The sequence below is a fragment of the Chiloscyllium punctatum genome, chromosome 36 (genome assembly GCF_047496795.1).
Source record: "Chiloscyllium punctatum isolate Juve2018m chromosome 36, sChiPun1.3, whole genome shotgun sequence".
Lineage (NCBI taxonomy): Eukaryota > Metazoa > Chordata > Chondrichthyes > Orectolobiformes > Hemiscylliidae > Chiloscyllium > Chiloscyllium punctatum.
In genome coordinates, this window is record NC_092774.1 from 28,496,473 (window position 1) to 28,567,752 (window position 71,280).

At 45.8% G+C, this 71,280-nt stretch overlaps 2 protein-coding genes, 1 long non-coding RNA gene and 3 other non-coding genes across 16 annotated transcripts; 2 read left to right on the top strand and 4 right to left on the bottom strand.

The window, feature by feature from the left end:
* The first annotated feature begins 5,145 nt into the window (after window positions 1–5,145).
* Window positions 5,146–19,079, top strand: LOC140460299 (uncharacterized). 6 transcript variants are annotated; one of them, XM_072554759.1, is made up of 3 exons: window positions 5,146–5,455; window positions 6,983–7,042; window positions 16,320–19,079. In XM_072554759.1, exon 3 carries the CDS (start codon window positions 16,705–16,707, stop codon window positions 17,710–17,712), a length of 1,008 nt encoding a protein of 335 aa, XP_072410860.1. In that variant the 5' UTR covers window positions 5,146–5,455; window positions 6,983–7,042; window positions 16,320–16,704; the 3' UTR covers window positions 17,713–19,079. The 6 variants fall into 6 exon arrangements, with proteins under 6 accessions (XP_072410860.1, XP_072410859.1, XP_072410862.1 ...); XM_072554758.1 differs by lacking the exon at window positions 6,983–7,042; XM_072554761.1 differs by lacking the exons at window positions 5,146–5,455; window positions 6,983–7,042 and adding an exon at window positions 12,982–13,101.
* Window positions 19,080–19,332: 253 nt separating this feature from the next.
* On the bottom strand, window positions 19,333–27,543 carry LOC140460308 (uncharacterized). Its single transcript, XR_011953974.1, has 2 exons — window positions 26,922–27,543; window positions 19,333–23,101 (listed from the first exon to the last, which is right to left on the bottom strand). It is a non-coding gene; the product is annotated as an uncharacterized lncRNA (long non-coding RNA).
* Window positions 27,544–28,292: 749 nt separating this feature from the next.
* LOC140460296 (uncharacterized) lies at window positions 28,293–54,275 on the bottom strand. 6 transcript variants are annotated; one of them, XM_072554748.1, is made up of 5 exons: window positions 53,447–53,739; window positions 49,482–49,667; window positions 40,643–41,020; window positions 34,363–34,425; window positions 28,293–31,080 (listed from the first exon to the last, which is right to left on the bottom strand). In XM_072554748.1, the coding sequence occupies exon 5, from the start codon at window positions 30,683–30,685 to the stop codon at window positions 29,510–29,512; it is 1,176 nt and encodes a 391-aa protein (XP_072410849.1). In that variant the 5' UTR covers window positions 30,686–31,080; window positions 34,363–34,425; window positions 40,643–41,020; window positions 49,482–49,667; window positions 53,447–53,739; the 3' UTR covers window positions 28,293–29,509. The 6 variants fall into 6 exon arrangements, with proteins under 6 accessions (XP_072410849.1, XP_072410850.1, XP_072410851.1 ...); XM_072554749.1 differs by lacking the exons at window positions 34,363–34,425; window positions 53,447–53,739 and adding an exon at window positions 54,149–54,275; XM_072554750.1 differs by lacking the exon at window positions 34,363–34,425 and having other exon boundaries at window positions 53,470–53,739.
* A 6,808-nt stretch (window positions 54,276–61,083) lies between these two features.
* trnaw-cca (transfer RNA tryptophan (anticodon CCA)) lies at window positions 61,084–61,155 on the top strand. The gene has a single exon. It is a non-coding gene; the product is annotated as a tRNA-Trp (tRNA).
* A 5,947-nt stretch (window positions 61,156–67,102) lies between these two features.
* Window positions 67,103–67,174, bottom strand: trnae-uuc (transfer RNA glutamic acid (anticodon UUC)). Its single transcript has one exon. It is a non-coding gene; the product is annotated as a tRNA-Glu (tRNA).
* Window positions 67,175–69,651: 2,477 nt separating this feature from the next.
* On the bottom strand, window positions 69,652–69,725 carry trnan-guu (transfer RNA asparagine (anticodon GUU)). The gene has a single exon. It is a non-coding gene; the product is annotated as a tRNA-Asn (tRNA).
* Between the last annotated feature and the right edge of the window lie 1,555 nt (window positions 69,726–71,280).

Sequence of the window (71,280 nt, forward strand, 5' to 3'; positions counted from 1 at the left end):
CCAGTCGAGAAGAAATGTTTGCTTTTGTCTGCTTGGACCCTGGTGTGGCAGGAAGAATACTGATACACCCGAATGAGGGAGATTCAGTGCGGTGACTGTGAAAAGTACAGTACTTCACACCACTTACTCAGCTTGGAGGATCAAAGAGACCGTTCACTTGCTCTCTGTGTGGGAAGGGCTTCACCCGCTCCTCCCACCTGCAGAGACATCAGTGAGTTCACCGACCATCACAGGGGGATTGAAGGAGCTTCGGCCGAGTGCCATTATCGACTGCATTAATAACCCAGTTCTGGGGACTCCCGGGTTTGAATCTCACCATAGCAGATGGCGGATTTGGAGTTCAGTCAGAAATCTGGAGTCCAGAATCTCATTATGATACCATTTATGGGGAACAAACTCACCAATCTGATTCACTCATGCTTTAGGGGAGGAAACTGCCGTTGTGGGAAAGGATTCACTCAGTTGTCCCAGCTGCATCCTTTCCCTGGTCTGGCCTACATGTGACTCCAGACCCACAGCAGTGTGGTTGATTCTTGACAGCCCATCTGCAAATGCACGGGGAGAATCTTACTTGCATACAGACTATGGGTTACAATTGCTGAGTGAAGCAATACTTCCTCCAGGCTAAGGCTGCACCAAGGATCGAATTACAAAGGGACAACTCAGCTGACCAATAGTGAAGAAAGTGGGATGCAGGGGAGTGTGTGTGTGTGTGTGTGTGTGTGTGTTTAAAAAAAAGCTACTTTTTGTGCACCTTTTTGCTGGGACGATCTGAAGCAGCAACAAAGTTCGTTCCCAAAAAAGTTACCTGAACTTACTGTCGGACTCAGACATTGAAGTCTATGAGATCCAACAGGTTTTTCTTTTAAAGCTGCTAATTTCTTTCAATCTCTGGCGTGAGGTTTCCAATGTCTTATATCAGAAGGAGCAGTCAATGTGTAGCTCGTAGTATTAGAATCATACATTTTTCAGGACTGATGGTTCATTGTTTCCTCAGTATTGTAAAGTTTACTGGCAGCAGTGGGAGGGATGGGCTGTTTTCACTGGGAACAAAGTTAAAAATCCAGTTATAGTCCAACAGGTTTATTTGGAAGCACTAGCTTTCGGAGTGTTGCTCCTTCATCAAGTAGCTGTATAGCAGGATCATAAGACACAGAATTTGAAGCAAAATGATATATTGAACAAACCTCGACTGCTTTCAAGTGTTTCATCTTTGGAATGGGTTGCAGGTTTCAGTTCATTAGTATGTAAATCCCAAAACTTCTTTTAAGTCACAGTCTTGAGATAACTTCAGGTTTTACAAAGAGGTGCCATCTCAGCCCAGACAATGCATGAAAGATGTGAGATTCGAGTCTGTCTTGAGTCATACTGGTTCTGTTCCCAAAGTAGGAATTTATAAAATATTACATGGAATGGTTGCCTGCAAATTGTGCACTTTTTGAGCAAAATAGAATGTATCTACAAATATAATTCTGCAAATGCAAATTCACCCCATGGTCTTATCTATGTGTGCATGCATGAGAGTGAGCGACTGTGTGCATACACGTGGGTCTGGCTGAGAGAGTGTGCATTTGCGTGTGTTCATGCTTGGTAAAGTGAGAGTGCGCAGGATGAGTCTGTGAGAGGATGTGTGTGTGGGTGAGACTGTGGGTGGGTACATGTGTGTGCATCTGAGAGAGCGCGTATATCTGAGAGAGTGCCTGCGTGAGTATGTGAGAATGTATGGCTGTGTGTGAGAGTCAGAGAGACAGAATGTGTACAGTGTAGTGGGGTCACCTGTAATGTAACATGAACCCAAGGTCCTGGTGGAGGCCATCCTCATGGGTTCCAAACTTGGCTATCAGTCTCTGCTCGGCCACTAGAAATGATTAAGCAGTTACACAATAGACACGGGAGGGGGCAGGGTGAGACTTGTCTTTCGATTTGCAAAAGGTGGAAAGCTCTGGATGATGTGATCGAGGGCAAACACAACTTGGTGGACCTTCGGCTCAGAGAGGTGGAGCTGGAAGCCAGGTTGCTGACACGCTGGGAGGGCAAGGCGGAAAGTTATTCAGATGCTTTTTATTCCAGGAGATGGTCTTTCCCTCCGGACAGAGCCTTCTGATGGGATCAGTGGACAGGGTCAGGAGGGTGTGAGCCCGGGTCAGGCAGGTAAAGGGGATCTGAGAGAAGGCTGCAGGGGGGAGGAGCTAACTGTGGGGTTGTGGGAATAAGAGCAACGTTAGGGATGGGGAGATAAGGGACAGAATAGTGACGGGGATTGCCTCCGTTCTGTGCTTCTGCTGCCAACTGCAGAGATGGCATCAGAATCTGATGGCAGGATTCAAGAACCGCTGTGCTCTCGGCTGGAGAAGTGGGAAAGGGAAGTGCAATGGGTGTGGTCCAACAATGTCAGCAGGACACAGCCTCTGCTGAGGGCGCATGAGAAGTTCAAAGCTGCAAAGACAAAGCAGAACCTCAAAGCACTGGTGGGATGGTGGCTCAGTGGTTAGCAATGCTGCTTAATAACACCAGGAACCTGGGTTTGATTCCACCCTTGGGTGATTGTCTGTGTGAAGTTTAACATTTTCTCCCCCTTGTGTCTGTGTTGGTTATCTCTGGGTATTCTGGCTTCCTCCCACAGTCCAAAGATCTGCACTTTAGGGTGGATCAGCTGTGCTAAAGTGTGCAGGTGAGCTTGCATCTTGGATGACCATGTTAGTTTCGGTTCCTTCATTTGTAAATCCCAGCACATTTTTAAACTTTCATTCTCAAGATAGCTTTTAACAATAGGTGTCATCTCAGCTCAGATAATGGATTGAAGGTGAGACATTAAAGTCTGTCTGTGTCCCAATGTTAGGTCAGACTGATTCTATTTCTAAAGTGGGAGCTACAGAATCTTACATGGATTTATGCAGTTTTTGAGTAATTCGGAATAAATGGACTTCTGCAAGGAAGTGTACAAACAACTGACCAGGAACACGATAGGCAACTACCAGCTGATCTGACCAAAGAGCACAACCGTGAACTGACAGCATTCATCAAGACTTCTGATCCAATCCTTCCAGAAGCTCAACATCCACGGACTAGTTGAATCCGTGGATGTGTCAGTACTCTACACCAGCATTCCTCATGATGATGGCATCACGGTAACAGCCTCAGTACTCAATACCAACAACTGCCAATCTCTGAGCACTGTCCTCCAACTCAGCCGCTTCATTTTCAACCACAACATTTTCACCTTTGGCAACCAGTTCTTCATCCAGACACATAGAACAGCCATTGGGACCACATTTTCACCCCCGTATGCCAAGACTCAGGGCAGAGGTTCGAACAAGGCTTCTTTTCTGCACAGGACCTCCAACCAACACTATACACCAGATATATTGATGACATTTCATCCTCTGGACCCATGGTGAGGAGTCACTGAAACAACGATACTGTGATATTAACAAGTTTCATCCCACCATCACACTCGCAACACTCTTTAGTATCTGTCCCATTTTTGAACACATGCAGCTCTATCAAGGATGGATATCTCAGCACTTCTCTGTACCGCAAACCCACGGATAACCTGACAGTGCTACACTTCTCTAGTGAAACATATTAAAACAGCCACCCCCTCTGGACAAGGCCTTCACATACACAGGATCTGTTCAGGTGAGGAGGAACATGACAGACACTTGGAAGTACACAAGCATGCTCTCATAAGAACGGGATACACTGTTCAACTCATCAACTGCCAGTTCCAATGTGTCACAGCAAGAAACTGTAATGACTTCCTTTAGGAGACAGACACGAGCTGCAACCAAAATGGTACCATTTGTTGCCCAGTACTTCTCAGGAGCCGAAACACTACGCCATGTTCTTCACAGCCTGCAACACATTATTGATGAGGATGAGCACCTCGCCAAGATCTTCCCCACGCCTCCACATCTCGCCTTCAAACAACCGCCAAACTTTAAACAGATAATTGTTCTCAGAAAACTGCCTGGCCTTCAGGACAACACGATACAGCTCTGTCACGGCAGATGATGAAAGACGTATCAGAATGTTGACATGATTACCACCATTACACGTGGGGACACCACCCACCGTGAGTGCAGCAGGTACTCATGTGACTCAGCCAACATTGTTTATCTCATACGCTGCAGGCAATGATGCCCTGAGTCTTGGTATATTGGCGAGACCAAGCAGAGGCTACAGCAACAGATGAATGGACACTGCACAACAATCACCAGCCAGGAGTGTTCCCTCCTAGTCGGGGAACACTACTGCGGTCCGGGACATTCAGCCTTGGACCTTCGGATGACCATCCTTCAAGGTAGACTTCAGGATAGGCAACAACGGAAAGTGGCTGGGCAGAGGCTGATAGCCAAGTTCAATACCCATGGAGATGGCCTCAACCAGGACCTTGTGTTCATGTCACACTACAGGTGACCCCACTATGCTATACATTCTCTGTCTGTCTGTCTGTCTGTCTCTGTCTCTGTCTCTCTCTCTCTCACACACACACACAAGCATGCATTCACACAAATACGTGCTCCTCCAAACCAACACACTCACACAGACTCTCTCTCATACACATGCGCTCTCTCAAATGCTCTCTCTCACACACACACCCTCTCTCAGACTTATACCTCATTACACTCTCTCACACACACATGATCACTCGGTTTCTCCTGCACACACTCACACACATAAAGGTTTGTGGGTTGAATTTGTACTTGCAGAATCGCATTTTATTTTGCTCAAAAACTCAGACACGTAAGATTCTGTAATACCACGATAGAAATAGAATCCGTCTGACCTAACATTGGGACACAGACAGACTTGAACTTAACACCTTCAATGCATTATCTGATTGAGATGACACCTATTGTTAAAAGCTATTTTGAGAACGTAACTTTTGAAAAGTTCTGGGATTTACATGTGAAGGAATCAAAACTAACATGGTCGTTCTAAAAGATGGTAGAGGTCAGCTAAAGTTGTTTGATATTCCATTCCATGACACTGCAATCCTGTTGCTATAAAGTCTGTGTGTTATGATTCTGCTCCACAACCAACCGATGAAGGAGCAGCGCTTCGAAAACTAGTGATTCCAAATAAACCTGTTGGGCAACAACGTGGCATTGTGTGATTTTTAACTTTGAAAATCTGTCAGTAATGCCAACATTTCTATACTGCGCATGCTTCTCGGTGTCAGCAACGCAGTGCGCATGTGCTACGGTGTCAGCAAAACATTACGCATGCTCACGCAACAAGCGGAAACACTCCGTGACCTTGTTTTGATGGACCAATGAGAAGCTCTGGAGGACCGGATGGAGACTGGTCCTCCTGCCAATCACAGCAAACCCATCGTCAGGATGCGGAAGTAGGACCATGAACTTCTGAAATTGCTGCTGCTGCTTGTCTCTCTCTGAATGAAGATTGAGCTTTACCCCAGACTGCAACTTCCTTCCTCTGTCCAACATCTGTGAGTACAACACACTCTTTTCTCAACGCCTTTTCCATTCTGGGGTTGAGCTGTTGACTTGCAGGAACTGAAGGGAAACGGAGTGAATTCAGGGAGAGGACAGACTCTTGGAAAGTTAGTCCAGGTCTTTTTTCAATGGCAAATCCAGGAGAATTGACATTTCAGGCTCGAGCCTTTCATTAGTAATGATGTGTGGATGAACAAAGGGGCCTCTGCGTCCTTCTAATCCAGTCAGTGCAAATTGTCAGACAGGTGCAGCAAGTCGTGAGTAAAGCAAGTGGTATATTAGCAAAAGTAATTGAGTTCAGAAGTGGGGACGCCTTCCTGCAGTTTGGGCGTAATTGAATATATCCAAGGTTGAGTTCATCTAATTTTTGAACAACAAAGAAGTGATGGTTATGGGAAGGCAAGACCAATACAGATCAGTTATAGAAACAGACACTTCAGTCCAACTAGTCTATGCTGACTATGTTCTCAAACTAAACTGGACCCACCTGCCTGTGTTTAACCTATATTCCTCTGAACCTTTTATATTGGAGTCCTAGAGATGTACAGCACAGAAACAGACCCTTCGGTCCAATTTGTCCATGCCTACCAGTTATCCTAATTTAGTGTATTTGCCAGCCCTGGGCCCATATCCCTCGAACCCCTTCTATTATAGACCAATCCAAATGCCTTTTAAATTCTGTAATTATACCAGTCTCCACCACTTCCTCTGGCTGGTCATTTCATATATGCACTACTCTGTGTGAAAAGGCTCCCCTTAGATCTCTTATGTCTCTCCCAGTTCGCCCAAAACCTTTAGTTCTGCACTCCCCCACCCCAGGAGAAGACTTTGTCTATTTACCCTATCCATGCCTCTCATGATTTTATAAACCTCTAAGGTCATCCCTCAGCCTCCGACGCTCCAGGGAAAACAGCCCCAGCCTTTTCAGCCTTTCCCGAGAGCTAATTTTTTTCAAATCTGGCAACATGCTGGTAAATCTTTTCTGAACCCTTTCAAGTTTCACACCATCCTTCTGATGGGCAGGAGACCAGAGTTGCATGCAATATTCCAAATGTGGCCTCACCAATGTCCTGTAGAGCTGCAACATCACCTACCTCCCAACTCTTTTACTCAGTGCTGTAACCAATAAAGGAAAGCATACCAAATGCTGCCTTCACTATCCAATCTACCTGGGATTCTACCTTCAAGGAACGATGAACCTGCAATCCAAGGTCTCTTTGTTCAGCAACACTCCCCAGGACCTTACCATAAAGTGTATACATCATGCTTTGATTTGCTTTTCCAAAATCCAGCACTTCACACTTATTTAAATTAAACTTCATCATTCATATACTCATCTAAATGTCTTTTAAATGTTCTAACTGTATCTGCATCCACCCCTTTGTCAGGAAATTCATTCCACACGCAAACCACTCTCGGTGGGGTGGGGGGTGGGTGGGGGGGTGGGGGGGGAGGAAATGGCGACCGTCATGTCTTTTCAAAATCTTTCTCCTCTCTCTCTTTCAAAATTTGCTCCGTAGTCTTGAACCCCCAGCCTAGAGAAAGGATTTTTCCAGAATTTCCAGCCTATTAACATGAATGTAAGTATATTCATGGCAGGTCAGGCAGCATCCGAGGAGCTGCCTGACCTGCTGTGCTTTTCCAGCACCACTCTAATCTAGACTCTGGTTTCCAGCATCTGCAGTCCTTGTTTTTACCTTTTACGTCGGTATACTCAGATCTACTTATGATCTGTTCAATGCTGGTGCAAGCTCGACAGCCTCAATGGCCTATTCCTGCTCCCAATTTGCACACTCCTAGTCCAGGACAGCAAGAGACCATAAAACACAGGAGCAGAAATTAGGCCTCTCAGCACATCAGGGCTGCTCCACTATTAAGTTCTGGCCGATAAGTTTCTCAATCCCATTCTCCCACTTTCTCCCTGTAACCCTCGATCCCCTTGATACTCAAGAACCTATCTATTTCCATCTTAAATCTACTCAGTGACCTGGCCTCCACAGCCTTCTGTAGCAATGAATTCCACATATTCACCACTCACCGGCTGAAAATGTTTCACCTTATCTTTGTTCTAAAAGATATTCCTTTTACTCTGATGCTGTGCCCTCAGGTCCTAGACTCTCCGACCAATAGGAACATCTTCCCCATGTACACTCTGTCCAGGCCATTCAGAATTCTGTCTGTTTGAATTAGATCTCACCCCTCCCCGAGTGTGGGCCTGTTCATCAGCATGAACCACACCCTTCAGGATGAGTTACAGCAGGAATTAGGTTCAGCAAAGTCAGAATGGAGGAAGTGTGTGTGGGATGGAGATTATCAGCTTTTGGGGGATGAGAGAGGAAACGAAGTTCAATATAAATTAGAATTGATCGGATGGGCTGATGGGCCCAGGAATGGCAAAATGAGTTAATTTAGATAAATGTGAGGTGTTACATTTTGTAAGGCAAATCAGGGCACGACTTACATAGTTAATGGGAAGTGTTGCTAAACAAAGTGTCCTTGCAGATTCATGATTCCTTGAAAGTGGAATTGCAGAGAGACAGGATTGTGAAAAACGCATTTGGTACACTTTCCTTTATTGGTCAGAGCATTGAGTACAGGGGTTGGGAGGTCATGTTAGGCCACTTTTGGAAAACTGTGTGCAATTCCAGTTGCCCTCCTCTGGAAGAATGTTGTGAAACTTAAAAGGGTTCAGAAAAGATTTACAAAGATATAGGCAGAGTTGGAGGGTTTGAGCGATAGGAAAATGCTGAATACGCCAGGGATAATTTCCCTGGAGCATCGGAGGCTGATGGGTGACCTTACAAAAGTTTATAAGGGGTATAGATAGGTTGGATAGCCAAAATCTTTTCCCCATGGTAGGCGACTCCAAACCTAGAGGGCATAGGTTTCACCGTGAAAGGGGAAAGATTTAAAATGGACCTGAGGGGCAACTTTTTCACACAGAGGGTTGTGCATGTTTGGAATGAGCTGCCAGAGGATGTGGTGGAGGCTGCTACAATTACAACATTTAAAAGGCATCTGGATGGGTAAATGAATAAGAAGGATTTAGAGGGATACAGGCCAAATGCTGGCAAATGGGATTAGATGAGTTTAGGATATCTGGTCGGCATGGATGAGTTGGACCGAAGGCTGTGTTTCTGTACTGTATGACTTTAATCATCTTGCATGAAAGCAGAAGTGTTGTGAAGACTGGACTTTCGGAGCAGCTTTCAAAGATGTTTTGCCTTTACTGGAAGCAGAAGAAGCGACAATGAAGTATTTCATTTGTGAGACAGCAACTGAGTATGTGAGTACATCTAGGATTTTGGTGGAAAGTGGGAATTCATTGCACTGTGGGGGTGAAGTGCTTTAAGGCTTCCCAGCAGGAAGGACAGTGTGCTGATTGGGGTGCCCAGTGAAGGGTGAGGTGGATTTTTGAGTTAAACTGCTCATTTCGGCCAGCCTCCAACATTGTATTTCCAATGCTGTCCATCAGAAGGAGCTGTGTGTACCTGGTATTGTTAGAAGCCTTACGGTTTTCAGTACTGCAGGAATGGCATTGTTTCATCGGCATTGTTTCATCAGCATTGTAAAGGTGACTGGCAGCAGAGGGAGGTGTGGGCTGTGTTCACTAGAAACGATTAAGTATTTAGATAACATACAAATGAGAGGGCAGGGTGGGATTTGTCTTTCGATTTGCAGAAGGTGGGAGATTCCAGGAGCTGTGATCTGAGCTGTGAACTGCGGTAAATCATAGAAGCCCTACAGTGTGGAAGCAGGCTATTCAGCCCATCAAGTCCATTCTGACCCCTCCGAAGAGCATCCTGCTCATACACCCCTCCCACCCTCACCCCTTAGGGAATCAGGGGTTCGGGATAATGCAAGTAAGAAGAGCTGAGATGATGGATAGATCAAATGGCCTACTCCTGCTTCTATTACTACAAAACTATAACCCTGCATTTCCCATTGGCTAACCCACCTAACCTGTACATCCCTGGCCACTATGGGCAATTTAGTATGGCCAATCCAAATCAAGGCAGGTGAGCAATGTAGTGATGTGGAAAATGGACGTCAGAGAACAATAGAAAGGAACAACGAGAATAAACGTACCAGCAATTAAAACTGGATTCAAAAGATTACAAACAATAAAACTAAAAGGTCAGTATCTGAATGTGTGCTTGTTATGAAGGGGTAGAGGTACTGTACCTTTAAGAGAGTTAAAAAAGCGAGCAGAACAAAGTGTTCTAAACAAGATGAGATTGTATTATTTGGTCAACACAAATAGAGCAACTGGGTTGCCATGAGGCACAAACTAATTCAAATTTGGCCAATCAGTTTAAATTTTGCACCAAAATACCAAAGTCCAATCAAGTTTGAATTAAGTATTTTGATAATATTAACACCAATAAAATGATCCGATGTTTTGGAGTATAAAACCAGGCATTTTTGTGAGTTTTAACACTCTGTGTTGGACATAAAGAGTAAAGTTGTTAATTTTTACTTTAAATATTTATATTACTGCATGGGGTGAATAATTTCTGTGTTGATGGTCTAATTTAGCAGAGGGGGTTACCCCGTGTCGTAACAGTGCTGCAACGTAACAAAAGTGAATGAATTGACTGCACACATTGAAGAGAATGATTTTGATCTGGGACTCCTTACAGAGACATGACTTCAGGATGACAAGGATTGGATCCTAAATATTGAGGGGATTTGTGGCATTCAAGTCGAATGGGAAGCTAGGTAAAGGTAGAGGGTTGACACTGCTAATCAAAGCACTGATCACAGGGTCGTCTGGTGTCAGCTCGGATTTCAGGTCCTGGTTTCTTTGTCCTCTATTGATCTCCCTGTTTCCACACAGTTGTTGTCCGTTCTCAGCTCTGCTTCATTTCTGCTGAAGCTTTAACCTCCTTTGACACCTTCCGGAACAATAAATCATTCAGTCAAAGTCCAACCCACAATCTCCCAGCCTGTCAACCATCCAGACACAGAGTATCATACCAGAAAATATAACAAAAAAGATGAAAAGTTAGAATTAAATAGGTGCTTGTGTCTGTTCATTGGCAAGTAAACTAGAAATAGGGGTCTGCCAAAAATCTTATAGTGCCCTAATTGAAGAATTGTCTCTCCCTTACATCTAAGTATTAGTACCCAGCTATGATTTATAACAATATTTACATCAACAGAAATAAAGCATCTGTTATGCAATAGACATAGAGATATACAGTATGGAACTAGACTTTTTCTCTCTCGTGTGTGTGTGTGTGTGTGTTCACACACACCAAGGTCTATGGGGTGAATTTGTATTTGCAGATACATTCCATTTTGCTCAAAAAATGCACAATCTGCAGGCAGACAATACATAGAATATTTTATAAATTCCACTTTGGATATAGAACCAGTCTGACTCAAAAACTGGGATACAGACAGACTCTGGCCTCACACCTTGCATGCATTGTCTGAGCTGAGTTGTCATCTTTTCTTATAAAGCCTTAAGTTATCTCGAGTAGGTGTCTTATAAGAAGTTCTGGGATTTACATATTAATGACACCAGCAATTCATTCTAAAAGATGAAAGACTTTACAATCCAGGTTTCTTCAATGTATCATTTCAGTGGCATGACTCTGTAATGTTTTGCTGTAAACTCAGTGTCTTATGATCTTATACTCCACAACCACCTGATGAAGGAGCAGTGCTCCGAAAGCTAGTGCTTCCAAATAAACCTGTTGGATTGGCGTCATGTGATTTTTATCTTTGCCCAGGTTAGGGTGGATTGGCCCTGCTAAATTACCCATAGTGCTCAGGGTTTTGCAGGTGTGGGAGAATTGTTAGAAGTGATTTGATTCCACCTTCTCGTGACTGTCTATGTGAGCTTTGGTATGTTCTCCCCCTTCTGTCAGCGTGGGTTACCTCTGGATGCTTTGGTTTCCTCTCTCAGTCCAAGGATCTGCGGTTTCGGATGGATCGGCTGTGCTAAAGTGTCCAGGGATGTGCAGGTTAGAGTGGGTTAGCCATGGGGAACTGCAGGGCTGTAGGGTAAGTTGATGAGTCTGGGTGGGATGCTGTGTGGAAGGTCGGTGTGAATTTGATAGTTGAAATGGCCTGCAGGGATTATATAATTCTCCTGCTTTAGCCATATGTGGATTGAGAAATGACTGCTGTGGGAGGAGTAGGTTCCAGTTCATGGGACACTGCCCCAGTCCTGGGGAAGGTGGGAATTGTGCTGTCTCTCTCCCCACCCACTGCCCCCATCCATTCTCTCTCGCCCCGCAACTCTCTGCCCCCCATTTTCTCTCTCTCCCCCTCATTCTCCTCCTCCACCCTTTGACCCCAGAGTCTTTCCTTTCCGCCCCCACCACCCTCTGTTCCCCCCAGTCTCTCAATGGCCCCCACACTCTGTCACCCTGTCCGTTCTGTATCTCTTCCAACTCCCACTAAACTTTCTCATGCCTCGAGCTCTCTTTGATCGCTGTATCAAGCTCATCTCAGAAGAGAGAGAGAGAATGGTTGGTGATGACACTGCCTGGGAGATGGGGGTGCACGAGAAATGGCTGATCTTTCAAATTGAGAATAGCTAAAATAATATATTCAGAAACAGCATTAAAGTTTGAACGCATGTTCAATTGTATATTAAGACAAAGCTGCAGCCATCTTTCTCAAACTTGCTTTGAACTATGTGCAGTTGAGGACAGGCTGTTCGGGGTAAATGAGCTTTTGCCCGAAATGTCAATTTGCCCGAAATGTCAATTTTCCTGCTCCTTGGATGTTGCCTGACCTGCTGTGCTTTTCCAGCACCACATTCTTGACTCTAATCTTCAGCATGTGCAGTACTCACTTTCGCCTGTTAGGGGTGAATGGCCGATTCCTAGTCTTGAATAATTGGTTCTGTTAGAAGGTGTATTGGTGTATTCTACGTGCAAGAGAGTTGAAAAGTGAGCAGAACCACCTGACATAGCACCAAGCGTTCTGAACAAGGTAATAATTTAACATTTGGTGGAACAGCTAGGTAGCTGGGTTGCCTGGAGACAAAAACATACTCAATTTTGGCCAATCGATTTAGATCTTGCCCTAAAATACTGAATTCCAATCAAGTTTGAATTTAGTATTTTGAGAATATTGGTTAGCACTGTTGCCTCACACCACCAGGGTCGATTCCAGCCTTGGGTGACTGTCTGTGTGGAGTTTGCACATTCTCCCCGTGTCTGCATGGGTTTCCTCTGGGTGCTCCAATTTCCTCCCACAGTTCAAAGATGTGCAGGTCAAGTGAAGTGGCTATGCTATATTGCACGTAGTGTGCGGTGCATTCGTCAGAGGGAAATGGGTCTGGGTGGGTTACTCTTCGGAGGGTCGGTGTGGACTGCTTGGGCCGAAGGGCCTGGTGCCACACTGTAGGGAATTTAATCTAATCTAATATTAACACCAATGAAATGATTTGATGCTTTGGAGTACAAAATCAAAAAATACAGTTGAACAGTTACAGGAGAACTGCCAAAAGACCAACAAATGTAGGCTGCTAGTGAGAACTCTTTGAGAGGTACCTGTCCAGACAAGGAGTCTGCACAGAGAAAAAACATCGACACCGACCTGGAGAGCAAATCTACAGAGGAAGATACAAAGAGAAGATTTAACAGCTGGCTGGTTTTGAAGTTTGAATCTTTCGGTAAATCTTAATCAGGGGTTTTTATTGGACTGGTATCATACAGGGGAAGTTAGAAGATAGGTTAGAGAAAGGAGTTGTAAATAGTTGTTAATTAATTATTCTCCGTTAGACTTTAATAAATAAAGTTGTTAATTTTTACTTTAAATACTGACCTTTGGGAATAGTTTCTTGGTTCTTGAATTTTCACAGATTACTGCATGGATTAAACCTTCTCTATGTTACTGGTTTAAATTAGGTGGGGGAGGTTGCACCCAGTGTTGTAAAATTTGGGGGCTTTCGTCAGAGATTTGAACTGGTTTAGACAGATTTGAATAGATTTGGGGGTATTAAAAATCCCAGCAGATTTAAACACTTGCAAGTTAGTGTGCTAGATCATTAAATAAAACTTTAAATAGTGACTTTTAGAAACAGTTCCTTACCTCTTGAATTTTCACAATACCACATGGGGTAAATCTTTTATGGGTTTAAATTAGTGGGGGGTGCAGTCCATGTCATAACATTTCTGACTATGTAGAAATAGAGTCATAGAGTAGTGGAGCATGGAAACAAACTGTTTGTTCCATGCCAATCGGATATCCTAAATTAATCTAGGCCCATTTGCCAGCTCTTGGCCAATATCCCTCCAAACCTTCCTGTCCAAACCTTCCTGCCGTGGATGGCACAGTGGCATAGTCGTTAGCACTGTTGTCTCACAGTGCCAGAGACCCGGGTTCAATTCCTGCCTAAGGCAACTGACTCTGTGGAGTTTGCACATTCTCCCTGTGTCTGCGTGGGTTTCCTCCGGGTGCTCCGGTTTCCTCCCACAGTCCAAAAATATGAAGGTCAGGTGAATTGGCCATGCTAAATTGCCCGTAGTGTTAGGTGTAGGGGAATGGGTCGGTGTGGACTTGTTGGGCCGAAGGGCCTGTTTCCACGCTGTAAGTAATCTAATATACCCATCCAGATGCCTTTTGAATATTGTAATTGTACCAGCCTCCACCACTTCTGCTGGGAGCTCATTCAATCCACGCACCACCCGCTGCGTGAAATAGTTGCCCTTTAGGTCCCTTTTAATCCTTTCCCCTCTCACCCTAATATAAATCAATTGCTGCTTTTTCTGAACAGACTCAGTGGCTGGCACTGCTGCCTTATAGCGCTAGGGACCAGGGTTTGATCTCAGTCTCTGGCAACTGCGTGAATGGAGTTTGCACCTTCTCTGTGTGGGATTCCTTTGGGTGCTCCGGTTTCTTCCCACAATCCAAAGATGTGCAGGTTTGGAGAGGGCACTTCTTGAGGGGAATTAACTTTCACACTTTTTTTCTACTCCTTAGGTCCCTTTTAAATCTTTCCCCTCTCACCTTCAACCTATGCCCTCCAGTTTGGGAGTCCTCTATCCTGAGGAAAAGATGAGTAGTCAAATAAAATGCAAAAGAAATAAAATGTCGAGCCGCAGGATAAATATAAAATGTGACTCCAGCCTTTCTTATCTCCGATTGTCATTTGGGCACAAATCCTGTCAGTAACACCAGCAACTTCACACAGCATCTTGCGCATGCTCCTCGGTGACAACACACACTGCGCATGTTCGCCGGTGTCAGCAAAACCTGCGCGTTGGGCCAATAGAAAGCCCTGGAGGACCGGAAGGAGCGTGGTCCTCCTGCTAATCAGAGACACCCCTATTGTGTGTGTGTCTCTCTCTCTCTCTCACTCAATCTCAATTTATGGAGGGGACAGATTCTGGAAAAGTTGGGCCAAGTCTGTGTCTCAGTTGGCAAACTCATGGAAAATGCAGTACCACGATGTGAAGTGATAGCATTTCCTGTTGGGGGGTAAACAGCAGAAAGGAGATGCATTGTTTAAATGGTGATATATTGGGATGTGGAGAAAATGAGGACTGCAAATGTTGGAGATCAGAGTCAAAAAGTGTGGTGCTCGAAACGCACAGCAGATGAGGTAGCATCCGAGGAGCCGGAGAGTCCGCGTTACAGGCACGAGCCCTTCATCATAAATGTGTATAAAGGGGCCTCAGTGTCCTTCCATACCAGTCAATGCCAGTTGTCAGATAGGTAGGAGCAGCAAGCAATGAGCAAAGCAGGTGTTATGTTAGCAAGAGGAATTGAGTCCAGAAGTGGGGATGTCTTCCTGCAGTTATGGGATCATTGAATATATTCAAGGCTGAGTTCATCTGATTTTGGATCAACAAAGAAGTGGTTGTTTATGGGGGAAGGCAAGAAAATGGTTTTCAGACCATTGCAGAACAGTTACCGAGTCAAACAGCACAGAAACAGTCCCTTCAGTCCAACTACTCCATGCTGTGTTCTCAAACTAATCTAATCCCACCTGCCAGTGTTTGGCCTATATCCCTCTGTCACAAAGCTGGTCCTTTTACTAAAAGCTGGTCCTTCTCAAGGATGCTGTGTCCTTAGTTTTTATTATCAGAGGGGTGATTAAAACGATCCGGGCTCCGAAGCGACTGGTTTAGTACAGAGATGAAAAACGGTATTGGGAGGCATTTTTGGTTATATGTGAACAGATGAGACTTGAGGCCCAAGTTTTTGTTTTAGAAGTGACCTGTACAATGAAAGGGGAGTGGTCAGTCCTGAAAGCTGGAGTCTCGTTTGGGTGAGTTAAGCAGTGGTCTATGTGGAGAAAGGCTGCTAACACTGTCTCCTTCTGGCCTTCTAACTTCAACTGTAAGCCTCTGTTTCAGTTTTACTTTGTTTAAGGGGTTTGTTTTTTGGTACTGTTGTGTACCATTGCGAAGAGTGTTAAGAGTTTCTCCACAGCTTGTACTGTACTTAATAAAGTTTGGTTGTTCACAGAAGTTGGTGTATTGCAGTGTAAGAAGCTCAAGCAAAAGAACTTAACAAAGGAACCTAAGGGATAAGTCTTTCATGCAGAAAGTGGCGTGTTTAAGGAAAGAGCTGTCAGAGGAAGTGGTGGGTGCTGGTACAATTATGACATTAAAAGGCATCTGGATGGGTATACGATTAGGAAGGGTTTAGACGATGTGGGCCAAATGCTGGCAAATCGGCCGAGATGAGGTTAGGTTATCTAGTTGGCATGGATGAATTAGACTGAAGGGTCTGTTTCTGTGCCTAATATCTCTATCACTCTGGCTTGCCACTAACATTTGCCACATCTAGATGTACAGTTTCTCTCTGGTGTCAGTGTCAATGCCTTGATATCTCATTCTTAACCGGACTGGCAGTGATGACTTTTGTAATCTTTTCTTACAGACTATCTGAAGACAGAAGTTTCAAAGTCAACAGATAAAGGGCTCATGGCCAAAATGTTGATTCTCCTGCTTCTCTGATGCTGCTTGCCGTGCTGCACTTTTCCAGCGACGCAGTTTTTGACTCTGACTCTCCAGCGTCTCCAGTCCTCACTTTCACGTCAGTGTCTGACAGTTACTCAATCCATCAGGACCGCAACAATTTTCAACTATGATTCTGTGAGAAGGAGCAAAGCTTTCTTTTTGGTTCCTGTTTGAGTACGGGGGCACTGGTTGAAAGACCCTACTGTTGCAGCGCACTGGGTGTGGAGCCTGAAACAACTCTGCTGCCTGGAAAGAAGAATTCATGGCGGGGTTGTACACGTGTGTGTGCAGGTGAAGCTTCGGCCATGGAGAAACCCGAGGAAACACAACCTGTTGAGAAACCATGGAAGTGTGGCGATTGTGGGAAGGGCTTCCGTGTCCCATCTGTCCTGGCGGCTCATCAGTGCAATCACACTGGGAAGAGGCCGTTCTCCAGCCCCGAGCGGGCAAAGGGCTTTACCTGCTCTTGTGTCCTGCTGGCCCACCAGCATATACACACTGGTGAGAGGACGTCTTACTGCTCCGTATGCGGGAAAGGGTTCACTTGGGTGGACAACCTCCAGACCCACCAGCAATTCCACACAGGGGAGAGGCTCTTCAGTTGCCACGAGTGCGGGAAAGCCTTCAGCAATTCCTCCGACCTGCTGAAGCACCGGCGAGTCCACACGGGGGAGAGGCCATTCAGCTGCCCCGAATGCGGGAAGGCCTTCAGCGACTCCTCCAACCTGCTGAGGCACCGGCGGGTCCACACGGGGGAGAGGCCCTTCAGCTGCCCAGAGTGTGGGAAGGCCTTCAGCAATTCCTCCAACCTGCTGGCCCATCAGCAGGTCCACACGGGGGAGAGGCCCTTCAGCTGCCCAGAGTGTGGGAAGGCCTTCAGTAAATCCTCCAACCTGCTGGCCCATCAGCGGGTCCACACGGGGGAGAGGCCCTTCAGCTGCCCAGAGTGCGGGAAGGCCTTCAGCAATTCCTCCGACCTGCTGAGACACCGGCGAATCCACACAGGGGAGAGGCCATTCGCCTGCCCTGAGTGTGGTAAGGCCTTCAGCAATTCCTCTGACCTGTTGTCCCACCGGCGGGTCCACACCAGGGAAAGGCCATTCAGCTGCCCCGAGTGTGGGAAGGGGTTCACCCGCTCCTCCAAACTGCTGGCCCACCAATGGGTCCACACCGGGGAGAAGCCGTTTGCCTGCCCCGACTGTGGGCGGAGGTTCACATTGTCCTGCAACTTGCAGAGGCACCAGCGGGGGCACCAGTGCATCCAACAATCAGATTCCACCAGTGACGCTGCAGTGGGTCACCCACAGGGCTGAACCTCCTGCCCATTCTGACAGTGGGTGTAGTGGGTTTTTTTGTTTTGTGCTGGACTCACCATCCCCCCCTCCTTCCCACCCCCCCCCCCCCCCCACCCCCCGCAAGCCCACCTATGTGGCTCAGGGGTGGCATGGTGACTCAGTGGTTAGTACCATTGCCTCACGATGCTGACCTGGGTTCAAATCCACCCTCGGGATGACAATCTGTGTGTAGCTTTCACGATGCCCCCCCAACATCTGTATGGGTTACCTCTGAGTGCTCCGGTTTCCTTCCCCGATCTAAAGGTGTGCAGGTTAGTTTGGATTGGCCCATCTAAATTGTCCCATAGTGTTCAGGGATGTGTAGGTATGGTGCATTAGTTGGGGTAAATGTAGAGGAATAGGGATAAGGGAATGGGTCTGGCTGGGTTACTCTGCGAGGGCCAGTGTGAACTTGTTGGGCCAAAGGAACTGTTTCCATACTGTAGGGAATCTAATCTTAAAAAAAAGATTTCCTTCAAGCGATACTGTCCATCAACACTAAGCCCATTCCCTGCACTTGGCCCATTTCCTTCCATACCTTTCCTATCCATGTATTTGTCCAATGCCTTTTAAATGTTGTTAATGTACCCACCTCAACCACTTCCGCTGGCATCTTATTCCATATGTCTACCACCGTCTGCATAAATAAAGTTGCCCCTCACGTTCCCTTTTATTCTTTTTCCTCTAACCTTAAACTGATGCCCTCTAGCCCTCACATCCCCAACCCTGGGGTAAAAGTCTGAGTGCATTCACCCTCTCACGATCTCTTCATTTCTCTAAGGGCCTTTCTCAGTCTCTAATGCTCTAAATAAAAATATCTTAGCTTGTCCAACCTCTCCCTTTTACACAGACCCTTGAGTCCTGGCAACATCCTTGTATATGTCTTCAGCACTCTTCCAAGTTGAATAACATATTTGTTATAGACACTGCCCTGACTACATATTTTGTTGGAGAAAGAGGACCAAATATTATCCAAACTGGATAATCTGGCTGATGGGACAGGAAACCACTTCCTTTCTTGAGACCAGTCTCCTGGAGAGAACTGGCTGGCTGACTGATCTACTGACCCTCACAGTGCCCCACTGCCCTCAGTTATCTGGAGGGAGTCCACACATTTGCCTAAGGTGGTGCTTGAAACCTTTATCATCTTTGGGATGGATCCCCATTCATTCCGTGCTATGGAGTCATGCAGCCTGGAAACAGACCCTTCAGACCAACCAGTCCATGATCCCCAACTAAACTAGTGCCACCCATCTGCTCCTGGCCTGTATCCAGTTTGTTAATAGTTTTGTTCATTTGTTCACCGTGATAGTTGGATAAATAAATTGCTGATTGTTGATTTTAAAGTGTTGGGGATTTATTCTTATCACTACAGCAGGTTACACCACTTTTCATGCTAATTTTACAGATTATTAGGCGACACGCTCCTCTGGGTGTTTCTGTTTGAGAAAGGCGGTGCTGTCAGCCTTCGCTTTATAAGAGTATTGACGTGATGTACTGCTGAATGCAATGGAGTCAACATGAATCGCAGCCTCTCACTGTGGTTGTGGGTGAATCACCTTAATTTGGCTCTTAACTCAGAAACTGCACACAATTAACTGCTGAAACAATGATTTACACTTTATTGTATGTAACAACACAAATAAAACTCAAGTAACCAAGTTCAACCTCACTCACAACTTGGCTATCTCCCAATTGATGGCTGAATTTAACTGAGTTTCCACCAACAGTTTATGTCTCTGGAAGTGTCCAGGGATTCAATGCAGCATTCTTCTTCCAAGTACTGCTGCTACATCATTCTGAGGTTGAATTCTGGTGGAGATTCCTCACTTTCAAATCTGTGATGTGATGTTTCTTTCGATTCTAACACCACCTCCCCACACTTCTGGAGATCTCTGGTCTGTAGCTTACCTTCTTATCCTCAAGGTTTAGTGCTTTGTTTGATACAGCCTTTCCTGTAAAAAACCCTTTTACGTCAGGGCCTTCCTTCCACAGACAAACTTAATTGTCCTTTTGTCATGAGGTTATTAAACACTTAGCTCATCTGTCCCAGGAAACAGTTTGTTGTTTTGCGTCCTTCTTCCCAGGGATGGTTAACTAGCAGAAATTAGGCCATTCAGTCTGCTCCACTATTCAATCATTGCTGATACGTTCCTCAACCCAATTCTCCCCGTAACCCTTGATACTTAAGAATGGTTAAGTCAGCTCCACCATTCAATGAGCTGAATGGCCTAATTTGTGCCTCTGAGGTCTTCTGATGTAGCAGTTTCTCAGTGGCCCTTTTGTTTCTTGGTCCAGAAAGAGTTCCTGCTGACTCAGGGAGTTTGGAAAGTTCTGCAGTTTAAAGGACCACACCACATTCCCCTCTGCCTCCTCTTGCGATAGTGGCAATTCCCAAGATCCCTTAGTATCCCTGAAAACAATCGAGGTGTCTGGAAATCTCTGCTGCTACTCTGGAACAGAAGGATTATGGGGAGCAAATTCAGAAATCTGATGTGCAAACAGACTATGGAGTTCTACTCCAGGATTCTCTCAAGGTAAACTTGCAGGTTGAGTCATTGGTTAGGAAGGCAAATGCAATGAAGGCATTTATTTTGATCAGACTTGAATATAAAAGCAGGAATGTACTTCTGAGGCTCTGTAAGTCTCCGGTCAGGCCACAATTGGAGTACTGTATGTAGATTTGGGCCCCATATCTCAGGAAGGATGTACTGGCCCTGGAACGTGTTCAGAGGTGGTTCAAAAGAATGGTCCAGGAATGAAAAATTTAACATAAGAACATTAGAGGACTCTAGGTTTAAACTTCATGGAGTTCAGAAGGATTGGGGGTGGGGTGGGATCTAATTGAAACCTACAGAATAATGAACGGTGTGGATGTTGGGAAGATGTTTCCATTGGTAGGACAAACTAGAACCTGAGGGCTCAGCTTTCCTGTCAAGGGAAGACCCTTTAGAACAGAGGGGAGAGAAACTTCTTCAGCCAGAGTATGGTGAATCTATGAAATTCACTGCCACAGAAAGCTGCGGAGGCCAAGTTACTGAGTATACTTAAGACTGAGATAGCTAGGCTCTTGAGTATCAAGGGGATCAAGGAGTTCGGGGAGAATGGGGTTGAGAAACGTATCAGCCATGATTGAATGGTGAAGTAGACTCAATGGGCTGAATGGCCTAATTTCTGCTCCTATGGTCTTATGGTATGCTGATGTGGGAGGGGGGAAAAGAGATGAAGAGAGAAAGACAGTTAAGGTGAAGCTCGATAGAGATGAAGGAAATATAAGAATTGTATGATAAATGGCAGAACACATAGGAGCACTGGCATAGAGGGGTCTGGGCATATAGATCCGTGGAAGTGGTAATGCAGGTGGGCACGGTGGTCAAGAAGCTACACAGCACGCTTCCTTGAATGTAAGAGTTACATTACAGCTGTTTATTCTGGCCACATTCGGAATATTGTGTGCAGTTCTGGTCACTGTGCTACTGGAAGGATGTGGGTGCTCTGGCTGAGGATACAGACAAGGTTCACCAGGACATTGCCTAGTCTGGAGGGCTCTCGTTATGAGCAGAGGAGGCATAAACCTGGATTGTTTTCTTTGGAAAAACAGAGGCTGAAAAGAGACCTCGACAAAATGATGAGAGACACAGATTGGCTGGACAGGGGTGGCAGGGTAGCTCAGCGGTTCGCACTGACACCTCATAGTGCCAGGGACCTGCGTTAGATTTTAGTGTCAGGCAACTAGCTGTGTGGAGTTGGCAGATTATCCCTGCACCCCACCTCCCGTGTCTGCGTGGGCTTCCTCTGGCTGCTCCGGCTTCCTCCTACAATCCAAACATGTATAGGTTAGGGTGGATTAGCGATGCTATGTTACCCATAGTGCCCAGGGAGAGGCAGGTTAAGTTGGATTGTCTGTGTGTAAATTGCCCCAGTGTTCAGGGATGTGTAAGTTCGGTGCATTAGTCAGGAGTAAATGTAGCTAATGGGGTAAGGGAACGGGTCTCTATGTGTTAATCTTTAGAGGGCCGGTATTGACTTGTTGGGCTGAATGGACTGTTTCCACGCTGGAGGGATTCTGTGATAGTCAGAGGTGTTTTTTTCCCCTCCAAAGTGGAAAGGTCAACTAAAAGAGGGCCCAGGTTCAAGGTGAGCAGGGGACTGTTTGGGGGAGAGGTGGTGGGGGTGGGGAATCACACAGAAGAGTGGTGGGGCTTCCTGGAACGCACTGCCAGTGCAGGTAGTGGAAGCAGGCACCTTAACAATGTTTAAGGTGTATCTTGATAAACACATGAACGGGAGGTGAACAGAGGAACAGAAACCACACATGGGCAATAAATAGCAGGTCTAAGTAAGGATTAAGAATTAGCACAGGCTTGAGGGTGTGTGTGTGCCGAAACCAAGTGAGACGGGCCTGAGACTGTGCTGTATTGTATTGATACAGCTTTCCCCCACTATTTGAAAGTAAAGTGTTCCTTTCATAAGCCGAAATGGCCTAAATCGAAGAAGCAATTACCATGAATTAATTTGTATTATGCCTTTCTTTGTAAAAGCGACAATCCTCTTCAGATTTCTTTCGGTTTGTGGGAGCAGGTATTAATGTAGGTCTTTTGTAAAAGTGAAGTAGTGTAAAGCGAACTTTGAAAAAGTGGGGGATACCTTTATGCTGATGGAGGGAAGATGGGGGGCAATGAAGAGGGGTGGATGGAGGCTCAGGTGGAGAATAAACACAGAGACCAATTGAGCAGCTTGGCCTGGTTCTGTGCTGGAGACTCAATGGGATAGAGACAAATGTATCTATTTCAGGTATACCTGCAGAATGCTCCATCCAGGATAAAAAATGTCCTACATCTGCTTCAGCATACAGGGCAGATGAGCAGTTTCTCCCCGGTGTGGACCAAGAGGTGATGCGACTGAGTGAAGCCTTTCCCGTGCTGAATGCAGGTGAATGGCCGCTGGCTGGTGTATAAATGCTGATGAATATCGGGCAGGCGAGGAAGGAAAACCGTTCCTACATTCCCCGCATTTTCATGATTTCTCCATGGTGCGGGTGTCCTTGCACTTCTCCAGGTTCAACAATCAGTTGAAACTCGCTCACGCTTACAGCATGTGTGTGGTGTTACTGGTGAACACTCTGATTATTGGAGGACTCTCATTCAGTCTGTAAAGCATGTTCCAGTCACTGCTCTGGTGTGTGGGTGTGTGAGACTCTGAGTTTCCAGTCACACTGACGCTTAAAACCTAACAAAGCAGGCAGACCTTCTCCCCTTTGTTTTCAAGGCCATCAATATCCAAGTCCTGGTGAATCAATCGACTGTCAGACTTCGATGTGATGTTTGGTCTGAGATTTCTGCCTCCAAATTCTTCTCTTGTAATATTCCTGTGGAAAGAGATTGCAAAGGTCATCTCTGTCAGTCCACAATAGAAAGTCAAAACACACAATTCTAGTTTCTGTGGAACATTCTTTCCTCTCTTAATACCCAAGATCTTTGTGCTGATCTATATGTAAATGATTACAGCAGGGTAATGTGGTGGATTGCATACTCCATGAAGAGTTCACTCAAGTTGCTGAATGAACATCTATTGTGCGGTATTGACGTTCTTACTGAAGATATACAATATTCTGCAGTACAATATTATGAGCCCAGAAACAACTGCAAATCAGGATTTTAGAGCCATAAACATTCCATCAAATACGTAACATATACCCCAGACTTATCTGTCTTATATTAACGCACTGTTGTCTTACATTTCCAGAAGACTCAGATTTAAGTTTTAAGTGTGACTTTTTGTAAAAGAAGCTGTCTTTTGGACTTCTTCCATGCCATACTGACTCTATTACTGGAAAGACATCCATACAACCAGGATTCATGGATCGTGAGGCTTATCTTTACCCTCTTATAATTTTCTGTTGCATAAATGTTTCGACGAATGCCAACGCTTTTCACCAGTCATAGAGTCAGAGACATAAAGCACAGACACAGATCCTTCAATCTAACTTGTCCACGCCGACCAGATATCCAAAATTAGTCTAGTTCCATTTGCCATCACTTGGTCCATATCCCTCTAAACCCTTCCTATTCATATACCCATCCAGATGCCTTCACCACTTCCTCTGGCAGCTCATTCCATAAACTCATCACCCTCTGCAAAAAAAGGTTAACTGCAAGGTCCCTTTTAAATTTTTCCCCTCTCGCCCTAAACATATGCCCTCTAATTCTGCACTCCCCCTATCCCAGGGAAAAGACCTTGTCTATGCACCTCATCCACACCCAAGTTTTTATAAACCTCTTTAAAAAACACACACTCAACCTGCGATGCTCTCGGGAAAACAGCCCCATCTTATTCAGCCTCTCCTTGTGGTTCAAACCCTCCTACCCTGGCAATAGCCTTGTGAATCTTTTCTGAATCCTTTCAAGTTTCACAACATCCTTCTGATAGGAGGGAAGACCAGAATTGCACACAATATTCCAGAAGAAGCCGACTGAAGCTGACTTTTGCAGAGTCTGCTCCCTGCTTGGATTCATATTTCTGCCTCCAGTTGCTGCAAGTGAACAGTGCTTCCCCCCTTCTCTCTCCCTCCCAGGATAAGGAATGGAAAGGGGGAGACATTGCTTCACTCCCAGATTTTGCCCAGAATAGCCCCCCTATTGTCTGAATGCACAAGTTGGACCATGAGCTTCTGAAGCTACTGCTGCTCCTCTCTCTCTGAATGAAGATTGAGCTTCACCCCAGACTGCAATTCCCTTCCTCTGTCCAAACATTTGTGAGCACAGCACATCTTTGTTGAAGTAAGGCATCTTTCCTGAATGTTACAATTAAAGGGGTGTCTTCCCCCTGATATTCAAAGGGATGGTCAGTCAGAGAAGGACCATGCCTTGTGTTGTGTGACATGTGTGACAGTTGCAACAGGATGTCCCAACTCCTATGCTCAATTCAAAGTTTGTGAGAAGATTTGTAGCTCGGGTGCTCATTGTTGTGGTTCTGTTCGCCGAGCTGGGAATTTGTGTTGCAGACGTTTCATCCCCTGTCTAGGTGATATCCTCAGTGCTTGGGAGCCTCCTGTGAAGTGCTTCTGTATTGTTTCCTCCGGCATTTATAGTGGTTTGTCTCTGCCGCTTCCGGTTGTCAGTTCTAACTGTCCGCTGCAGTGGCCATATTGGGTCCAGGTCAATGTGTTTGTTGATAGAATCTGTGGATGAGTGCCATGCCAGAGAACAGCCAGGGAATTCCTAGAAGTATGGCCTCTAGGCATTTTTCCAGCACCACATTTTTCAACTCTGGATCTGGGACAAGGTGTGTGGTGTGGGGGTGGGTGGAGGGGAGGGGAAATAAGGAAACTGGTGAAATCTACATTGATCCTATGCAGTTAGTGCGTCCCAAGGCAGAAGACGAGGTGTTCTTCCTACAAGCGTCAGGTAGCTAGAGCTTGGAGGGGGAGGCAGCAGAATACTTGCATGTCCTTGATGGATTGGGAGGGGGAGTTAAAGCGTTCAGCCACAAGGCGGTGGGGTCGTTTAGTTTTGGCGTCCCACAGCTGTTCCCTGAAATGTTCTGCAAATTGGCGTCCAGTCTCCCGAATGTGGCAGAGACCACATCGAGAGCAATGGACGTATAAATAAATCTTATAAACAAATTTAATTAAGTTAAAGAAAATTTTAATTAAATTGGGTGACTACATGAAACGGTTTGTTAGTCAGACTCAAGTCATCATCCTCAAATGAGACAATGCCATTAATATCAGTGAACTGCTTTTTTGTTAGAACCACAAGTTCTTGATTTATTTTCACAACTTACTGATATTCACATCTGCACATTTAATGTCAAACTCTGACATCAGAAATGACATGACACCATTTTTTTTTCTTACAATAATCCAACAAACAAATTAATAACACAGTGAATACCAAGTATCATTAATATGAAATTAAATTTGACCAAATAAAATGTAAAATCAAGATGTGAGATAACAAATGGGGGAAGGGCAGAATGCAAGAAATGCAGCATCATAGAAGGTGCTCCTCCAGGGAGTGTATTTTACCAACTACAACTGTTAAATATAAACAAACTATGGGATATAGGTAAATTAATGTTACTTCTGCATTTCTGCAATTTCATTTTACAAAGTAAAATGAACTCACAGCAGTGTGTAATTGTTTTAGCCACGAGCTGAGTCAACAAGAATGGAAACGATGTGGAGGAAATATATAATTGTTTTTGTATTAGCTAAAACTGTATGTCAGAAGGTAGACATTACGGGCAAATAGATAAGATGTTGTGAGGGGATGAAGTTAAGCTAGATATGCCTGTACAAAAAGTAGGTATAAACATCTGCTTCCCACTTTTACAAAAACACAGGAACAAACCCCAATTAAAAGGGTCATAGGGATCAGAACAGCCTCGGGAAAGGCACAGATGAAGGGGGGAGATAATGATGAAGAAAGAATATGCCCAACAATGACCTACAGCAGGATGAGGTCAAACAGCCTTGTGAGGCCAGGAATAAGCATTTTGTCACAGACAAGGCCGGATAAGGCAAGAGATAAACAGGGGTAATGGGGGCCGGTCTTAGGGAAGTGGATGATGTAAGCAGGGGAGGAGCGATGTAAAGCAAAAGACATCAAATCATATAAATATTATGTATGAATTGAACTTGGTGTGTGTATGTCCTCTGCCTTCTCGGCACTGGACATCTCACCCACTTGCAAGTGTAAAATAAAGGACGCTGCTGATTCAGATTTTGTCTCGGACTGCAATTATTGAGGTGTGTGAGCTTTGTTTCTCACAATCAGTGAACTGCTTTTTTGTTAGAACCACAAGTTCTTGATTTATTTTCACAACTTACTGATATTCACATCTGCACATTCGATGTCAAACTCTGACATCAGAAATGACATGACACCATTATTTTTTTCTTACAATAATCCAACAAACAAATTAATAACACCGTGAATACCAAGTATCATTAATATGAAATTAAATTTGACCAAATAAAATGTAAAATCAAGATGTGAGATAACAAATGGGGGAAGGGCAGAAGGCAAGAAATGCAGCATCACAGAAGGTGCTCCTCCAGGGAGTGTATTTTACCAACTACAACTGCTCAATATAAACAAACACTCTGACATGATCCTCCGGTTTTAATGTAAACCATAGCCCCATACAGTAGGTACCATTTAAATAAGTTAATAGATACAAGCCTTGAGCAAATCCAGCCTCCAGCCGGACCCCCCGCTTCTTGGAGCTCGGACCTTCCTCCAGCTCCGGGGGGTTGTTGAGCTCCTGGGCTCCGGCCGCCGCCGAAGAAGCCGCGGGCGCCGGCTCTCTCTCCTCCACCGCCGACATTTTTAATTTGTTTTCTCGTTCACCCGGTAACCGTCACCTCCCCCTCCGTCCGTCCGTCCGTCAGAAACCGCCCGCTGAGTCGATGAGAAAACCGCAGCCTCGCGCCGCCATCTTTGTTTTTCTTCTTCATTCCGTCTCCTCCTTCATTGGAGCGCGTCATCCACGCTCCCTCCAATCAGAGTGCACCTTACTCCACCTGACCAATGGCGGCCGGCTTTGCTTGTTGTTTTGGTCCCACCCTCTGCAATGTCTCTCTCTGATTAGTCGGTACCGACCACAAGCTTTGGGATTGGTGGGGAATTTCACAATTACGTCAGTGTATCCGCCCTTTTCATTCCCATTCATTCATTCAACAGCAGATGACCCAGTTTACTGCAACGGGCTCCGGCGCTAAAGTGGTAGTGTCACATATTCACGATTTTTAACGTGATCAACCAATTCAACTGTGGCATCTCCACATCCACTCATTCAACCGAAGAGGGCTCAATTTAATGTAATGGGCTCTGAGGTTATAATATTTGTATCCCATGTTGAGAAGAAACCTCTCCCCATTCATTCAATAGAAGAGGGTCTATTTGCTGCAGAAGTTTTTTTTATGGCGCAGTGGTAGTGTCCCTGTCTTCGAGCCCTGAAATCCCACAGCTATGAGGATGCGTAATAACAAATTTTGTAGTCATAAGTCACATGACACCAAGTTTATAGTCCAGCAGGCGTGTTTGGATGGGATCTTAGAGAAATATATTAAATTATGAAAGAAATAGAAATAGGATTTTCTACTGGTAGGTGAGACTAGGATAAGGGCGCATGGCCTCAAATATTAGAGGTAGCAGGTTTAAAACTGAACGGGGAAGAAACTTCTTCACGGGAGGGTTGTCAATCTGTGGAATTCCTTGCCCAGGGAAGTATTTGACACTACTTCAGTAACCACGAGAAGATAATTCTTTTATTTTTCAAAAACGTAAGGGATATGGTGAAAACGCAGGTAAGTGGAGCATAGTCCACGAAAAGATTAGTCATGATTTTAAGGGCCGGAAGGCCGACTCTTGCTCCGAGTTCGTATGCTCTTATGTTGAAATCACAAGCTTTTGGAGTGTAGTCACTTCAGCAGATGAAGTCATGAGAAAACAAGTACAGGAAAGAGAATTTAGATAAATGAAAGACAGAGCATCTCAACGGTCAATTACTTACTCCCATTCCTATTTCTGATGATCTTACCACACAGCAAGTTGTGTTTTCCAAACATTAATTTTATTTCCATCATTTAAAAAACAAATATTTAAGGTGAACAGTTTGTGTCCAAGTGGAGGAAAAACATTGTGACCCACAACAATTTATACAGCACTATACAGCCCTGCCAGTAGCAGTAGTGGACTCTCCCTCTTTATGGGTATTTAAGCGGGCATTGGATAGGTATATGGAGGATAGTGGGTTAGTGTAGGTTAGGTGGGCTTTGATCGGCGCAACATCGAGGGCTGAAGGGCCTGTACTGCGCTGTATTCTTCTATGTTCTAATATCATAAACCCTCTCATGAGATATCATAGGAACAATTAATAAACTAGATTTATCACTAGTCACTCAAGTAGATACTAGAGAGGAGAAAAATTCCCAACATGTGCAGGATACTAATGAAAAGTTAGCAACCTGAAATGGTAACAGGAACAGCCCCAACCAGGAAACTCATTCTGACGTCCACTACAGTACCTTGCACTAATCTTCACTGAACACTGCAATTGCTTTCCTTTTCAGTTTAATGATCCACCTCTATTTTGAACGCCATAATCGAATCTGACTCCAACACACTCTCTGGCAGACAGTTCCAGAGGTCAAAGTATTTTCAACATTAACGAAGTAAGTTTTGGATCCGCCCCAAAGACAATTCCGCTGGACTTTTGTTTCCAAACATTTACAGGAAGTTCTTGGTATGGTCACATTTCCAATTTAGTGTGTTTATTCCAATTTTATAACATATTGGGGTGGCACACTGCTTAGCATTGCTACCTCACAGCGCAAGGGACCCAGGTTCAATTCCAGCCTCAGTTAACGGTGTCTGTGTGGAGTTTGCATGTTTTTCCTGTCTGCACAGGTTTCCTTCCACAGTCCAAAGAGGGGCTTTGGTACATCTGTGTGGACCTCCTCCAGATAACAGAGGGCAATGGGGCACTGTGAGGATCAATAGATCAGACAATCAAATCAGTCAGCAAGTTCTCTCCGGGAGACTTGTCTCAAGAAAGGCAGTGGTTTCTTATCTCATCCATTCTCCTACCCTCCACAAACTCCACAGACAGTCACCCCAAGGGTGGAATTGATCCTTGGTTCCTGGTGCCATGAGGCAGCAGTGCTAATCACTGAGTCACCATGCCACCCCTGAGCCACCGTGGGGTTGCAGTCCAACGGAAAACAAAGAGTGCACCAACTCTCACACTGCACCCACTGTCAGGAGAATCAGTCCTGGGGAGGAATCATGGCAGCACCAGCGGCAGAATCTGATTGTTGTGAGTGCTGGTGCCCCCGCTGGTGCTTCCGCAAGTTGCGGGAAAATGTAAACCTCTTCCCGCACTCAGGGCAGCTGAAGGGCCTCTCCCCAGTGTGGACTCGCTGGTGCTTCAGCAGGGCAGAGGAATCACTGAAGTCCTTCCTGCACACGGGGCAGCTGAATGGCCTCTCCCCCGTGTGGACCCGCCGGTGGGTCATCAGTGTGGAGGAGCGGGTAAAGCCCTTCCCGCACTCGGGGCAGGAGAATGGCTTCTCTCCGGTGTGGACGCGCTGGTGCCTAAGCAGGGCAGAGGAATTGCTGAAGGCCTTCCTGCACTCTGGACAACTGAATGGCCTCTCCCCTGTGTGGACCCGCAGGTGGGCCACGAGGTTAGAGGAAACAGCAAAGCCCTTCCCGCACTTGGGGCAGGAGAACGGTTTCTCACAGGTGTGGATCCGCTGGTGGGTCAGCAGGTTGGAGGGCTGGGTAAAGCACTTTCCACACTGGAGGCAGGAGAATGGCCTCTCCCCAGTGTGGACCCGCTGGTGCCTCAGCAGGTGGGAAGACCTGCTGAAGGCCATCCCACACTCGGGGCAGCTGAAGGGCTTCTCACCCGTGTGGACCCGCAGATGGGTCAGCAGAGCAGAAGAGCGGGTAAAGCCCTTCCTGCCCTCAGGACAGGAGAACGGCCTTTCCCCGGTGTGGACCCACTGGTGTCTCTGCAGGGTAGAGGAATCACTGAAGGCCTTCCTGCACTCAGGGCAACTGAATGGCCTCTCCCCTCTGTGGACCCGTTGGTGCTTCAGCAGGTCCGAGGATTTGCTGAAGGCCTTCCCACACTCTGAGCAGGGGAAGGGCCTCTCCCCGGCGTGGACGCGCTGGTGGGCCAGCAGGTGGGAGGAGTAGGTGAAGCCCTTCCCACACTCAGGGCAGGAGAATGGCTTCTCTCTGGTGTGGACTCGGCGGTGGTCCAGCAGGTGGGAGGAGCAGGTAAAGCCTTTCCCGCACTCGGGGCAGGAGAATGGCCTTTCCCCAGTGTGACTTCGCCGATGAATCTCCAGGACAGATGGGGCATGGAAGCCTCTCCCGCAGTCACAACACTTCCACGGTTTCTCCACGGTGTGGGATTCCTCTGGTTTCACCATGGCCGCAGCTACAGCCGCGTGTACGGCCCCTGCCCACAGTAAATTCCTCTTTCCTGGCCGTATAACTGTTTCAGGCTTTACACACAGTGCGCTGTAACAGAAGAGACTCTCATTCAGTCCCACTAATGCTGAAAATGGTCTGAAACAGGAACCAAAATGTTTTGCTCCTTCTCACAGAATCATAGTTGAAAATCGTTGAGGTCCCGATGGATTGAGTGACTGTCAGACATTGATGTGAAAGTGGGGACTGCAGACACTGGAGAGGAGTTGAAAAGTGAGGTGTTGGAACAGCATGGCAGGTCAGACAGCTTCCAAAGTGCAGGAGAATCGACGATTCAGGCATAGGCCCTTCATCTGTTGATTTTTAAACTTCAGTCTTCAGATCTTCAAATACTCTGGAAAAAGAGATTACAAAAGTCATCATGGTCAGTCCAGGGTAGAAATTCAGAACAAGCTACTCCAGTTTCTGCAGAACATTTTTTTCTTATGCTGTTCCACAAAATTGAAAGCATCCCACTCTCTCTCTCTCTCTCTCTTCCTCTATTCTCACTCCACTCAAACGAATTGTCCTGAAGGTGCTGATTCAGGATCTTACAGGGACAGAAAAAGCAAAAACGTCAGGACTGACATCTTCGAATTTTGGATAACACCATGTGAAAGTTAATATCTTTCAGGATATTGGGATATTGCTGAGAGTGAGCAAGTCTGATTTTGGGAGCAAAAGAAGTGTAAATTCAGGTTGAACCTGCAATACAGCTTCTTGATAAATAAACAGACATGAATTGGTTATCGTCCCTATGGTGGGTGGGGGTGGTGGTGATATGTGGTGGGTGGAATGAGACATCAAGGCATTGACACAGACAACCAGAGAGAAACTGAACACACAGACATGGCAAACGATAGTGGCAAGCCAGAGTTAGATCTACAGCACAGAAACAGCCCCTTCGGGCCAACCAGATATCCTAGCCTAATCTAGTCCCATTTGCCAGCACTTGGCCCATATCCCTCTAAACCTTTCCTATTCATATACCTATCCAGGTGCCTTTTAAATGTCATAGCTGTATCAACAACCACCACTTCCTCTGGCAGCTCATTCCTTACACACACCACCCTCTGCATGAAAAGGTTACTCCTTAAGACTCTTAAATCTTGCCCTCCTCCACCCTAAACCTATTACCCTCTAGTTCTGGACTCCCTCACCCCAGGGAAATGTCCTTGTCTATTTACCCTATCCATGCCTCTCATGATTTTCTTAATGACTCTCAGTCACCCCTCAGCCTCTGGTGCACGAGGAAAAACAGCCCAGCCCATTCAGCTCAAACCCTGGCAACATCCTTTTAAATGTGTTCTGAACCCTTTCAAGTTTCACAACAAGATTCTGATAGGAGGGAGACCAGAACTGCACACAATATTCCAAAAGTGGTCTACCCAATGTCCTATCAGCCACAACACAACTTCCCAACTCTTATCCTCAGTCAGAGGATTGGGAAAAAGTTTTCAAATCCCACAAAAGACAACCAGGAAAGAATGCAGGGACAAACCAAATTTGAGGGTCAGCTTGGAAGCAATGAGAAATTGGCGGACTGGGTTTATTGGGGATCCGTACTTCTTGAGTACATATACGTATTTCTCTTCTGCTCTTCGCAGTTCCTCTGGGCTGCAAAGGGTGATGGCTCACTAAATAATCTCCTGATGCAGCTTCGTTTGTGGGTGTTGTGATGATTGCTTCTGTAGTTAGGTATTTGGTTTGTGTGTATTGTTTCTTGTAGACACTAGTTTGAAGTTCCCCATTGACTGTTCACTCTACTGTGACATCTAGGAATGGCACTTTGTTGTTGTGCCCTTCCTCTTCAAACCAGGAGCACCCCTCAGGCCCATAGTCTCACTATCTGGAACACCAGTATACAGACTAGTCAAAGAACTCCACTGAAGACTAAAACACTGAGTAGAAGATTCATGCCACTCCATTCACTCCACCCAAGAATTCCTGAACACCAAAGACACCAAGATAGAAGAGGATGAAGTAATGCTGTCTTTTGATATAACAGCCCCGTTCACATCCATTATCATCAACGTGGCCAAAGACACACTGACTACACTACAAGAACTACCAAAGACACAAACACCAAACAGCACCAACTTCATCAGCAAAGATAACATTGTCAAGCTTGTGGACCCGTATCTTATCACCCACTTCACATTCAATAACAAGCCCTACAAACAAATCAACAGAACACCCATGAAACCACCAATATCAAGGATACTATCAGAAACAATAATGCAGAGACTCGAACAAACAGCCCTCCCAACGCTCCAACCCAAACTTTGGGTCCGCAACAGTGATGACACCTTTGTCATCACAAAATGAAACACATTTGGGGAAACCTACAACACCATCAACAATATCCTTACTGGCATAAAATTCACTAAAGAGGAGAACAACGACAAAGTGCAATTCCAAGATGTCAGTAGAGCAAACAGTCAATAGGGAACTTCAGACTAACATTTACAGGAAAACAACACACACAGACCCAAGTACCTAATGCAGAAGCAAATCATCCCAAACAAATCTGCATCAGGACACTATTTCAATGAGCCACTACACAGTGCACCACCCAGGAACTACAAAGAGCAGAAGATAAATACTTATACAACATATTCAAGAAGAACGGGTACCCAATAAACCCTGTCTGCTGATTTCTCAACAACAAACTCAAACAAGCAGACACACGTGCAGAAACCCGAGCCACATTACCTTACATCAAAGACATCTGTGAAATGATGTCCAGACAACTCAAACCTCTCAGCATCATGGTAGCCCACAAACCTACCAACACACTTAAGCAGCAGCTAATGAACCTGAAAAAACAAATGTTATTTACAAATTACCATGCAAGGAAGTATAGACATTGACTCTGCCCTCATAGTTCTCTGTAGCAAGAAATGCTGGGATGAGATAAAGATTTTTTTCAGTCAGAAAGAGGTGACTCTGTGGAACTCATTGCCACTGAAATGAGGCAAGTAACTGAGTGCTTTTAAAACAGATAAAGATAGCCTCTTGATTAGTAAGGGAATCAAGGGTTACAGGGAGGAGGCAGGAGAATGGGATTGAGAAACATTGGCCATGATCGAATCGTGGAGCAGACTCAACAAGTCGAATGGACTGATTCTGCTTCTGTATCTTATGGATCTGTAACCACAAAGATCTGACTTAATTTTCACTACTTTTACTGTGTTCCTGTCGTATTTATGGCAAGCGTGTGGCAATATGTTGTAGATTTCTCAAGCTCGATCTTCTAATTTCATATCAAATATTGATAATTGGAGCTAATATTAGAGAGAGTAAAGGTGTTTATTTCTTGGATAAATAAACCTGCCATGCATTTTAAGCTTAAACCTTGCATACTTGCGAAATTAGCGTTGCCATTTTGCCCGCTGTTATCAAATCTCCAATAATACTTCCCTTTTACTTGATAACCCAGTTTGGGGAAATAAACATAACTGAGGTTTCGTGTTTTATTCAAGCGCTTTAAGCTTTTGATATAATGATTTTAAGCCATCTACACAGAGTGTGATTGAATTTCTAAACTTAAGTAACAGCCTTAAAGTATTGTTATTTGTGTCACTCACATAACTTTAATGTAAATATTGAATTAAACTTATTGAAAAGAACATACTTGCTGAATTAGAGTCAGCATTGTTTTCATTGCTTTGTCCATTATTCCCTTTCACCTCATGACCTATTTTAGAGAAAGAAAAAGATTGCATATGCTGGAACATTTACTTTTTTTGGCAATATTATAAAATGAAGAAAGCAGTTCAGTCAACTTCAATCTTCATCCAGTCACTTTTAAGAAAAGGTTTTGAGCAAGGTTACAAAATAATAATGCAAGGTTACCTAATTTGCAGCATTGCTTGAGACAGATTTAGTAGTACAAGAAGTTATGATCTCCATTCAGTAATGTCTTGATTTGAAGATAGCTTAAGTTAAGCTAAGGGTGTTGCAGAAATTGAAGTCATTGTGAAAATGTTACCAGGGAAAACATTGGATAAAAAAAAAATCTGGTTTGAGTTTCTTCTTTGGGTATAAACAGATGCTGGATCAAAGTATCCTCCCAATATTCTAAAAATATGCCCACAAAATAAACACAATGCAACCTAAATAAATCAGGCCCAAAAGAAATTCAGAACCCACACTAATATATGGCAAGGAGGAAAGTTTTAGACTACAGGATAATAAAGATGGGTTGGTCAGATGAGCAGAACAATGACAGATGGAGTTCAATCCTGAAAAGATTGAGATGATACATTTCAGGAGGATCAACATGTTAAATCACAAGAACTTAGAATGTACTGAAGATCAGAGTCAGGTACATATGTTCATAGATTCTTGAAGGCAACGGGACATGTGGATGAAATGATTAAGGCGGCATATGAAATACTTGCCCTTAATAGTTAATGCATTGAACACGAGAGCCAGGAGATCGTGATGGAACTGTACAAGACATTAGTTGGGCCACAGCTGGAGTAGTGGATCTGGTCGTCACATTATTAGCAGGATGTGATGGCACTAGAAAGGGTGCAGAAGGGAATACTAACTCAGGGTGGTGCATGTTGGTGGGTTTCAGCTATGAGGGTGATTAGATCGGCTGAAGGTATTTTCCTTGCAGAGAAAGCTGGGTGAGGACCTGTTTGGAGTGTACAAATAAGACACTTAGGATCTAGATAGGAAGAAACTTTTCCCCTTGGTGGACGGCTTCAGCAACTAGGGGACATAGATTTAAGGAAAGAGATAGGACATTTTAATGGAATTTAAGGAAAAATATCACCTAGAATGTGCTGGAGATGGATGAATTTATTTATGGGAAGAATTGGTTTGTTTGAAGGGATGGATATAATGAAATAAAACTAGTTCAGAAGATCATTATAATGTGCTAAGAAAAAGAACTGGAGGTCGACCTCCAATAGTGGAAAGAATCTAAAGAAGTTTCATTGTCCCATCTGAGAAAAACAATTCTGCTAAACTTCTCAAACGAACCCGAACATGTGTCAAAACTTGTTTGTTTAAAATCAATTGAACCTATTCCAAGTATTTAGGAAAATGAGAATCATCTTTAATCCTGGCCCTATTGTCTACAACCAAAAGTGATAGAAGCTTTTCCAGTTTTATTGAAATGGAGTTGTCAGAGATATTGGCTCATTAGAAGAGCAGAAGAGGGTTGTTTGAGCTTATTGAGCAGTTTGTAGACTCAAACAAGGATCCAGAAAACAATTTTCTATGGTACAGAAGCAAGGACTAATAATTAACAAGGATTGATGTTGGTATTGTGTGTCCAAGTGTCTCAGTCTTCAAAGTTCTAGATAAGTTAAACTTCTGAAAAATTGAAGGTGTCAAAGGAAAATCAAGGGTTTTGGGGAAAAGACAGGAAAATAGAATTGAGGGTTATCAGATCAGACATGATCTCACTGAATGGTGGAGCAGAATGGCCAATACTGCTATTTCTTGCGGTAAATCGATCTGGGAGTTGATAAAAGCTTTTATATGATTTTTCTTTGTACTCAGCAACATTTTGTATTTGGAAGAAGTTGGCTTTTGTGTTGGATCTCAAATAACGCTTGAGGCTCCACTGAGAGTTGTTTAGCAACTGAGGTTACATATCATCAAGTTAAATCAAAATAAGCAGCAAAATATATGGTAAAAGTGTAGGTGTGACTGCTGAAGGCCAAATAAAACATTTTCAGTCGCAAAAATGTCTTTACTCCATAATGTTTCATTTTACATGCAGTCAGCGACAACTCAAGCCAATCAAGGTGTCGCAGAGTAAAGTTAGGTCTCACCATGACAGCTGACATGTCTGCACAATACTGTTGTAGCGCTCTTTAACCACAGGGTATATACTAGTGATTCATTTATTTTGCACTTTCCCCAACACCCCAAATTAGGTTGAGGTTTGTTACAGCATCCTGATGGGAAGCCCGATGTAACGTGCTCAGATTCTGCTGCAGTAGTGTAATGTGTTAAATTCCCAATGATTTCCAAAAAAAGTGAAAGGAAGTGGTTGCATGTGTTGACCCCACAGGTATTATTAATATTGGCTTTGAGATAGGGAACAACCATCACTTCCCAAATTGTGTTTTGTTTGCACAGTATGAAAAGCATTCTATTTTTAGACGGCCTAAATGCATACATAGTTTCTTATCAGCGTACCTTAAAATCAACATTAAAAAGCACAAACAATTCATTTTCACTGTAAATTACATATTTTAAAATCAAATATTGCAAGACATACAAACACATCAAGAAGTCAAAATTTGTGAAGAAAGCACATCTTTTCTGACAGTTCAGACAGGGAAAAACTTTGTTCTTGTGGTGGTCAGTGGAGACTTACTCGATCAAATATTAATTACCAGTGTATCTCACATAGATGCTGTATAAAACCAAGATCTTATTGATCACTGTTGACAAAATTAAACCTATTGACCTGACTCTTTACAAAATAAGAACATATTTTAGTACATAACATTTTCCCATAATACAGACATTTGCAGTCGTGCAGTTATGTGAAAAGAAACTGCGTTGTTAATTTAGTTTGTTGCTCCACTTCAGAAATGTTGTCTTCATTTATTTTGAAAAATCAACCCTTCCACTCTTTCAAAAGGTACATGACACTTGAATTTTTTTTTCTTTGCCAATTTTTTTTCACCAATAAAAACATTCACTTTTTTGGCATTGGGTGGGGGAGCTCTGCCAGATGCCAATTTCTTGCTGAAATTGTTTCACTTGACATGAGTCTTGCCAATAAATGACAGCAACAACAACAGCTAATACTGATGATAACATTTCAACAAGAGTATACCAAGGTGCTTCACATTATGTATCAACCAAGTTGGAGAAATGTGAGGATCTCCTTCTCGGCCTTTCCCCTCAGCTGAGGTGTGGTGACCCTCAAGATAAACCACCACCAGCCATCTCTAATGAGAGAGAACAGTCTAATCTTCTGGGAAGACTGTGATGAATGTGTTTAAAGTTGAAAGACTGTTGAAATATAAGGGGGCGGCACGGTGGCTCAGTGGTTAGCACTGCTGCCTCACAGCACCAGGGACCCGGGTTCAATCCCATCCTGGGGCGACTGTCTGTATGGAGTGTGCACAATCTCCCAGTGTCTGTGTTGGTTTCCTCCGGATGCTCCGGTTTCCTCCCACAATCCAAAGATACACAGGCTAAGTGAATTGGCCATGCTAAAATTGCCCATAGTGGTACATAAGTCAGGCGTAATTGTAGAGGAATGGGCTTGGCTGGCATACTCTCTACAGGGTCAGTATGGAGCTGTTGGCCCGAAGGGCATATTTCCACACATAGGGATTCTATGACTGTAACAAACACTACATCTGACAAACAGGTATAAAACTAGCCACCAGGATATATGAACATCAACTAGCCACAAAAATACATGATCCACTACCACTAGTATCTTTACACACAGACAAAGGAGGATACCATGTTGACTGGGACCATACATCCATCCTATGACAAGCCACTGTCCTATAAGCCAACCAGAAACACACACAAGAATTCCTTGGAACATGTCATTCCAACTGGAAATCTATTGATTTGGACCCCATCTACCATGCTCTGAGAAAAAGAACGGAAATGATATCACCCACCCTAAGAAACCAAAAGACATAAATAGAAAGCAGGACATAATACCAGCGCTTCACTCGACTCACTGATAATGTTACCTAGTATGGTGATGAAACATCTGAAAATGACCTTCCAGCTCAGCGAGCAAACTTACATCCAGAATTAGAAAATTCTAGTTGATACAAAGGCTGCCACAAAGTTGGAATTCTCACCCAGAAATGACAGTTGATGGTGCCCTCACCAAGATGGATGCTCGCGCTCCCCGCCCCAAGACAACATGCGTCTTGCCCTCACGAATATGGCGACCGGTTGCCCCCAGAGGTCCTTCCCAAACAAAGTAAACACTGGGCCTGTGGAGCTTTTATGCGCGGCCTCAGACCTCCCCTTGGAGTTTATAAACTCCCCAGTCTCCCTCCTCCCACCTCCCACGGTTTCCAATCCTCCCCTGTTTCACTGTCTCCTCTCTGTAAAAACAATGACTGCAGATGCTGGTAACCAGTCTAGATTAGACTGGTGCTGGAAAAGCACAGCAGTTCAGGCAGCATCCGAGGAGCAGTAAAATCGACATTTTGGGCAAAAGCCCTTCATCAGGAATAGAAACAGGGTACCTACAGTGTGGAGAGATAGATGTGAGGAGGGTGGGATGGGGAGAAAGTAGCAGAGAGTACAATAGGTGAGTGGGGTTGGGAAGAAGGTGATAGGTATGGGGGGGGAGGGGTGGTGGAGTGGATAGGTGGAAAAGAAGATAGGTGGAAAAGAAGATAGGCAGGTAGGACAAGTCATGGGGACAGTGCTGAGCTGGAAGTTTGGAACTGAGGTGAGGTGGGGGAAGGGGAAATTAGGAAATTGTTGAAGTCCACATTAATGCCCTGGGGTTGAAGTGTTCTGAGGCGGAAGATGAGGTGTTCTTCCTCCAGGCGTCTGGTGATGAGGAAGCAGCAGTGAAGGAGGCCCAGGACCTCCATGGCCTCGGCAGAGTGGGAGGGGGAGTTGAAATGTTGAGCCACAGGGCGGTGTGGTTGATTGGTGTAGGTGTCCCAGAGGTGTTCCCTAAAGCGTTCTGCTAGGAGGCGTCCAGTCTCCCCAATGGACAGGAGACCGCATTTGGAGCAATGGAAACAATACAATGATATTGGCGGATGGGCAGCTAAAACTTTGATGGGTGTGGAAGGCTCGTTTAGGGCCTTGGATGAAGGTGAGGGAGGAGGTGTGGGCGCAGGTTTTGCAATTCCTGCAGTGGCAGGAGAAGGTGCTAGGGTGGGACGGTGGGTTGTAGGGGGGCATGGACCTGACCAGGTAGTCACAGAGGGAACGGTCTTTGCGGAAGGTGGAAAGGGATGGGGAGGGAAATATATCCCTGGTGGTGGGGTCTGTTTGGAGGTGGCGGAAATGTCAGCGGATGATTTGGTTCATGTGAAGGTTGGTAGGGTGGAAGGTGAGCACCAGGGATGTTCTGATCTTGTTACAGTTGGAGGGGTTGGGTCTGAGGGCGGAGGTGCGGGATGTGGACAAGATAGGTTGGAGGGCATCTTTAACCACGTGGGAAGGGAAATTGTGGTATCTGAAGGAGGCCATCTGGTGTGTTCTGTGGTGGAACTGATCCTCCTGGGAGCAGATACGGCAGAGGCGAAGGAATTGGGAATACGGGATGGCATTTTTGCAGGAGGTAGGGTGGGAAGAGGTGTAATCCTGGTAGCTGTGGGAGTCAGTGGGTTTATAAAATGCCAGTGTCAAGGCGGTCGTTATTAATGGAGATGGAGGGGTCCAGGAAGGGGAGAGAGGTGTCAGATGGTCCAGGTAAATTTAAGGTCAGGGTGGAATGTGTCGGTGAAGTTTGCTCAACCTCCTCACAGGAGCACAAGATAGCACCAATGCAGTCATGAATGTAGCAGAGGAAGAGGTGGGGAGTGGTGCCGGTTTAATTACTGAAGATGGACTATTCTACGTAGCCAATAAAGAGACAGGCATAGCTGGGGCCTTCATGGGTGCCCATGGTTGTCCCTTTGGTCTGGAGGAAGTGGGAGGATTCGAAGGAGAAATTGTTAAGGGTGAGGACAAGTTCGGCCAGATGAATGCGTGTGTCGGTGGAAGGGTACTGTTGGGGACGTCGGGAGAGGAAGAAATGGAGGGCTTGGAGGTCCTGGTCATGGCGGATGGAGGTGTAGAGGGATTGGGTATCCATGGTGAAGATGAGGCGTTGGGGGCTGGGGAAGCGGAAGTCTTGGAGGAGGTGGAGGGTGTGGGTGGTGTCTCGAACGTATGTGGGGAGTTCCTGGACTAGGGGGAAATAGGACAGTGTCGAAGTAGGTACTCACTGTCTCCTCTCCCCGGGCGCTCAGGCCTGGCGACCTCTCCGGGATGTTTCCGAAACCGGTTTCTGTTCTGAAGGAGGATCACTGGACCCGTAACGTTTCCTCGGATTCTCTTGACACATGCAGCCAGGGCTGCTCAGCTTTTCCAGCGGGTCCTGTTCTTGTTCCTTAAGCCGCCGGCGCCATTCCTCTCCCACACTCAGTAACACTGCCTTTGTCCCACTATATGGCCTACACTGCACATGCGCCAGCTCATAAGGGGCTGGGTGACCAGACCGTGACGTCACCCCGCGTGTAGTGGGCGCGGTTCGACGAGGCAGCCAACCAATCGGAGACAATGGGGGCGGGGCGAATGTGTTCCCTGCTCCCCTCACCAGCCACCTGAAAGGTGGGGTTTTCTTTAAGTTTTAACGACGTAGTTTTAAAAAAAAATTTCAGTCTTTTCCGAAATGTTATTCCAGACCTCGAAGGCTAAAACATTGGAAAACTTGCAAACGTAAACGAAGGGATACTAAAAAAAATGAATAAAGATAAATTACGAAAGAAACCGAGCGCAAAATATCAAAAAGAATAGCAAAAGCTTCTGTTGGTATGCAAAAGGGAACAGAGTAGCTAAGGCCCCTTGGAAGATGAAATCGGTGAGTTAATAGGAGGAACACTGAAATGGCAGAGATGCTAAGTCAATCCTTTTCCTCAGTTTTCAAGCTGGAGGACAATAGTGCCATTCCTATTGGAACGGGTAAGTCAGAGGTGATAGAAAGGATAGAACTTAAACAATCAACGTTGAGAGGGAAAAGGTACACAGCAAACTATTAGGATTGAGGGCAGACAAGTCCCCTGGGCCTGACGGCCTACGTGCCAGGGTACTATATAGACTTTAGTATGGCATTTGAAAAGATTCCCCAAGGGAGACAGGTTCGCAAGGTTAGTACCATGGAATACAGGGAGAACTAGCCATTTGGATGCGGAACCAGCTCACAGGTTGGTGGTGGTAGAGAGTTGCTTTTCAGACTGGAGGCCTGTGATCAGTAGTATACCACAAGTATGGGTGCTGAGTCCGCTACTTTTCATCATTGATATAAATGCTGTGGATGTCAATAAATGAGGTATAGTTACTAAGTTTGCAGATGACACCAAAATTAGAAGTGTAGTGGACAGTGAAGATGCTTAGCTCAGAGGATAACAGGGTGGAGTTTAATTTAGATACATATGAGGCACTGCATTTTGGAAAAGCATATCAGAGGAGGACTTATACACTTAATGGTAAGATCCAAGGGAGTGTTGCTGAACAAAGAGACCTTGGAGTGCAGGTTCAGAGCTCCTTGAAAGTGGAGTCACAGATAGATAGGATAACGAAGGCGGCGTTGGGAATGCTTTCCTTTATTGGTCAGAGTATCAAGTATTGAAGTTGGGAGGTGATGTTGCAGCTGTACAGGGCTTTGGTAAGACCACTTTTGGAATATTATGTGCAGGTCTGGTCTCCTTCCTGTCAGAAGTTTGTTGCTAAACCTGAACGGGTTCAGAAAAGATTTAGAAGGACGTTGCCAGGGTTGGAGGATTTGAGCTATTGGGAGAAGCTGAATAGGTTGGTGCTGTCTTCCCTGGAGGGTTGGAGGCTGAGAGGTGACCTTATAGAGGTTTATAAAATCATGAGGGACATTGATAGGATAAACAGACAAGGTCTTTTCCCTGAGTTGGGGGGAGTCTAGAACTTGATGGCATATATTTAGGGTGAGAGGGCAAAGAAATAAAAGGGACTTAAGGGACAACTTTTTCATGCAAAGGGTGGTGTGGGTATGGAATTAGCTGCTTGAGGAAAGCTGGTATAATTACAACATTTGAATGGAATCTGGATGGAAGGGTTTAGAGGGATATGGGCCGAGTGCTAGCAAATGGGACTAGACTGTTTAGGCTAACTGGTCAACATGGATGAGTTGGAGTGTTAAAGTAGGGATTTGAGACGGCCAGGGAATCCTTTGTGGAGTCAGACCTGCAGTCTCTCACGATTCGCCCCGGAGTTCATACTCTGAGAGTCTGGAATAAAAGAAAATCCTCTTACACGCAGTTTAGTTTAATTTTTGTGAACCCCTTTATTTACCAATAGCTCCACTGATACCGATAAGCTAAACTAGCTAGGTTCTAGTAACCTAGGAGAGTAGGGGACCTAACTCTTCAAGTACCCTGGCAGGTTACTCTGATGTATTGCTACAAAGCGGTTTCCTTTTCACAAAGGTTTACAAAAACATTGCATGTTCTTAATTCGTAAGGAAGAAAAGTTAATTGACAGGTCTCCGAACGCTTGACTAATCACTCCTACAGGCCCTAAGCCATTCATTAGGTGGGAAAAACATATCCAGCCGGGTTAGGTGCCTGCTAGCGAGATAAACTCCTAACATAAAGAGGTACCAGTCTGAGCTAATTGGAGAGTTCCTAACCTTGCACAGGTCACAAGTCAGATACAACTGTTTTCCAAAACGGCTTTTTAGCAGGAGGGCAAACTTTTGACTATAAAATGGCTTCCTGACACATTGTGCCTGAATCTCTTCAATGTTAGGCCGAGAATAATTTCTAAGCTAGGAGCAGACTCCTGCTTTTTCGGCACTGAATCATACTGTACCTGAGGCTGAGATGTTACCAAAAGGTTGCATTTAAACTGATTCATTAGTCTTTGAATTAAACATGCTCTCTTTTCAGGGTTGTGATTCAAATAAGACATAAGATCTGATTAGTTGGAATTGACAGTGGGGTAGTCTGAAAGGTCTGTAGAGTGGTCTGCAAGAACAGCAAGTAAATTAAAGCTTCGTCAACATTACCTTTTACAGAGTTCATATTTAATAACCGGTAATGGCTACTCAATACCATCATAAAGTGTCAAAAATGCAATTATGTTCAATCCAAAGCAGGTAATTTTTTAATAGCTTCGGGAGCCCCAGCACTATAATGGTTTCTCTCTCTCTCGTCCATTTGAACTCTCAAGTCAGGGACTTGTAACAGCAAAGATGTTTTTCCCTCTGTTTGTCTAGCTTGCAAAGGGTGATAAGAATCTATTATAATTAACAGGACCTGACTGTCAAATACAAGGCTTTTGACAGTACCAAGTTTCATTTTGGGGTCAAAATCAAACGCTGTCATTAATTTCACAAGGGAACAGCCATGAATGTTATCACTGTGTCCTGTTTTCACAGATTCACTGTTAAGGCAAATGTACTTAATTGCCTTAGGGTATCCTGTTATCACTTGGTTATCTTCTGCATACCTTGAGTTCTCCCCTTTTACCAAGCCTCCCTGCCTGTCTATTTTCTAGTGTGCAGCAAATGTGCTCTATAATTCAACATTATATTTTAGTTTAAATGTTTAAAGACAAGTTTTATGGCTATAGACTTTCTTATTCCCTCCTTTTGTTATTTCATGACAACTACTTGGCTTATAACTATCATTAGTCCATTCAGTCAATTTGTATTTTCAAATAAGTCAAGTGCCTCCTCTGCCAGGTCATCATCCAGAGGGGCAGAGGCTGAAAGATACTGGATTTCAGCATGGAAGTTCAGGCATGGAGGTAGAGGGGTAGACAAGGGTCATTTAAGCAGACACTTCTTTGGCTTAGGTGAAAAACAATGTACAGTCCATTTCACGCATAAGCGGACGACAGTGTATATTCCTAGGATGAGACCAAGGACTATCAGTACAATCCACACGATCCATCCACACAGCGATCATAGCCAACAAGTAAACTTCCATCCATATGAATCAGACAACAGTTGGGCAGGTATCTTCCCTGCATCTTGACCCGTTTTGTTGATCACATCTGTGTCGTCCGTAAGATCAGGACATGGTTTAGAAACAAGTTCATTTCTGAGAACACAATCATGGTGAGGATCAGGCAGTTCAAGCGGTTCTTCCTGCAGGAATGTAGGGGGTTAATGTTCGAGCAGTACTTTCAGGAGAGAAATGGATTCAGAAGTAATGAAATCTCACAGCGACTGAGACGAACCATAACAAGGTGTTCAGTATATTTAGAAATCAGCAAGAATACTGCAGAATGCGAGGTACAGACTTCTACATTTTGATGTAAAGTTATATTAGAGGCAGCCACTACCATAGTATGGATGGCAGAGAGAATCTGGGTGCAGGAAGGCATACCTTGAGCAACGGGGTCAAGCTTAGTAGAAAAATAGGCAATAGGGAGCCAAGAGGAGCCATGTTGCTGGTTGAGAACAGCTGAAGCACAGGTATCAAGGATGGCAACATAAAGATGAAAGTGGCAGTCATACAAACGTCGGCCTAGCGTGGGTGCTGAAGAGAGGGTAGTTTTAAGCTTCGTAAAGACATGTAGTTGTTATGGGGTGAGTTCATACCGTTAAGGCTCATTAGACGAGGACAGGGGAGATCATGTTTGGGTCAGAAGGGCACAATTAGGACTCCATTGTCGGCAATAATTGATGAGGTCAAGAAACTACCGTATCTATTTAGGAGTGGTTGGAGGGGCAATACAAAGAATAGGATCAATACGGTCAGGTGTCAAGCACCGATCGAATTCAGAAATGAGAGTACCTAGGAACTTAAGACTAATCAGAAAGAAGTTAACTTTGCTGGGGGGGTACAATATAGCCACATTGATGTGGATGGTTGAGAAAGGTAGTGGAGTCAGTGTGATTGGACACTTTTGTCAGGGCTAGCGAGGAGATCATCGATGTATTGAACTAGGGTAGTGACTCCAGGAAATTCAAATAATTCAAGCTGGGTGTGAAGAGTCTCTGAAAAGGTGTCGGCGACTGGATAAACCCTTGAGATAGGCAAGTCCACATATATTGGTGGCCCTTAAAAGAAGGCAAAAGTGTAATGGGCTATCTGGATGCAAAGGAAGACAAAAGAATGCATGTTGGAGGTCAACGATAGTGAAGAGTTTGGCATCAACTGGAACTTGGCTAAGGACAGTAGCAGGACTGACAACTGGAGGATTGAGCCTCAAATGATTTTAATTTACTTCACGAAGGTCATGAACAACATTCAGGATATCCCGGTTTAGGGATTGGAAAGGTAGGTGTATTGACAGAAGAATGGCATGGGACTAGAAGGCCTTGCTGTAGAAATGAATCAATGACAGGTTGAATGCCAGCTTCACCTTCTGGTTTCAGGGGGTATTGAAGTATAGACAGGAGGACAGAATTAGGTTTGATCAGAATGGAGATGGGTGGGACCTTAGCAAGGCCCACTTGTGTTTTAGAGTCCACCCAGACTCCAGGATATACTATGTCCTGCAGGTGAGGGTGGGCATGATAATGATGAAGGCTGCCATGAATCGACTAAGGCTGTGCACAAAATAGGATTGATATCTCAGTGAGCAGCTGAATTTCATGGCAAGTTTGATCAGCATGGTCAAAAAAAGAGTCTTAGCGTCAAAACCTACTTCTTAGTCTTTATGTTCTGGGTTCAAGTGAGTGGTGGCACAGGGGAAAACGAGAGGGCCAGTTTTCCAGCTATGAAGAGGAACTGACACGAAAAGAACGCCACCAGCTGGTGATCTGATCTCACCAATCACCCAAGTGTGCGGAGTAGTGCCCAGTCAGGGATTATAGTATGTGTTCAAGCCTGAGATCATTCCTGGATGAGTCACAAGCTAAAGTAATGTGGGGGTGAGGGACATTATGTAAAATACAATCGAAAGCATAAGGATCCAAATCAAATGACCACCATCGAGGCGGCTTTGCTTTGGTGTTGATGCATTGAACAAAATGAGGTGGATCCTGAATCAGGATACCATTATCATGACATTTAATAGTAATATTTAGAGGACAGAGGAGATCTCTAGCAAGTAGAGGGATACGTAATCCATTAGTAACAACAAAGCAAAAAGGGAGCGTGACACAATTTTTCCACACCACTGTCAGAGGGACAACGTATGCACATGTATTAGAGGAACCATCAAAACATTGCAGGATTTCATCATCGTCCAAGATTTGAAAATCAAAAGCATTAGCAAGATGGACGGGAAGTGATGAAACAGTGGCTCCTGCGTCAAACATAAATTCAATATCGTGGCCATTACGGTTAAGAATTAGCATAGGTCCATCCTCTGGGCTAGCGGTAAGTATGGGAAAATTCAAAACAGGAAGCTGCCTTATATCCGGGAGTCAGTTTTGACAAGGGTTTTGTGTCGTAAAAGGGGCAACCTGCTGAGGTTACTGGGGAGGGAGACCAGGAGATTGTCTGTTGTTTTTACTGCGGTGATGAACCAGGGACTGCTATGGAAAGGGCAGTTATTGGACCAATGTCCTAGTTCACTGCAATTGAAACAAAGGTGTAGTTGTTGGGGGACTCTAGGGGGTGGGGGAGGCAGTGAAGAGTAATGAGAGGATGTATAGGGGCATTATGGATTGTTGGGGAAGGATACATAGGAGGACCACAAGGTCCATTGGGATGTTGTGAATACACAGTACCATTTCTACAGTCCTGCCATACTGGACGATAGTATGAGGGTTTCACTTGCTAGCTTGACTGACCTTGCAGACGGAAAGGTCTACTTTGAATCCTGGGTTGAACATTAGCCACCGTAGTTTGGACAAGTTCTGTCTTGATCATGCCGATGGTAGCCTTACTCTTGGGATCCTTTAGTTCTCAGAAGTAACAAACCTCTCGGCTAAATTGTGCAACCTCAGCATGTTGCCAGTGGATATTGTGGGTTTTAATAGCTTTCTGTACCTGATCAGGTAAGAGTCATACATATGGCATTAAATTGGGATGATCACCCTTGTAGGTAGTTAGTGTCATCAGAGGAAGCGCCATAGCATTCCTTAAAACGGGTAAGGAACTCCTCAGCCTCTTCGCCCGAGCTGGGTTTACATGTTAAGACTTTACCCACATCAACTACACGATGCACTGCTTGGTGGAGACAGGTAATAATCCAATCTGATAGTTTCAGCCGGGTGCCGGACTACAGGCTGGGTATGATTATTACCGTGTAAAATTTCTCAGAACTCGCCCCATTTTTCAGGCGAAAAGCTGCATTCTGAGGTGAATTCGGTCTTGGGAGGCAGCGTTAGAAATGGTCTTGGTCCTATTAATGTAATTAACAGATCCCTCAGGATTCCTTCCATAATCTGTAGCCTTATTGATAATGCTTGAGAGTCATGAGGTTTCCATGGTTGATAAAGATCCATAAATTGGGCTTGTTCCAGATTCAGAGCCTGTGGGTTAGGAACCTCTTCTATTCGGGAAATTTCTTTTTTGCCCTCCCACATCATGGTGAGTGCAAGGTCTGATATTAAGGTCCCGAGACTTTGATTGCAAATCATCGGTGTCTTTGGGACTTATTAGTTTTGGGGCAGTGGAAATCAAAAGGAGTCTCATCAGTGTTTCTTCCAGATTTTAATTTTAATTGACTCCTAGTATAGTAGGCACCGGGTTTGTGGTAATCCGAATTCTCATTCGGCAGAACAACTGGGGGAAGGGCAAGAGCCTTGGCACGTTCGTCATCAGAGTAAGGGGGGTGGGGGGTTCAGGCAGGGAACCGGAGGTGGTCAGCTGACAGGATTAGAGGCATAAAATATTTCCTCCTCCGAATCAGTATCCCACCCACCATCTATAAACAGATCAGGATTCTTTAGTAATGGGTCTTTGGAAGAGGGGAGGGTGGGGTATAAGGAACAGTCCTTGTCAGCTTCGTCCCGTGCAGCTGCAATTGCAGTCTGTTGTTTATTCACCAGTTTCCTTTTCCTTTGGTGCCCTTGACGTTTCAACGTAGATTCTGAATCTTGGCGTTTTAAAAAATTTTCTCCCTTGCCTATTCCAATTCTGCTTCTAAATCATGTGCTTCACATTTATGTTTTAGTTCTGTCCAATTTAGTTCACATCCTTCCTCAGTTAATGGACTAACTCCCCCTTTAATACAGTTTTGTCTCCATGATGATTTTTCCCATTTGTTCCCGAGTTACCCTCTTCTATTCTGATAAGACTTCTTTCTGCTTACTTCCCTCTCTTTTTTCCCAAATCCCTTGTTCACTTTTAGTGAATAGAGTTAAATCATGTGCGCGTCCTAGAGACCAATACTTATTCTGTTGAGCATCTGCAGCTGATATTCTCCTTAATTGTTTCTCATAATTAATAATACAGACTTATTATTTCTGTTAGGGGACATTTGTCTTCAATCTTATCTAGGAGCACACTCAGTTATCCTACCTACTTTAAATCTTCACAAAACTACTGATCAACAAGGGCTCCAACCCCACAAAATACAAACACAAGCATTCATTCGTCAACAAGCAAATGTGCATCCAAACCAAATCTCACAGGATTAAACTTTCTGCAAGCTGCAGGGAATCAGTGCTGAGTCTCTGTCTGTCTCACATGGGTGCTTTCTTGTACATACACATGATCGTTTTAAGAGAAATGAGGCACTCACATTCCAGATGTCTCATAAATCCTGGATGTGGCACATAGTTGCTTAACCAAGTATGCAAGAATTGTATCACTGGTCAGCTTTTTTTTAATATATACATGACAAAAGCAGCATCCACCCTCTATATTACATAAACGAAGAACACCCAACAGAACAAAACCATAACTAACAAACAAGCCAAAACAGCAAACCAAGACAAGCCAAGTTGAACAGATATAACAGAGAAGATAATCTCGCCTTAAAACTTTCACGAATCAACAACCCGACAATGAACAACAAGACTAAAGATTTCTGCAAAACATTCTCAACATTGTAAAATCCTGACAGTTTCTATTTTTAAGTCCTATTTAAACGATTTCATTTAGGGTTCCGTCAGGGCACCGAGAGAGTGAAACGGGGGAAACACCACACAGATGTAGACAGAGAGTAATCAAGATACAACTTTACCTTATGGGCCCATTGGTCTTGAGTCCAACCCTTCGATGGAACTCCTCTTTTCCAATTTCACTCAAACGTAGCCCTTGTTGGAACCCTGCTTGCAGCGCCAAATTGAGACAGTCCAAGGAGTCCCTTGTGGACTCAGACCTGTCAGCCTATCTTGGTTCATTCCCGGAGATCGTACTCTTTGGAAGTCTGGAATAAAAATAAAACTCTTACAGACACTTTAGTTTAATTTTAAATTATCCCCTTCATTAATACCATCACCGTTACAACATAACACTGATACCTATAAGACAAGCTAACTGGATTCTATTAACCCAGAAGAGTAGCAATCGCTCTTCTTCCAAGAGCATGGCGGGCTACTCTGTATACTATCTTTATACACAAGTTTTTTTTACAAAGGCAGTGCTGTCGCAAACAAGCTTTCTTAAGATGAATTTTTTTTTTACAAAAGCACTGCATGTTCTGAACTAGACAGATAACAATGAAAGGCAATAATTCGGGAGAGAAGTAATTGATACCGAGTTTCATTTTGAGGTCAGAATCAAACACATTCATTTCACAAAGGAACAGCTGTGAATGTGATCACTCAATATCGTGTTTATACAAATTCACTGATGTTAAGGCAAATGTTCTTAATTGCCTTACCCTCCCTGCCTGTCTATTTTCTAGTGTGGAGAAAACATGTTCTATAATTCAACATTACATTTTAGTCTAAATGCTTAAGGACAAGTTTTCCTTACAAACATTCTCACGACCCCTTTCAAAGTTTCATAAGTTCTATCCTATATCGGGGGAGCAAAACTTAACGTAGTATTCCAAAAATGCCCTAACCAACATTCAGCCACAATATGACCTCACAACTCCTTTATTCAATGCTCTGACCAATAAAGGAAATCATACCAAACACCTTCTTCACTAGTCTATCTACCTGCGACTCCAAGGTCTCTTTGTTCAGCAACACTCCCCTTAACTGTCAGTCCTGCCTGGATTGCTCAACCAAAATGCTATACCTCATTTCTCTAAATTAAATTCTATCTGACACTCCTCAGCTTGTTGCCCATCCCAAAAATTCTAATTTATAGCAAACTCTCTTTGCTCTCTCATTCCCTAGAAGCTGAAAATCTCCATACCACACACTCCCCCTCTGTTTTCACTTTGCTGAACCGAACCCCTGCTGTACCTCATTCTGAAGGGTTAAAATACTGACCAGCCAGGACAAGTGTACATTGGGAAGATGTTTCCATTGGTAGGAGAGACAAGGAGCTGAGGGCACAGCCTTAGAGTAAAGGAAAGACCTTTTAGAATGCAGAGACGGAGAAACGTCTTCAGCCAGACAGTGGTGAATCTATGGAATTCATTACCATCGACAGCTATGGAGGCCAGGTCACTGAGGGTATTTAAGACTGAGGTTCTTGAGTATCAAGGGGATTGAGGGTTACAGTGAGAAAGTGAAAGAATGGGATTGAGAAACTTATCAGCCACGATTGTGTGGTATGAACAGACCTGCTGGGCTGAACAGCCTAATTTCTGCACCTATTTCTGATGGTCTTTTGCTGTCCTGGGCACAGAGTGTCAGAATTGGGAGCAGAAGTAGACCATTTGGTCTCTCGAGCCTGCACCAGCATTGAACACATAACTGGGTATTAATCTACCTACATCTTGGTAGTTAGACTGTGACTTATCTCACTGGAGCACAGAAGGTTGAGACATAACCCTACAGAGGTTGTATAAAATCATGAGGGGGACAGAGGAGGTGAATCACAGGTGTCATTGCCCTTGGGTGGCGTTTTTAAGATTAGGCAGCAAATTTTGAAGGTGAGAGGAGAAAGATTTTAAAAAGACTTGAGGAGCAGCATTTTTTTTTTAAAACAGAGTGGTTTGTGTGTGGAATGAATGTCCAGACATTTTCTCACCTTCCCTCCATAAACAACATTCTTTGTTGTTGAAAAATCACATGAACTTAGCCTTGAATATATTCAATGACCCCTTAACTACAGGAAGAAATCCCCACTTCTGAACTCCATTCCTCTTGCTAATATACCACTTGCACTACTCATTGCTCACTGCACCTGACAACTGGCATTGACTGGTGAGGAAGGATGCTGAGGCCACTTTGTACATCCACACGTCATTCCTGATGAAGGGTTCATGCCTGAAATGTCAACTCTCCTGCTCCTGGAATGCAGTCTGACCTGCTGTGCTTTTCCAGCACCACACTTTTCAACTCTGATCTCCAGCAACTGCTGTCCTCACATTCTCCATATCCCAAAACAGTGCATCAACATTTAAACAATGCACCTCCTTTCTGCTTTTTTTTTTACACAGCAAAAGCTCCAACTTCAGTTTGGCCACGTGTTTGCCAATTGTGGTCTTTGCTACACTGGGGAAACTGAGCATAAACTTGGGGAACAGTCCGCAGCCGGGGCCGCAGAGGCTGACCATACCTCCCAGTCGCCACCCATTTTAATTCCCCTTCCCACTCCATTTCTGACATGACCATCTTTGGCCTCCTCTATTACCACAATGATCCAAACCGCAAATTGGAGGAACACCACATCTTCCACCTGGGCAGCCTACAGCCTGGTGGACTCAATTTGGAGTTCACCAATTTCAAATAACCTCCCTTGCCACCCCTTCAATTCCTTCCTAGCCCCTCCCCGCCACCACCAACCAGATTCCTTCCTACCAGTGACCAACCAGTTTGTACCCTCTACCTGTCCCCACCTATCCCCAATTCACCACCCTGCCCCCAGTACATCCTTGTTCTGCAGCTCTCCCTACACCCATCCCCAGTCCTCAACAAGGGTGACACCCAAAACATTGACTTGACCTCCTGATGCTGCCTGGCTTGCTGCGTTCTTTCAGCCTCCTGCATGTCTATTTTGTCAATTGAGTCACAGACCTGGCCCAACTTTTCCCAAGTCCCTCCCTGGATTCACTCCCTTTCCTTTCAGTTGCAGCAAGTCAACAATTGAACCTCACAATGAAAAATAAATGGAAAAGGGGATGAGAAATGAGAGTGTCGTACTCTTGGTCAATCAAAAGAAGGTCTCACACTTTTTCTGCCGACAGTGAGGAACACGTGCAATGTTTTGGTGACACTGGTGAACATGTGCCGTGCTTCTTGACACAGGAACGCACACAATATGCTCAGTGGCGCTGCTGGTATTATTAACAGATTAAGTGTCCAAATGCCAATAGGAGAAAAAAAAAGGGTAGAGCCACAATTGTTTTCCCCATACGGCATAATATTTTATTGCTTTTCCATCTTGTCTGGCTGCTCAACATTTTTGACTTTTCCCCAGTGTAGGGGTGAAGTTCAGAACTAGAGGGCATAGGTTTCGGGTGAGAGCGGAAAGATATAAAAGGTACTTAAGGGGCAACATTTCCATGCAGAGGGTGGGGTGGTGTGTGTATGGAACAGGCTGCCAGAGGAAGTGGTGGAGGCTGGTACAATTACAGCACTTAAAAAGGCATCTGGATGGGTAGATGAATGGGAAGGGTTGAGGAATATGAGCCAAGTGCTGGCAAATGGGATGAGATTAATTTAGAATATCTGGTCAGCATGGACGGGTTGGACCAAAGGTGTCTGTTTCTGTGCTGTACATCTCTGACGACTCTAAATAATAAAAAGTATAATTTGACAAACAACAAACTATATCCATGTTAACAAGGCTTAGCTCACCACATGCTTTACTAACCATTCTCCACAGGTCCTATCCCTTCAATGACTGAGGAACATATGCTGGTGCATAATCTCCTCCACTAGTATTTACACACTAGTCTAAGGAATTGCACTAGTAACAGAGAGGGTAAAAAGCACAAGGATTAATAAAAAAGTGAGGGTAAAAAGCACAAGAAGCACAAGCCCCAGTAAAATCAGATGTAAAGTGAGTGTAAAATGTGACTATGACAGGACAGGCCCCACATTCCTTCCCCTCCGTCCCCCCCCCCCCAACCTGCCTCACCTTTCACCTCCCGGGCCCAGTACCTTTCAGGTGGCCCCAGAGTTGACACAGGGGCCGCCCCACGACCAGTAGAACTCCACCACCCAGGCGGCCGACGGGTTCCCAAACAGGCCCTTAACCCCATCCGCCTCCAGAATGGTCACCGGCTCCTGCCTGCTGTCCAGCCGGGCGGTGTGGCCGTGACACAGCAGCTGCACCAGGAAGGCGGCGGTGCCCAGTGACGGGTGTCTGCCCCGGGGCCGCACGGCGCCATTTTCCTAACGGCCGCCCCTTCCCCGCTCGAGCGACTTCTCCTCCCAACCGCCTTCACCCCCGCGTGACGTCAGCTCAGGGGGGTGGGCGGGGCCGGGGAGCCTCACCGTCACCAAGTAACAGCCACCTCGCGCTACAACTGCTCATTCACAAAAACAAACTCTCCTGTCTCACTCTGCAGCTGCAGCGGGGACACTGCCACGTTTCGAGGAGCCCTGTCTACGTTGGGAAAGCTCACGGCTCAACTTAAACAGATATCCCGACATCTAACGTAACGGCGTCATATCTAAAGGGAACAATCTGCATTTTAAACGGACGTGGACATTTTAACGGGTATTTCTGCAAATAAATAGATTTAAATAAACGAGATTACATTTCAAACGGATGTGGGCACATTCAAAGGGATATCTTAATATGTAAAATGACGCAGTTATATCTAAGTGAATCTACCATTGGTGGGTCCACATGGGGGAGATGTCGTTCAGTTGCCCGAAGTGCTGGAAGGCCTTCAGCAATTCCACAGCCCTGCTGAGGTACCAGTCCGTTCACACCGGGGAGAAGACGTTCTCCTGCCCGAGTGTGGGAAGTGCTTTACCCGCTCCTCCACACTGCTGAAGCACCAGCTGGTCCACACGGGTGGGGGAGGGGGAGGCCATTCTGCTGCCCTGAGTGCGGGAAGGCCTTCAGCAATTCCTCCACCCTGCTGAAGCACCAGTGTGTCCACACTGGGGAGAGACCCTTCAGCTGGCCCGAGTGTGGGAAGAGGTTCATGTTTTCCTGCAACTTGCGGAAGCACCAGCGGGGGCACCAGCGCTCCCAGCAATCAGATCCGACCAGTGACGCTGCCTTCGGTCACCCCCAGGACTGAATCTGCTGCCAGTTCTGACAGTGGGTGCTCTCGGTCAGATCCACCGACGTCAAGCCGGTGTTCTTCTCTGACCACTGCCTCCTGCTGGCCGACTGTCACCTACAGGACGAACAGCGGGCGGGCAAGGGAACGTGGAAACTGAACACTAAGCTGTTGACCCCGGGAAACATCGAAGAGCTCAAGAGGGATTATGCAGGTTGGAGAACCGTGAAGCCCCTCTTTGAGTCCCCAGCTGACTGGTGGGAAACGGTAAAAGGGAACATCAAGAGGTTCTTTATCCTCAAAGGTGTCCAGGAGGCGAGAGAGAGGCGGGGAAAACTGTCCCAGCTCCAGGAAAGTATGCAGAACCTGCTCCTGCTGCAGACGATGGGGGTCGATGTCACGGAGGACCTCAAGGAGGTGAAGGGCCAGCAAGCCTCGCTCTTTGCCTCAGAGGCCTCCAGGATAATCTTCCGGTCCAGGGTCCGCTCGGTGGAGCAGGACGAGACGTGCTCACGTTTCTTCTTCCAGAAGGTGCACAAAGAGAGCTCCGTGCTCAGCAGCCTGAAGAAAGAAGATGGCTCGGTAACGTCATCTCAGGCTGACGTCATGAGGATCAGCAAATCCTTCTACGCCAGCCTGTATGACTCGAAGCCAACCGACAGCGCGGCCTCCCAGTCGTTCCTGTCCTCTATCACGGAGGTCCTAGATGACGGAACACGAGAGAGGCTGGACCAGCCGCTATCTCTGGATGAGCTGACCAAGGCCCTCGAGTCCTTCGAAAAGAATAAAACTCCCGGAAGCGACGGCTTACCGGTCGAGGTTTATTCCGCTCTTTGGGACTTGATCGGCCAGGACCTGCTGGAGGTGTATGTCAGTATGCTTCGGGCAGGTACCATGAGTGAATCCATGAGGAAAGGCATCATCACCCTCGTCTACAAGTGGAAGGGGGAGAGGGAGGAAATTAGAAATTGGAGACCGATCTCACTGTTAAATGCAGACTACAAAATCTTGTCAAAGGTCATCGCCAACCGGGTCAGGTCTGCTCTGGGATCGGTGATCCACCCGAACCAAACCTGTGCTGTACCGGGCAGGAAGATCTCTGAGAGTCTTGCACTCCTCAGGGATACAATCGCCTACGTGCAGGACAGGGGGGTGGACACCTGCCTTATCAGCCTGGACCAGGAGAAAGCCTTTGACAGGATATCGCATACATATATGAGGGATGTCCTCTCCAAAATGGGCTTTGGGGAGGGAATCGGAAATTGGATCAGACTGCTCTACACCAACATTGTCAGTGCAGTCTCAATCAATGGGTGGGAATCAGATAGCTTCCCTGTAAGATTTGGAGTCAGGCAGGGATGCCCCCTCTCACCCGCCTTGTTTGTGTGTTGCATAGAGCCATTTGCCAACTCCATCAGGAAGGATGCGAGCCTGAGAGGGGTGACTATTCCTGGCAGCGGGGGCCTGCAGGTTAAGGCCTCCCTGTACATGGATGACGTCGCTGTTTTCTGCTTGGATCTGCTGTCCGTGCACAGACTCGTGTGCATCTGTGACCAGTTCGAACGGGCCTCGGGGGCCAAGGTAAACCGAGGCAAGAGCGAGGCCATGCTCTTCGGGAACTGGGCCGACCAATCCTCTATCCCCCTCACCGTCAGGACTGACCACCTGAAGGTGCTGGGTATTTGGTTCGGGGGGGCTGGGGCGTGCGCCAAGACCTGGGAGGAGCGGATCAGGAAGATGAGACAGAAACTAGGCAGATGGGGGCAACGGTCGCTCTCCATCGCGGGAAAAAACCTGGTCATCAGGTGTGAGGTACTCTCAGTATTGCTATATGTGGCACAGGTCTGGCCTATCCCCAGGACCTGTGCCGCCGCAGTCACCCGGGCCATCTTCCAATTCATTTGGAGATCAAAGATGGACCGAGTCCGAAGAGACTCAATGTACAAAGACCGGTGCAATGGGGGAAAAAACACGCCCAATGCCACCCTCACCCTGATGGCCACCTTTGTGTGTGGCTGCATCAAGCTGTGCGTGGATCCCTGGTACACAAACACCAAGTGTCACTACGTACTGAGGTTCTACCTGTCCCCGGTGTTGCGAAGGATGGGCCTGGCCTCGCTGCCGCGGAACGCTCCGAGTAGTTGGACCGTTCCATATCACCTGTCCTTCGTGGAGAAATTTATGAGGAAAAACACCTTTGACCACAAGTCCATCAGGAAGTGGTCAGCACGTAGCGTCCTTGAGACCCTTCCGGAAAAGGAGAGGCGGATCCTGTCGAGCGGTTCCCTGAGCAGACTGTCAAAGCCATTTGGCAGAATGCCTCATCGCCAGAACTTTCCAACAAGCACCAAGACGTGGCTTGGCTGGTGGTGAGAAGGGCTCTGCCTGTGAGATCCTTTATGCACGCCCGGACTCTCAGCCGCACCGCATGCTGCCCTCGAAGCGGCTGCGGGGGGGACGAGACTGTCACACACCTCCTTCTGGAATGTGCCTATGCAGGGGAAGTGTGGAGAGGAATGCAGTGGTGCTTGTCCACGTTCGTCCCGAGCAGCGCCGTGACGCGGGACTCCGTGCTCTATGGCCTGTTCCCCGGGACTCACACCGAGACGAACATTAACTGCGCCTGGAGGATCATCAACTCGGTGAAGGACGCTCTCTGGGCGGTCCGAAACCTGTTGATCTTCCAGCTGAAGGAGTTGACCCTGACCGAGTGTTGCAGACTGGCACATTGCAAGGTCCAAGACTACGTGTTGAGGGACGCGCTGAAGCTTGGGGCAGCTGCCGCCAAGGCGCGGTGGGGAAAGACCACCGTGTAAGATCGGCCTGCCTAAAGAAGAACAGGGGGCCCATGCGGACGTTTTTTGGGCTCTGCTGATGCCTCAGCCAAATATATGTACAAGATTGAAAAATGCACAGAATTGTAAATGACAAGGATAAATTCGAATCTGTGTTTGTAAATGTGGACATATGTATGGCATGATCAAATGTACAGACCATCAAATCATTTTATGAATAAAGTATATTTTTGAAATAAAAAAAAAGAGAAGCCGTTCTCTTGCCCGAGTATGGGAAGTGCTTTACCCGCTCCTACACACTGCTGAAGCACCAGCTGGTCCACACGGGTGGGGGAGGGGAGGCCATTCTGCTGCCTGAGTGTAGTCGTTCAGTTGCCCAAAGTGCAAGAAGGCCTTCAGCAATTCCTCCGCCCTGCTGAAGTAATAGTGTGTCCACACCGGGAGAGGCCATTCAGCTGGCCCGAGTGTGGGAAGAGGTTCATGTTTTCCTGCAACTTGCGGAAGCACCAGCGTGGGCACCAGCACTCCCAGCAATCAGATCCTACCAGTGACACTGCCTTCGGTCACCCCCCAGGACTGAACCTCCTGCCAGTTCTGACAGTGGGTGCAGTGGGAGAGTAGTTGGGCTGTTATTGTTTTCTGCTGGACTGCAATTGCCTCCCCTACACCCCACAACCCCAATCCCATAGTAGCTCAGGGTTAGCACTGCTGCCTCATGGCATCAGGAACCCAAGAATAATTCCACCCTTGGGGGTCTGTGCAGTTTATGGAGGGTAGGAAAATGGATCTGAGTGTGTTAGTCTTCGGAAGATCAGTGCAGATGTTTTGGGCTAAAGGACCTGTTTTTCCACATTGTAGGAGTTCTACGATCCTATAAGCTTTGCTTTCAGTGGACACTGCTGCTCATTGAGCCAGGGACTGCACATTGCCAATGAAATAATCCAGAGAAACCTAAGACCGCAAGACCATCAGAGCAGATGTTAGACCAATGGGACGGACGAGTCTACTCGTTAGAGACAAAAGTAGTGCAGATGAGATTAGCTACAGTGTGGAAACAGGCCATTCATCCCAACAAGTCCACACCGACCCTCCGAAGAGTAACCCATCCAGACCCATTTCCCTCTGACTAATGTACCTAACTCTATGGGCAATTAAGCATGGCCAATCCACATGACCTGCACATCTTTGGTTTATGGAAGAAAACAGGATCACCCAGAGAAAACCCACGCAGACACTGGGAGAATATGAAAACTCCTCACAGACAGCCACCCAAGGCTGGAATCAAACCTGGGTTCCTGGCGCTGTGAGGCTGAGCCACTACATGTTGCAACCCGAAGTCGGTAAGCAGGAGGTTGGGAGAATGCAGCAAGCCAGGCAGCCCCAGGATGTGGAGTAGTCAGCGTTTTGGGTATTAACCCTTCTTCAGGACTGAAAGGTTGACTTCTCTGTGAGAAACGATTTACGTAAATGTTGGAGGTTTGGAGGATTTGAGCTACAGGGAAAGGCTGAATAGGCTGGGGCTGTTTTCACTGGAGCATCGGAAGCAGAGGAGTAACCTAATAGAGGTTACAAAATCATGAGGGGCATGGACAGGGTAATAGACAAGGTCTTTTCCCTGGGCTGGGGGAGTCCAGAACTAGAGGGCATAGGTTTAGGGTGAGAGGCGAAATATATAAAAAGGGACATCTTCTTCATGCAGAGGGTGGTACATATATGAAATAAGCTGCCAGAGTATATGGGTCAGGTGTTGTCAAATGGGACGAGATTAATTTAGGATATCAGGTCAGCATGGACAAGTTGGACCAAAGGGTCTGTTTCCATGCTGTACGTGTCTCTGACTACTGGTCCTGATGTAAGTTTAAAATAGAGTCCAAGTAACTTTGAATAGTTCAATCTTGTTGAGCTCACCTCCTCAAAAGTTTCAAATGAATCCCTCTGAGAGAAACTGTTTAAACATGCTGAGTTGCACAAAGTATAGTATCCCATCAAGTTCAACACAAACCCAGAGTAGAAGAAGTCAGAACATCAAGGGGGCCAAAACTGATCACAATATTCCAGGTACGGCCTCATCAATGTCCTGTATAACTACAACATAACTTGCCAACATCTATACTCAATTCCCTAACCAATGAAGGTCAGTGTGCTGAAACCTCTCTTCACTGCCTTGTGTACCAATGTTGTCAGAGATATAGGACCTACATTAAACTGATGCAGAATCCAGCTGCTGAGAGCCCAGAAGCAGAGTAGTGCTGCGTGAGTGTGCTGCGCTTTAGATTTTGACACCACCTCCCCACACCTCTCGAGACCTCAGGTCTGTAGCTTGCCTTCTTATCTTTGAGGGTTTTCCACCTGTTTGAAACAGCCTGTCCTGCAATTAACCCCTTTACGCCAAGGCCTTCCTTCTCCAGGCAGAATTAATTGTCCTTCTGTCACACAGTTATTAAACACCATTATCTCATCTGTCCAAAGAAACAGCTCATTGTTTTGCCTCCTCCTTCCCAGCGATAGTTAATGTATGTTATTTGTTAATTCCCTTGGAGCAGTTTCTCATTGGCCCTTTCGTTTCTTGGTCCAGAAAGAGTTATTGCTGACTCATGAAGTTATCAAAGTTCTGGAGCTTACAGGACCACACCACATTCCTCTCTGCCTCCCCCAGCAATAACGATTGCTCCTGAGATACTCACAGTTCCTGACGTTCCTTGATATCCCCAAATACAATCCATATGTCAGGAAATCACTGGTGCTGCCCTGACACCAGACAGTCACTGTTGGAACAGAAGGATTATGGGGAGAAAATGCAGAAATCCGAAATGCAAAGAGACTTGGGAGTTCAAGTCCAGGATTTTCTCAAAGTAAACTTGCAGGTTGAGTTGCACTTTCCCCTGCAACTGCCGAATGTTTGACACCAGCCCATTTACCTATTCCCTCCTCGCTATCCAAGGGGCCAAACTTACCTTCCAGGTGAAGCAGCACTTTACCTGCACTACCCACAACCCAGTCTACTGCATTTGCTGCTGACAATATGGGCTCATCTACATTGGGGAAAACGAACCGTAAACTGGGTGACTGCTGCACAGAACATCTACGTTCTGCCTGCAAAAAAGACCCTGAGCTTCCAGTTGCCTGCCAATTCCACACCCCACCCTGTTCCCTGTCCAACATCTCTGTCTCAGGTTTGCTGTTGTGTTCCAGCGAAGCCCAGCACCAGCAGAACGAAGAGGACTGAATATTTGACTTGGGGACATTGCATCCCTCCGGTCCCAATATCGAATTCAATAATTCTAGGGCCTGAACTCCATGGTATCCTCGTCCCTGCCGCACACGTCAAGCCCTGTTATCACACAGTCTGTCATTCCACACTACTTAACCACGAACAGTGTCCATTAACAGTTATTCACCCTCCCACCCCCCACCCCACTCCACGCAGATCGTTATCAACTCCTTTTTCTGTCCTTCGGTTTGGGCTCTGTCCTGATCTCCGCCTTCCTCCCACAATATCTCCTGCATATAAACGACATTTTCCCAATCACCATCAGTTCTGTGGAAGGGTCACCGGCAACTCCTGTTTTTTGTTCCTGATATACAGCACCCGCAGTTCTTTCAGATTTTTATTGAGAGAGAGCTGGAAATTGTTTCGAGAGACAGAAGGAGAAGGGGGAGAAACAGAACAGACATGAACGTAAAATCATTGTAGTGCGATCACTTCCCTTAAGCATGAATAGAGCGCATGGGCTATCTGTGAGCTTGTGGCGCAACGGTAGCGCGTCTGACTCCAGATCAGAAGGTTGTGTGTTCAAATCACGTCAGGCTCACTACAATCGACGTGCGTCGGTTATATCGAAAGTTCTTTGCAGAAGCTTTCGATCACATGTGAAACTTTGCTGTCAGTTTGATTTGTGAACACTGTGTCAGGGAGGTGGTGTGCCCATTGTTTGGGTAAATGCTCAGCTCCCCGCAATGTGAGAAGTCGAACACAAACTGTTCATCACGGGATTTAAACACACAGCCGCTTCGTTCAGTTGGTGACAGCGCAGTGTGAATAACATTATACCGATATTTTTACAACATTATCTAGAGATTTCCATCCAGGTTTTAGTCACATCAAACTGCCACGTAATGCTGTTATGGCCTCAGTAAACTATAATAACGTGAAGATCGCTGGGATGATTTTCTACATCCGACTGCAATATAAAGACAGATCATTGTTTCCAGTTTTGGTGGAACAAAAGACATCATATTGATGGAAAATTACAGTTAGTGCAAACACAGCTAGCCATCGATAAATATTAATCCTGATCACTTCAATGGCCAAATTTCAATTCAGGAACCAAGTGCACTCGGCTGTTTGTAACAGAGACAACATGACAAAATGGCTCATAGGAGGAGAAATGGGACATTGAGGAGGAGTGAAATGTTTGCTTTTGGTCACCTCCACAATTGTTAGAAAAACAGGTTGAAAGGATTCTTAAAAGGTGTCTGAAGGAGTGGTGAGGGATAACACTTCAGACAGCGCAAAGGGGAAGACCACTTTGTAGTGGAAGAAAAAGACATTCCTTATTTCTGAAAAAACTGGGAAACAGAAGAGGGAATGAAATCTGACTTGGGAGCTATTTCCTATTTGTTGAGGATGTTGCTTCATCACAGTCTTGGTTTAGAGCATAAGCTCTTCATCAGGAATAAAGGGTGGCCCAAGGGGGCTGAGAGATAAATGGGAAGGAAGTGGGGCTGGAGGGAAGGCAGCTGGGAGTGCAATAGGTAGATGGAGGTAGGGATTGATGGTGATAGGTCAGAGATGAGGGTGAAGTAAATAGGTGAGAAGCAAGGTGGACAGGTATGACAGGTCAAGAGGTTGGTGTCGAATTGGAAGGTTGGATCTGGGACAAGGTGGGGGAGAGGAAATAAGGAAACTGATGAAAACTGCATTGATACCATGTGGTTGGAGGGTCCTAAAGCAGAAGTTGAGGTGTTTTTCCTACAATGTCGGGTAGCAAGAGGTTGGCAGTGGAGGAGGCCCAGGACTTGCATGTCCTTGGTGGAATGGGAGGGGGAGTTAAAGTGGTAAAAACAATGACTGCAGATGCTGAAAACCAAATACTGGAAGAGTGGTGCTGGAAGAGCACAGCAGTTCAGGCAGCATCCAACGAGCAGTGAAATCGACGTTTTGGGCAAAAGCCCTTCATCAGGAATAAGGCAGTGAGCCTGAAGCGTGGAGAGATAAGCTAGAGGAGGGTGGGATAAAGTGTTTAGCCACAGGGCGGTGTGTCAGTTAGAATTAGAGTCCAAGAGTTGTTCCCTGAAATATTCGGTTAGTTGGCATCCAGTTTCCCCAATGTGGTTGAGACCATATTGCGAGCAATGGACATAATCTTATTAATACATTGCATAAGTCTTAGCCTGCCAGAATTATTTTCTTTTATTAAATTAAAGAAAATTTTTATTCAATTGGATGACTGCATGAAACGGTTTGTTGGTCAGATTTGAATCATCACTCCCAAATGAGACGATGCCATGAATATCAGTGAACTGCTCTTTTTGTTAAAAACCACAAGTTCTTGATTTATTTTCACAACTTACTGGTATTCACACCTGCACATTCAATGTCAAACTCTGACATCAGAAATTAAATTACAGCATTAATTTTGACTTGAACTATTCGAACAAACAAATTAATAGCACACAGTGAATCGCAAGTCTGATTAATCTGAAATTAAATTTGACCAAAAAAATATAAAATCAAGATGGGAGATAAGAAATGGGGGAAGGGCAGAAGGCGAGAAATGCAGCATCATAGAAAGTGCTCCCTCAGAAAGTGCATTTTACCAACTGCCACTGCTAAATATAAACACTCTGATATGATCCTTCGGTTTTAATGTAAACCATAGCCCCATACAGTAGGTACCATTTAAATGAGTTAAAAATACAAGCATTGAGCAAATCCAGCTTCCAGCCTTACCCCCTGCTTCTTGGAGCTTGGACCATCCTCCAGCTCCGGGGGGTTGTTGAACTCCTGGGCTCCAGCGGCCACGCCTCCACTGAAGAAGCTTTGGGAAGCAGATGCAAAGGCAAGATGCAGAACAGAGAACCTTTGTATATGAAAGCAGCTTACAGAGACATTGAGCAATAGAATCACATGGTTTTTACCCATCGACCTCTGGGTTATCTACCCAGCACACTCACGCAGCAATTCTCTACTTCTGTGCTCCCAGCAGCTGGACCGTGGATCAGTTTAAAGTAGGTCCTATATCTCTGTTTACATCGGTACATAAGGCAGTGAAGAAAGGTTTCAGCACACTGGCCTTCATCAGTTAGGGAACTGAGTACAGATGTTGGCAAGTTATGTTGTAGTTATACAGGACATTGATGAGGCTGCACCTGGAATATTGTGATCAGTTTTGGTCCCCTTGGTGTTCTGAATTCTGACTTCTTCAACTCTGGGTTTGTGTTGAACTTGATGGGATACTTTGTCCAACTCAGCATGTTTTAACAGTATCCCTCAGAGGGATTCATCTGAAACTTTTCAGGAGGTGAGCTCAACAAGATTGAACTATTCAAAGGTACTTGGACTCTATTTTAAACTTACATCAGGACCAGTAGTCAGAGACACGTACAGCATGGAAACAGACCCTTCGGTCCAACTTGTCCATGCTGACCTGATATCCTATATTAATCTACTCCCATTTGACAGCACCTGACCCATATACTCTGGCAGCTCATTTCATATAAGTACCACTCTCTGCATGAAGAAGTTGTCCCTTTAATTTGTTTCGCCTCTTACCCTAAACTTGTGCCCTCTAGTTCTGGACTCCCCTACCCAAGGAAAGGACATTGTCTATTACACTGTCAATGCCCCTCATGATTTTATAACCGGTATTAGGTCCCTTCTCTGCCTCCGATGCTCCAGTGAAAACAACCCCACGCTATTCAGCCGCTCCCTGCAGCTCAAACCCTCCAACCCCCAGCAACATTCATGTAAATCTTTTCTCATAGATAAGGCACTCTTTCAGTCATGAAGAAGGGTTAATACCCAAAACGCTGACGACTCCACATCCTGGTGCTACCTGGCTTGCTGTATTCTCCCAACCCCCGGCTTGCCAACTTCGGGTTGCAATATGTAGTGGCTCAGTGATTACCACTGCAGCCTCACAGCGCCAGGGACCCAGGTTTGATTCCAGCCTTGGGTAGCTGTCTGTGAGGAATTTGCACTTTCCCCCAATGTCTGAGTGAGGTTTCTCTGGGTGGTCCTGTTTTCTTCCATAAACCAAAGATGTGCAGGTCATGTGGATGGGCCATGCTGAATTGCCCATAGAGGTAGGTACATTAGTCAGAGGGAAATGGGTCTGGATGGGTTACACTTCGGAGGGTCGGTGTGGACTTGTTGGGACAAATCGCCTGTTTCCACACTGTAGCTAATCTCATCCAATACTTGTGTTACTAACGAATGGCAGAGTAGGCCAAACTTCTTCTCCGATGGTCTTGCGGTCTTAGGTTTCTCTGGTTCATTTCATTGGCAATGTGCAGTCCCGGGCTCAATGAGCAACAGTGTCCACTGAAGGCAAAGCTCATAGAATCATAGAACCCCCACAATGTGGAAACTGGTCCTTCAGCCAAACAGATCTGCACTGATCTTCGGAAAACTAACCCACTCAGATCCATTATCCTATCCTCCATAACTTGCACACAGACTCCCAAGGGGGGAATTATTCCTGAGTTCCTGGTGCCATGAGGCAGCAGTGCTAACCCTGAACCACCATGGAGTTGTGATTGTGGGGTGTCAGGAAGGCAATTGCAGTCCAGCAGAAGACTAAAACAGCCCACCGACTCTCCCACTGCACCCACTGTCAGAAATGGCAGGAGGTTCAGACCTGGGAGGTGACTGAAGGCATCATCACTGGTCGGATCTGATTGCTGGGAGCGCTGGTGCCCCCGCTGGTGCTTCCGCAAGTTGTAGGAAAACATGAACCTCTTCCCACACTCGGTCCAGCTGGAGGGCATCTCCCAGGTGTGGGCACATTGGTGCTTCAGTAGGGCAGAGGAATTGCTGAAGGCCTTCCCACACTTAGGGCAGCAGAATGGCCTCCGCCCCTCCGCCACTGCCCCCCCCCCCCCCAACCCCCAACACGCCCGTGTGGTCCAGCTGGTGATTCAGCAGTGTGGAGGAGCAGGTAAAAACCTTCCCACATTCGGGGCAGGAGAATGGCTTCTCCCCGGTGTGGATAGACTGGTGCCTCAGCAGGGCCGAGGAATTGCTGAAGGCCTTCCTGCACATAGGGCAACTGAACGACCTCTCTACCATTTGGACACACCAATGGGCCAGTACATCGGAGGAAAGAGCAATGCCCCTCCTGCAGTTGGGCAGAAGAACGGCCTCTCAGTGTGGACCCACTGGTGTCTCAACAGATGGGAAGAACTGCTGAAGGCCATCTCGCACTTGGGGCCGGAGAACAGTCTTCCAAGGTGTGGGCCAACTGGCCCGTCAGCAGGGCAGAGGAGTCACTGAAGGCCTTCCCACATTCAGGGCAGTAGAAGGGCCTCTTCCCCTCTGTGGACCCATTGGTGCTTCAGAACCCTTTCAAATTTCACAATATCCTTCTGATTGGAGGGACACCAGAATTGCACACAATATTCTAAAAGTGGTCTCACCAATGTCCTGTACAGCCACAACATAACTTCGCAACTCCAATTCAGGCAGCATCCAAGCAGCTTCGAAATCGACGTTTCGGGCAAAAGCCCTTCGTCAGGAATAAAGGCAGTGAGCCTGAAGCATGGAGAGATAAGCTTATCTACGTTTTTCTCTTGTGGTGTTCGTCGTTTCTCTGTGCTGCAGTGTGTAGTGGCTCGTTGAAATAATGTCCTGATGCAGCTTCGTTTGTGGGTGTTGGGATGATTGCTTCTGTGGTTAAGTATTTGGTTTGTGTGTGTTGTTTTTCTGTAGATGCTAGTTTGAATTTCCCCATTGACTGTTCGCTCTACTGTGACATCGAAGAATGCTGTTTATTGTTGTTCTCCTCTTTTTCAAACTAGGAGCCCCCCTCAGGCCATAGTCTCACAACTTGGAACACCAATATACAGACTAGTCAAAGGCCTCCACTGAGGACTAAAACACCAAGTCGAAGATTCAAGACACTCCATTTACTCCATCCAAGAATTCCCGAACACCAAAGACACGAAGATAGAAGAGGATGGAATAATGTTGTCCTTTGACATAACAGCCCTGTTCACATCCATTAACATCAACGTGGCCAAAGAAAACTGAAGACACTACTCGAAGAACTAAAGACAAAAACACAGAACCAACTTCAGCAGCAAAGATAACACTGTCAACCTCGTGGAACTGTGCCTTACCACCCACTTTATAATCAGTAACAAGCCCTACAAACAAATCAACGAAACGCCCATGAAACACTTCTGTCATCAAAAAATGAAACAAATTACAGGAAACCTACAACACCATCAACAATCTCCTTCCTAGCATAAAATTCGCAAAAGAGGAGAACAACAACAAAGTGCCATTTCTAGATGTCACAGTAGACCGACCAGTCAATGGTAAATTCAAAACAGCCTCTGCAGGAAAGCAACACACGCGAACCAAGTACTTAGCTACAGAAGTAATCATCCCGACACATACAAACAAATCTGAACGAGGGTACTATTCCAACGAACCACAACACAGTGCAGCACCCAGTGACTCCGAAGACCAATAAGTAACTCGACAGCGCATTTAAGGAGAATGAGCAGCCAAAAAAGCACACTGCAAATTGCTTCCCTGACCGGGAATCGAACCCGGGCCGCAGCGGTGAAAGCGCCGAATCCTAACCACTAGACCACCAGGGGGACGACAACGACGTTTGAGAGCTCTACTGAAAACTGCTTCCCTGCCCGGAAATCGAACCCGGGTCACGGTATTTAGAAGGCTTCCACCAAAGTTGTTTCTTGTATCCATTGCTCCCGATGCGGTCTCCTCTACATTGGGGAGACTGGAGCCCCGTCGCAGAGTCAAGTCACAGCGTTTGAGGGAGCATCTCCAGGACACCCGTCGCCCTGTGACCCAACATTTCAACCTCCCCGCCCACTCTGCCAGGGACATGCAGGGCCTGGGCCTCCTCCATCGCCCCTCCCTCCCCACCCGATGTCTGGGGGAAGAACGCCCCAACTTCTGCCTCGGATACATTCAACCCTAGGACATCGATGTGGACTGCACCAGTTTCCTCATTTCCCCTCCCCCCACCTTACCTCAGTTCCAACCTTCCAACTGAGTGCTGTCCTCAGGACCTGTCAATCTCCCTTCCCACCTATCCACTCCACCCTCCTCTCTGACCTGTCACCTACGTCCCCAACCCCATTCACCTATTGTACTCTTTGCTACCTTTGGCCCAGCACCCCCCAATTAATCTCGCCACCCCTGGAAGCGTCCTGCCTCTGTTCCTGATGAAGGGCTTTTGCCCGAAACGTCGATTTTCCTGCTCCTCGGAAGCTGTCTGACCTGCTGTGCTTTTCCAGCACCACTCTGATCTAAACTCTGGTTTCCAGCATCTACAGTCCTCACTTTTGCCTACCCAATAAACCCAGTGTGCCAATTTCACATCAACAAACTGACACAAGCGGACACAACGTCTACAGAAACCCTAGCATATTACTTTACATTAAAGACATCTGGGAAATGATGTCCAGACAACTCAACCCTCTCAGCATCATGGTCGCCCACAAACCTCCCAACACACTCAAACAGCGGCTAATGAACCTGAAATACCCGATACAAACAACCAGCAAACGAATGTTATTTATAAAATACCATACAAGGAAATATATACATGAACTCTGCCACACAGGTCTCTGTGGCAAGAAATGCTGGGATGAGATAAGGAAGATTTTTTTCAGCCAAAACGAATCGGCACTGACGGACAGCCATTTAAAATCAAGGCTGTCAGCCCAGGATGGAAGACCCGAAGGAATGGACAGTTTTCTTATTTCCTGAAGATTTACAAAGGTGAGACTGGGTTTTGGTGCTTGTTCCCTTTCCACTCCCAAGAGCCGCAGTGGTTGGGGCGGTGTGTTGGGGAAAGTGAAATGTGCCCGTGAGCAGCGTGTGGGGCTATTTCAGCTTCCCCTCCTCTGACAGCGCTGTGAGTTGACTCAGATGTTCTCAGGGACATTTACTGACGCGAGACAGTGAAAGGATTCTCATTCCCGCAGATCGGGAACTCAAACCGTATGCCAGCTTCAGGACAATGAGAAAGATTAATTGGGGTGTGTGAAGAAGCTGTGAGCTGCATTTCAAACAGGTAGGTGGAGTCAGATGCGTCATCCATTGCGCCCCGGCCCTGTGCGTATCTCACGCCACCATGCTGCAGAGTTCTGACGTTAACACGGACATGCGCAGCAATGGGAACATTCACAAGGTGAACAACCAAAGATAATCTAAATCACAGATTCCCTTCCACAGGCCCAACTTTGTGAAGCAGTATCTTTCATTGGCAAATCAAACACCTTTGTCCTCAGGTACCTGCTTAACTTCGATCACGACTTCACGCCCCTCACTGTTCTAGTCTCATTTCCAAACTCTTGGCTCATCGCCTCAATAGCAGCTCTGTGGGTATCTGCTTGTTCCACCCTGACAGGCAGTGGGCTACAGATTCCCGACCAGTCCCAATGTGATTGAAATATTTCAACCCGTCCACTGATTGCATTTAAAAAAACCGTGGAGCAATCTCCCTTTTCTTTTGACGTCGTTTCTCAACTGTAGTCGGCAGGGTTCACACCTGCGTGGGGGAACCGCAATGGATTTCATGTCCATCGCATTCACCACTCGGCCCACCAATACGGAACCACACTGACAGCTTCATTTCCCAGGTCTGTCTGCCTGTGGAGCTGCGAAAGAGTAAATCATTGCTGAGTTTGTTTGAATCCAATCACTTCACAGGTTTCAAAAGGGTTAAATATCTGCAAATGGCAAGTCTGAGTGTTTCATCCCGAAAGATGAAATGGACGTTCAGTCAAAAACAGAAATTGCAGGAGCAACTCAGGAGGTCAGGCAGCATCTGTGGAAAGAGAATCAGAGACAATATTTCAGAACTCGTTTTTTTCCCTCATCCAGGTACAGCCAAACCTGCTGAGTTTTTCCGGCAGTTTCTCTTTCTGTCTCGGATTCTCAGCATCCGCAGTCCTTTACGTCAGAAATTCAATCAATTCAGAAACCCCTTTGTGCTGCCTCAGTGGAAAAGATTTCCGTTTGGGAAACATTTTCCTGAAACCATTAAGAACGTGCACGTTCGCAGCCAAGAAAGCGGTAGGAGCGAGAACAAGAAACACACCGCCCCTGGGTGGTCTTGAACCACCAACCTTTCAGTTAACAGCCGAACGCGCTGACCAATTGCGCCACAGAGACAGACCCGAGCGCCAGGCCCACAGTGTCTTTGAGGAACCTACTATTCAATTCATAATTCAACCCGCCCCGCCCAAAATTACCATTGTCTTCTATCAGTTTTACTTTTCCATAATAAAGCCTTGGACATTCATTATGGAGACATGGGGACAGCCTGATCCCACCATCTGCAGGCACATCCATGTCACGACGAACGAGCTCTCCTACACCGGGGCCATCGCCCACCGAGCCTTTCAGTGTTTTGCCTTTTCCCGAATTTTCTCATTGGCCCCGAGCCGAGAATGGGTTTGAATTCCTGATGTGCAGAGAATTCTTTCAATGTCTCGGGTCAGTTCATGTCCCGAGAATATCAGAGTCAATCAGCCTCTTAAACAAGGGGACGGTGTCTGGACTGTCTCTGCTCAGTCCGTCAGTTCACCCTTCATTCTCCTCTAATTCCACTTCCCAAAGAGTTTCTAAAGATTCACAAAGCTGGAGACTGGGATTTGTGTTTTACTTCCTGAACATTTTTCCACCTGCTAACTGACAATATTTTGCCAAAACCTCTTCCCCATTGTAACACATGCATCATGTCCAGGGATGAGCAATTTCCATTTTGTGGAGACATTCCCAAGTTTGGGAATGTTCTCTTTGGAGCAAAGAAGGTTAACTGGAGATTTCCAGGGGTTTTTGTCAATAATGGGAGAAGACGTGGTGTTTTCGCTGCTCGTTGGATGCTGCCTGAACTGCTGTGCTCTTCCAGCACCACTAATCCAGTATTTGGTTTTCAGCATCTGCAGTCATTGTTTTTACCTTGTTGATTTTAACCCTACTGCGAATCCTCTTGCAAGGATGCCTGCCTTGAAGAAGTTTTCCTCCTCTCTCTACAAGAATCTCAGTGAGTCCCTCTCCCACTGCAACTCCCAGGTCATTTCCTCTGCTCTGAAGCTCTTCAACCATGTTATGAAACAAACTCGGTACCACAGCCACATTTGCCTAGTTTCAAACTTCCAGCTCAGTTACTGTCTCCTTGACTTGTCCGACCTGCCTATCTTCTTTTCCACCTATCCACTCCACCCTCTCCTCCTTGACCTATCACCTTCATATCCTCCCCCACTCACCCATTGTACTCTATGCTACTCTCTCCCCACCCCCACCCTCCACTAGCTTATCTCCCCATGCTTCAGGCTCACTGCCTTTATTCCTGATGAAGGGCTTTTGCCCGAAATGTCGATATCGCTGCTCGTTGGATGCTGCCTGAACTGCTGTGCTCTTCCAGCACCACTAATCCAGTATTTGGTTTTCAGCATCTGCAGTCATTGTTTTTACCTTAATGATCAGAAGAACCTATTGCCACTGACTAGGGTCAGTTACCAGAGGACAGGGATTGCAGTTCTTTAATGGAAAGCAGCATTTGTGTAGAACAAACACAGCGAATACTGCAGAAAGCCAACGGGTCGAGTAGCATCAGTGGAAAGGTAAACAGAGCCGACGTTTTGAGTGTGCTACGGTTTTTGTTCAGAACTCAGTCATTTGCCTCTTCCCGAAGTTGGTCCAGGTCTGTGTCTCAATTGACAAA

What these genes read in the sequence shown, in the direction of transcription:
- LOC140460299 (XM_072554759.1), top strand. Translation starts at nt 16,705, where the DNA reads ATGGAGAAACCCGAGGAAACACAACCTGTTGAGAAACCATGGAAGTGT.
- LOC140460296 (XM_072554749.1), bottom strand. Translation starts at nt 30,685, where the DNA reads ATGGTGAAACCAGAGGAATCCCACACCGTGGAGAAACCGTGGAAGTGT.